The 72,089-nt window shown below is 33.9% G+C and overlaps 2 protein-coding genes and 1 long non-coding RNA gene across 3 annotated transcripts; 2 read left to right on the forward strand and 1 right to left on the reverse strand.

Moving 5' to 3' along the window:
- The first annotated feature begins 22,890 nt into the window (after positions 1-22,890).
- LOC120087842 (GDSL lipase-like) lies at positions 22,891-27,043 on the forward strand. Its single transcript, XM_039044773.2, has 5 exons — positions 22,891-23,562; positions 24,549-24,670; positions 24,751-24,984; positions 25,304-25,550; positions 26,576-27,043. The coding sequence occupies exons 1-5, from the start codon at positions 23,298-23,300 to the stop codon at positions 26,830-26,832; spliced, it is 1,125 nt and encodes a 374-aa protein (XP_038900701.2). The 5' UTR covers positions 22,891-23,297; the 3' UTR covers positions 26,833-27,043.
- A 768-nt stretch (positions 27,044-27,811) lies between these two features.
- LOC120089523 (GDSL lipase-like) lies at positions 27,812-32,966 on the forward strand. Its single transcript, XM_039047024.2, has 5 exons — positions 27,812-28,143; positions 28,994-29,115; positions 29,935-30,165; positions 31,144-31,399; positions 32,540-32,966. The coding sequence occupies exons 1-5, from the start codon at positions 27,828-27,830 to the stop codon at positions 32,794-32,796; spliced, it is 1,182 nt and encodes a 393-aa protein (XP_038902952.2). The 5' UTR covers positions 27,812-27,827; the 3' UTR covers positions 32,797-32,966.
- Positions 32,967-47,919: 14,953 nt separating this feature from the next.
- LOC120089196 (uncharacterized) lies at positions 47,920-57,989 on the reverse strand. The gene is made up of 5 exons (XR_016523649.1): positions 57,482-57,989; positions 57,284-57,368; positions 57,131-57,193; positions 56,988-57,045; positions 47,920-48,165 (listed from the first exon to the last, which is right to left on the reverse strand). It is a non-coding gene; the product is annotated as an uncharacterized LOC120089196 (long non-coding RNA).
- Positions 57,990-72,089: the final 14,100 nt, after the last annotated feature.

Raw genomic sequence — 72,089 nt, forward strand, 5'->3', positions numbered from 1 at the left:
ATCTGTACCAAATGATATGAAAACTCTAAAATGCTGAAAAATTATGAACCTTTAGATATGTGAATATGCCTTATGATTGAATTCTTAGCCACATTTCAAAAACAAAAATAAGTTTTTAAAGTTATTAAAAAAAAAATTGATGGGTTAGGGTGAGCTTATCCATGCGGTTATGCACTCTTCGAAAGTTTTCAAATTTTGATTTGGTTTTTTAAACTATTGGTAAAAATTAGATAACAAACAAACAAAAAAATTTGGAGGTGGAAGTAGTGTCTATAGGTTTAATTTTCAATAATAAAAAATAAAAAGTTAAAGGTCACGTTTGGTAACCATTTGGTTTTTTTTTTTTTTTTTAAATTAAGCCTATTTCATCTACCTTTCTTACCATGATTTGCATCTTTGTTAAGTACAATGGTTGAATTCTTAGCCAAATTCCAAAAATAAAAATAAGGTTTTGAAAGTTTTTAATTCTCAAAATTTGACTTGATTTTTTAAATCATTGATAAAAAGTAGATAACAAATAAAGAAATTTAGATATGAAAGGAGTATCCATAAGCTTAATTTTAAAAAACAAAAACAAAAAATAAAATGATTACTAAACGGTACCTAAATGATTATCAAACGAAGTTTTATCAAATGAGACCCAAATGATTATCAAATATGGATGAAATAGGTTTAATTTTCAAAAATAAAAGTAAAAAATAAAATAAATATCAAATGGGCTGAATTTTGGATCTAGTGGAAGTGGAGCTTTAGTTGAGAGTTATGAAAATCAGGTTCCAATAAAATAAAATAAAATCAATCAAACTCATTTCTTTTACTTTTTCTTTCTCTGCTTATTGAATGAATGCATTTGTTTGGTTTAATTTTACAGGTCATAGCACTTCCAACTCAATGAAGTTTTTCAAAGAAGCGGAAAAATCACTTAGAAAGAAGATGGGGAATGAAATATCTCAAATCTTTCTCTCTATCTCTATTTTCCTCTTTAATTTGGGAGGAAATGATTACACAAGTCCTTTTGACTTTAGTTATGACATCTTCAAAACCTTTGAAGCTTAAGAATAGTTTGTCATTATAGTCATCGGAAACATAACGATAGCTGTAAAGGTAATATCACCAATCTAAATGTGTTAGATTAAATTATTATAAAAAATACTTTTGAATTTTGTAATGTGTTTTAAAAATGCCTCTGAAGTTTCAAAACTTTAATCTCATCAATATGTTTAAACTTTTCAAGGTATGTAAACTAGCAAGAAGAATAATAGAATCGCCAAGTAGCATTAGAACTGAAATGTTATACATCAGTATTTGAGTTGTGTGTTAATAAGTTTGGGTTAAATACACAAAGGGAAAAACATTGAGAATTTTGTTTCATGAGTGAATTGAGGACAACTAGTGCGAAGGAAAATAAATAAAACATGTCTGTAAGCAGAGTCTGAGCCCTCCCATGTCATAGCTGAGATGACGTGTCGAGTTCCAACACACATCGTCATCTTCCCAACTTCCAGTTGCCGCCAGGAACTAATTCCCTGAAATGAAGAACAAACTTGGTTAGTGGCGCCTGAATCAATTATCCAGGCAGAATCATCATTCTTCACGAAACATGTCTCCAATACAAGTAAATCATATTTACCTTGCTTGGTCTTCTTCTTTTCTGCCAAGTATTTGGGAAAATTCCTCTTCCAATGTCACTCGGGTTGCAATGGAAACAGATTCCCTTTGTAGCCTTGGCCTTCTTGCCCTTTTAGGCAGTAGCTAGTGTGTTAGCTTTCCTTTTTCCACATTTCTTCTTCTTTCACTTTTTGATGTCGAAAGAAGAAGACATAGACTTAGTTCCAAATGGCGATCCTCTGTAAAACTTCTTTAAGGACGAGGTAACATTTGTCTCTCTTTTTTGTTCCTTACTTTTCATCAATGACTGAAAAGTATGAAACTCATTGAGCAAGGTGGTCAGGTTGTAGTCAATTTTATTCATAACAGTATTGTTACGGGACTATAGGAAACTTTCAAGTAAAGATTCCAAGATGAAGTTAACCTGACTTGCCTCACTGATGACAGACCCATTCATCTCCGCCACATTGAATTGGACCATCATGTTGAGAACGAGTTCTCTAACTGATGTCCCCTCTTGCATACGGATATTGAAGATGTGTTTTAGAGCGTCATGCCTGAGTTGTGCAGGCGGTTGTTCGAACATCCCCACAGGGACTCCATGATCTTAGGGCAGCGATCATGGGCTCACGCTTCTTGGCCAGAACTTCAGAAAGGCTTGCTAAAATATATGCTCAGGACTTCTCGTTTGCCCGTGTCTAGTGCTCATATGCCTCTCGAACATTTCAAGTGGCATTTGGAACAGGAATAAGAGGACAATCCTTCATTAGGACAAAATGGAGGTCATCGATGATTAAAATCGTGTTGATTTTGTTTTTCTAGGTTGTATAATTTTCATCCGTTAGTTTGTCGGCGGCAAGCAAATTAAGTGTCACAGTAGTCATTGTTAATAAATCGCTGAAATCATACAAATTATTTATCATTAATCCATTTTGAAAAATCAATCAAACTTAGCAAAATAATCCAATGCACCCTAAGTGACATCCATTTTGCAATGAGGTTTCAGTGATTCAGGATAAAAGTCACCATAGTGTGATCAGGTGCCCCTTCACTAAAATGAGACTATCTCAACCAATAGACAAAACAACTCTTTGTTACTGTAACTATCAGTCATCATTGTTCGGTCAAAAAATTATTAAACTTGCTTAACATTTCTTTTAAGTATAACCCCTTATTTTAGATTCTAGAGTTCCGCCCCACTGAGCCAACCATATTGAAAAACCGACTGGAGCAAAAACTAAAGTAATTCTATCCATTACTGAAGTTAAAGGTAAAAAATCATGCAAATGTCATCTGTAGGGGGGACACAAGCAAAGGCGACTCGAAGCCGAGCATGAAACTTTACTACCAATTAATGAGAGAGAATGGGGGATATATTTGACACACGTCCCGCTCCAACTTATTATAGATACTCTCTCCATTCACCTTGATATTGATCTATACAAACACTATTTGTAGGGAGACACAAGTAAAAGTGCCTCGAGGCTGAGTATAGATCTCACAGTGTGAAAATTTTAGGGAAAAATGTGAAAAGGTAAAATGAAGTATCATATACCTCATTTGACTCCCACTAAGTGCTTTACCTAGGGTTATTTAACTTAGGAAAATTCGGCTAGTGATTTTAAACTAAGTGTTTGTTTAATTTGCCCAAAAGTAACAGTTACTTTGGATGGTTAAACAACTTTTTTTTATTAATGTTTATTAAACACTTTAATAAACCTCAATCAACCATTGCATGCTTGTAACAAATCTATCTAATTCAAAAGTTTTCAAGTAGGGGTGTTACATTTCCATCAACTTAAGTATCCCAGCCTAAACAGAATTAATCTTAGTCAAAAGGTCCTTATAGATACATTTGTTACAAATTTAATCTTTTAAGTAAGAATCAATTTAATCCTATTAAAATGATTAAAAGATTAAATTTAATTTCTAATCTTATTAAAAAAGGGAACTTAGGTCTATATGAATCATATTTTTAAACTATTTTTAAATAAATAATTTTAACCTAAGGTTTGCATGCAATTATGAATTATTAACTTTAATTACTAATTTCATTTAATTATAACTTTTATAAAAATAAATAAATTAAATTAAAATCATTAAATTGCATTTAATTGACATACTTAGTAACTTATAACAATTATAAATTACCTAATGTAATGTCTTCATACAATTCCATTTCATTACTAACTATATATAACAAAATAATGTAATGAAATAATTAATAACATTCATCCATATATGCATGAAACTATATATTATAACACGTATAATATAAATGATGCATGGCAATGTTATTAATGCATGCAAACATATACTATAACACTTATATTATATGATGCATGAGCATGCTATAAAATAAAACGATGCAACCATATATTATAATATTTATAATATAAATTATGCATGAAATTAATTACATAACCTATGGTGGGATTTTATACTATATGACATCCATTATGACATATGTATGAATAAAAATCATACATCAAATGCATAATTAATAAAATAATTAATGGACCAAGATTGGACACTTAAATAATTAATTAAATTAATATAGCACTTATTTAATTTAATTAATTAAAAAAAATAACCATGATAAATTAATAGTCAAGTGGTTCGAAACAAGTGGGGTCTTGAATCGCTCGAACCGAACCACCAACCAACGATCTCTCAGCAACTGTCTCTTAGCAGCGATCTCTTAGTAACAATATCTTAGCAAACGTTGAGAGATCTCTTAATAAACGCTACGCGATCTCTTAGCAAATGTTGAGCGATCTTTTAGCAAACGTTGAGCGATCTCTTAGCAATGATTTCTTCGTCATCGTAGCATTGCTTTATTTTTCTTTCGAATCTCATCGAGAACAACATGAACAACTCAAAACTTTAAGTTACAGACTCGATCACAAATAATTATGCCCAAAACAGGGGCCCTTACAAACCAATTAGTAAATTGAAAGCGATAAATCTAAACTGACCAATCCTGAAAGCATCCAATAATCACAAACCAGCCACATTCATCACATGAATTCACATAATGCAAAAAACCCACCATAACTGTAAAATTAAATCTGAAACCATAAAAATTTGGGATCAAAACCCGACTCTAATACCAATTGAAAGAACCTTTGAAGGTCTTTGAGCGGAAGCGTGGAGATTAGTCCAAAATTTATTTTCACATAATCAAAATTACAAAGTACAAATGTTATGCATAATCATAAATTTACAGCATACAAACAAAAAAAGAAATGAGAGAATTATGGTGAGAGAAAACTTACCCTTGAAGAATCCTTCTTCACGTATTCCCTTTCTCCGAATCTGTCACAAATAAACTCGATCCAAATGGTCACCACCACGAAAAGAGCCTCTTGTATTCTCTAATGGGATAAGAATCACTAAGGAGTTGTCGGCTTTTAGGTTTTTGGAAGAGAGGAAGTGATGGAGAGGAAAAACTATTTTTCTAGAGAAAAACTTCCGTCTCTTTTTGGAGTTGTGTAAGTCTATTGAGCACTACATCCACGCATACACTAAATAGAGAAAAATAGAGGGAAGGGAGTTACAACACCCTTCCAAAACCATTTTTGAAATAAATTAAAATAATTTAATATATGAATATATGATAACTACCTTATTTTATAATATATATTAAACTATATATTATATCTAATATAACACATAACCTATAGTTTAATATTATATCAAATACAATATAACCTATAGTTTTCATTCTCTCAACAATGCATGATATTTAATATAAATCCTATTTATATTAAACTTAATTATATGAATTCAATTCACATAATTAATATTTGAATCAAATTCAAATATTTATTTCCTCTCAAATAATGTATCAAATACATTATATTTATTATACTATATATAATTAAGTAAAATTAATTATATCACATATAATTAATTCCCTCAATTAATTTGAACAATTCAAATTAATCCAAAAATGATTCTCATTTAATCCCTGTTGAGCTACAGAGAGGACCTCATGGACCTGTAAATTGAAGCTCCAATAGTACTTGAATAAGTAATTAAACTCTTTAATTAAATTATTCAAATATTTATTTCCTCTCAAATAATGTATCAAATACATTATATTTATTATACTATATATAATTAAGTAAAATTAATTATATCACATATAATTAATTCCCTCAATTAATTTGAACAATTCAAATTAATCCAAAAATGATTCTCATTTAATCCCTGTTGAGCTACAGAGAGGACCTCATGGACCTGTAAATTGAAGCTCCAATAGTACTTGAATAAGTAATTAAACTCTTTAATTAAATTATTCAACCTTCATTAACTGTCGGGCACTCCACTAAAAGCCGATCGCTGCATTCTTCGCACTATAGATATATTTCTTTGTCCATTGGATATAACCAGTCAACAGTGTGATGACCCTTCACAAATTGCTCGTAAGTACAACCAGGCCAAAAATTACCGTTTTGCCCCTGTAATTACATCTAACTCCTTAAGTACCATGATCCCTCTAATGAACAATAAATCATAGTCCAACTATGACTAAACCCCTCTTGGGTCAGGAGAGGGTGTGGCATTGTTCAAGCCTTGGAATCGGTCCTTAAGAGAGCAATTTATCTACTTACTCCGACATTGGGGAAGGAGTGAATTTCTTCTTGTGTAATTATGTTCCTAGCTCTCCAATCAGACGAATCCCCAAAATGGTGAGCTTATTGAGTCGACTTATGGTCATCCTGGTGAAATGTAAGTCTTTATTATGAGCATTGCTATATAATGAACCTAGTCATTTTGTGGTCTGGTCTTATACAAACTCATTTGTATAGAGTACGCCTGCTTAGATGTCTCCACATGAATGATCAGGATCCGATCATTTGTAGCACTTTACAACAATTATAACATCTACAAAACGGGTCATACTCGTAGTGTCATCAAGATAAGGTATCCATGTTAGGGTTGATGCCCTAAATCTCCTAGGGTCCTGTATTTTGTAAACACTTGTATGAACAAACTCTTTGTGATGTAATAATATGAGATATTTTATTCACTACTGTCTATGAAATATGAGATATTTTAATTGCATTAACCACAAGCTAATAAACTAAGATCCCTAGTTATCGTTGTAACTTAAGCATAATGGTCTGTAGTATATGGATAAAGGAGGGAAATCTTATCCTTATGACGCTACGAGTGAGGCCCGCTTTGTAGGTGTTACAAGTATTGTAAAGTGTTACAAATGGTTTGATCCTAACCATTCATATATTAGACATGCGAGCGGGGATGCTCTATACAAAGGAGTTTGTATAAGACCGAACTACGAAATATTTAGTCTCGTTATATAACGCCATTCATGACAAAGACTTTCATTTCACTAGGATGACTATAGGCAACATGACCTTAATCCTGAGTGAGTTGTGAACTCCTACTTATGAGGGCGGTCCTTTGATTTGCATGGGTGCGAGTGGCCAGTTCTCCGACTTAAATCTACCACTTTGGAGATTCGTCTGATTGGGGAGCTAGGAACTTAGCTACACAAGACGGAATTCACTCCTTCCCCAAAGCAGGGGAAAGTAGATAAATTGTTCCCTTAAAGGCTGATTCTGGGGCTTGAACAATGTGGCACCACATCTTCTCTTGGCTCGAGAAGGGTTTACTCATAATAGGACTATGATGTATTGTCCATTAGAGAAATCAGTGGTACTTAAGGAGTTAGATGTAACTACAGGGGCAAAACGATAAATTAGCTAGCTGTACTTACGAGCGATTTGTGAAGGGTCATCGTACTGTTGATTGGTTATATCCAATGGACATAATAATATATCTGTAATGCGAAGAGTGCAACTATCAGTCTTTAGTGGAATGTCTGGCAATTAACGGATGGTGGATATCATGATTAAAGAATTTAGTCAGTTATTCACGTACGGTTGGAGCTTCAAGCTATAGGTCCATAAGTTCTATTGGTAGCTCAATGGATTCATGTTAAGAATCAGTTTTTGGGTTAGTTTGAAATGTTCAAAATAACAAGAGAAAATTTGATTATATATGATATAATTAAATTAATTCAATTATATATGGTATAATTGATTTAATGTATTAGATACATTAATTGGAGAAATTAATATAAATATGATTTATATTAAATGCCAAAAAGGAGAAAAAGAGTTGTGGTTTATATATTACATATGATGTGATATTAAAACTATAGGTTATAAATATAATATGATAAATTAGTTATTATATTTATTTATAATAAACAAAATATGAAATAATTGTTGGTGGTTAATTTCTCCTTTAATCGATCAAATGGGAAGTTATTATCAGTTTTAATAACTGAAGGATAAAAATGAAAATTGTTTTCATTTTTCAGAATCGCATCACATTCGATCGGGTAGAGAAAAGCTATATGATAGCTTTTGAGAGGGTAAACGATTAAGCTTCTCATTGCTAGACGATAGCTTCTCATTTGCTATATGATCGAGTATCCAACTCTGTAAGATAGATGTTTCTCATTCTTCCACTTACTCGATCGTTTAGTTCCTCTTTCCCTCTACCAAATCCACACAATGCCTACATCTCCTGGATTCTCACATCGAGAATACCAAGGTAGCCTCTTGGTAGTGTCGAGTTGCTGTTAGAGGGTCGAGGATCGAGTGTTACTCGATTGTGTTCGAGGATCTGATAGTTCGTGATTTTCACTGGTTGCGTTACGTTCGTGCACTTGATCGAGTTTGCTTGGACACTTAACTGGTGTTGATCAAGGGAATACTCGAAGAAAAGTTCTTCAAAGGTATGTCACTCGATTCCCTGTGTATTTAACTTAAAATCATGTTATAATTTACTCGATGATGTATAACTTTTATTATTTGTTTATAAATGCTTTGTTCTTTCACAATGGATTTGGAACGATCTGCTTCCGCTCAACGGTTCTCTTGTTTAAGAGTTTCTTTAATCCAACCTCATCCATCTACTACAGACCATTTAGATTATCACTTAAACATGATCCATCTGTATGTCTCTACATACATGTTTAAGCTACAGATGATACCTTGGATGTTAGTTTATTGGTTTGTGGGTTTAATGCTACTAAATATAAAAAAATATCTCATATTTTATTAAATAAATAAAATGTTTGTACAATACAATTACAAACTATATAACTCTATAAGATTTAGGACATCAGAGAAGGAGTGAATTCCGTCTTGTGTAGCCATGTTCCCAACTCCCCAATCAGACGAATCCCCAAAATGGTAGGCTTGTTGAGTCGACGATCTGACCACTCTCACTCATACAAATCAAAGGATCGCCTTCATAGGTAGAAGTTCATAACTCACTCAAGATTTAGGTCATGTCACCTATGGTCATCCTGGTGAAATGTAAGTCTCTATTATTAATGGAATTATATAATGAGACTATTCATTTCGTGATTCGACCTTATAGAAACCCTTTTATATAGAACACCCCCACTCACATGTCTCCTTATGAATTATTAGAATCAGATCATTTGTAGCACTTTACAATAATTGTAGCATCTACCAAGCGAGTTGTATTCGTAATGTCACCAGGATAAGGTATCCAATCTTATTCATCTACTACTACCATTTAGGTTATCACTTAAGCATGATCCTCCTGTATATCTCTACATACATGCTTAAGCTACAGAAAATAACATTGGATGTTAGTTTATTGGTTTTGTTGGTTAATGCTACTAAATGAATAAAATATCTCATAGTTTATTAAATAAATAAATTTGTTTGTACATTACAATTACAAAGTCACGAGATTTAGGGCATCAACTCCAATAAATATTAGTGATCATCTCTAGGTAATCAACTCTTTTTTCTTCCTGGTAGTTACCCCTTCTTCAAGATTACCAATCATCAAAATATGTATGTTTTGGAAGAATGTTGTGCCTATATATGAAAATAGTATAGTATTCATATAGTTAATAATTAACGTAGACTTTGTTTAATAACTATTCATACCTCTTTGATAATTTTTTCGTGTATAGTTTTTTGTTGATCAAATTCTTAATTTTTGGATCAAACACAGGTTATAATTTGTTTTGAATTATAAGTTTGGCCAGAAAAGGTTTTTAAAGGATGAATAAAGAATGGATAAAACTTAAAAATAAGTTGTCGGTCGAGTATAGAGAAGAAGTATCCCAATTTTTAGATTTGGTGAAGTTTCATGTTAATGATTCCAGACGAACAAGATGCCTATGCAAGAATTATATGAATTCAATGTGGGAGTCATTAGAGTGTATGGAGCGACATCTATTAACACATGAAATATCCCCTCCCCCCACTCCCTCCCCACACATACACACACTGTGAATGGGTATATCATGGAGAGCCAGTCAACATATCTATCTATCAAAGCAAGATAAGAAAAGAAAATGAATTCTAAACTGGACTAAGAAGAATATCTTTTTTCCAACTTCCATAGGGTCCAGAATATTGTTACGAAATAAATTGGATGTAATGCATATTGAAAAAAATATATGCAACAACTTGGTGCACATTGTTAAATATCAAAGAAAAAATGAAGGACACAACAAACATTCGATTAGACCTACAAGATTTGAAGATAAGAAATGACTTACACTTGATACAAGTAGATAATAGATTTGTAAAGCCATATGCAGCGTACACATTAACTAATAGTGAACGAATTTCATTTTGTAAGTATTTGAAACCAGTGAAATTTCCCAATGGATTTGTCTAATATATCACGATGTGTAAATAATAAAGATGGAAAAATATCGGGGTTGAAAATACACGACTGTCATATCTTGCTTCATAGACTATTCCCTATTGATATTCGAACACACCTACCAAAAAACGTGTCCACTTCTATTTTTGAATTATGTGCAAAAACAATACGTGTAAGTGATTTGAACCGACTACAAGCAGATATCATATTCATACTTTGTAAGTTGGAGAAAATATTCTCGTCTGCCTTCTTCGATGTAATGGTACACCTTATTGTTCATCTACCATATGAAACCAAAGCAGTGGGTCTGGTTAGTTACATTTGGATGTATCCTATTGAAAGAAGTTTACAAACATTAAAACAATTTGTACGAAACAAACCACATCCTGAGAGGTATATAGTAGAAGCATATGTAATGAATGAATCATGAAACTTTTGTTCACGATATCTAAGTGGTATTGAAACGAGATTCAATAGGGATGAACGAAATGATGATAACAATCTCGATTATGAGATATTTGGTGAATTTGAATTGTTTGGGTAGAGGGTATGACCATTAGAGACGTCAACTTTATGGACACTACCAGCGGAGGAAAAACGTTTCGTACATTGATAAATTCTCAACAATTGTAAAGAAATAACAGATTATCGCAGGTACGTTTCAAACTCTATAATTTTTTAACTTCTAAGATAAGTTATTTGATATAAATTTCTAATGATCAATTCTAGGAAACACTTGAGGTTAATTCGTCATGAATCTCACAGTGCCTCTGAGTTATATATAAGACATTGACACAAATTTTCCAATTCGTTCAAATCTCAAGTATACATAGTATTGGAAGTTGAAAGGTGATTCATTTTTTATAGTCATTTTAAACGTATAGTGAATTATCAGGTTCTATAAGTGCGCGAGAGAGAAGATCTATTTGATGATTTCTTTTCACTTGCAACGGGACCTTCGTCTGATGTGCACTCTTACAATGGATGCATTTTTAATGGGGTATGATTTTACATTGTAGAGCATGATAATCGTCGAGCTACACAAAATAGTGGAGTCATGGTGGCTAGGGAGATCAGTGGTAATATAAGTGTTGATAACAATTTCTACAGTGTCTTAGACGAAGTATTGGATCACCAATATACGAACAACAGATGTGTTTTTTTATTCAAGTGTAAATGGTTTGACACAGATAACAACAAAAGTAATAAGACCCATGTGGATTTAGGATACAAATCAATCAACACATCTCGCTTTTAATATGTTGATGAGCCTTTCATTTTTGTTATCCAAGCACAACAAGTATTTTACCTCAACAACATAAAATATGATAGCAATTGGAAAGTTTTCCAAGTAGTCCAAAATAAACAAATATAGGACGTACGAGAAGTGGAGGATGTTGAAAATGAAACTATGGATCTACTAGAAATTGTCAATGGAGTTTCAGTGGATGAATCCATTAAGGATGTTACTTTGTGCAGAGTTGGCATTGATCCTATAGTTGTAGAACAACCAATTATTCAGCATGTCGATGAAGACTTCATAAATGGTGATGAAGAGCAATTATCACCTCATAATAGTTCAAGTGCGGATGAATAATTTGATTTACATGACGATGATGATCAATCATGTATCTACTCACTTCTCTTTCTTTGTTTACACATATTTAATATTGATTTTATATTGTTTTGTATTTTTTTTCTTTTTGTATAGATATGATGTCAACCCCTAACAGACAAAATGAGGTAGAGGAAGAATTCCAAGAGATGGTGATATATCCTCACACAGGATCTTATGTGGGTGACATTCAGGTTAGTATTCGTTCACATCTTCTGTTGACTGACATATATTCTAAACTCTTTGAATTTTTGTTCTTCAGATAGTAGCTCTTCATCCACACGGAGGGAACGTGGGCACTCGTGAAACACCGAGTTGAAAAATATGTCAAAAAATATGGGAGAATTCCAATCATGATCAAAGAAGAGATAAAAGGCCGATTTGTCAACATTCTGTACGGTTTAGTAATGCGGTTGGTTTGGCCTTTAGATCTTCATTTCAGTACGATGTTGTACTTTTGTTGATGTTCCAAATGAATTTATAAAATTGGCCAAGAATCAATTGTTGGTAAGTTTATAAGTTTGTTCTTTCAGATTGTCATAAACATCATATGCTAATTATTCTTTAATTCTTTTGTAGACTTATTTTGTGCTTGATTTATCAAACCAAGCACTTAATGATTTTGTTGAACATCAAATGCAAAACTCATTCAAAGAATCTAGGGCAGATATGCACAAACATTCTAGGAATTGTAGCAACCCTTAACAAGCTAGTACCAACCCGCCTAACCGACATAAGAATAGATTAGAAGATTGACATTTTTTGTGTGATCATTTTCAAAGAGAAGAATTTCAGGTTTATAATAATTGAGGACGTCTAGCATTTACTTCATTTACTATTATGAAATATATTTTTTTAATTTTTTTTTGTTTGAATGTAGGAAATTTTGGAGATAAGCAGAAGAAATGAGAGAAATTACCGTTCGACCATGTAGGCGGGTCAAAGTTCTTCCTTCAAATCCAATCTGAGCTATAAAAAAAACAAGGCCAAAAAGTGGGACGTGTTGACCTATTTAGAGAAACACATTCTAAAAATGGCAAGTTTGTGAATCAGGGAGCTGAGGATGCACATGTAATCTATTTGTTTTACTTTTATTTTGTTTTTAATTTGTAGGTTCAACCACTCGTACTTACGAAAGTTAATTAATATGTGTAGAAACAAATGTCAGATTTACAATCCAACCCTACTCTAGAAGGTTTCCAACCACTAACAGGAGACGAAATTTGTGAAACGATTTAAGGTAGACGACCTGGTCATGTAAAAGGCTAAGTCAAGGAGGGGTAGCAACTTGTCATCTACTCAAGAAATGCATGATAGTGTTAGATCAACACCATCACGCAGCAGAAGAAATCAGGATCCATAAGCATTCTAATTCATTAATTTTTGCGTAAAAGAAACATGTTAAAAACAGAATATAATGGGTTTCAAGAACATACCTTGGCCGAACCAACGAAATCTTCATTTCCAGCTACAAAATCCTCTGAATCCTTGTGTAAACCACCACAAGATCTTTCCTACCATCCTCTTGGTACTCTAGATTGAGTTGTGGGACTCAAAATAAGCTAGAATCAAAGGGAATATGGAGAAAGCTCACTGAACAGAACTTATTGAAGAACACCTTCTTCATCCGAATGTTTCAGCAAAAATTCAGTCGGTTCACCACTCATTCTTCACTCCAATCTCTTCAATATATTGCGCACTATCATGCAAAGAGATGTGCTGCATGGGATGCAGCTCATGCTTGGAGTAAACCAAGAGAAGAGGTGTGGGTTCCCCGTGAGCAAGTTGAAGATGAACTTGAAAAACCCATTTTTCAAGTTTTGTGTAATTTTTCAATTTCCAAAACTCTATTTTGATTTTAAAATCATATTTTATTTCTAAAATCAAAATTTATTAATTTTACAAATTAATTTTATAATTAATAAATAATTATTTAAATAATTTAAATAATTATAATTAATTTAATATCCAATATTAAATTAATTTTTACACAAATTCATCTTCATATATTTAAATCATATTTAAATATATTTTCCCCAATTCCATTTGATTCTAATTTGAACGTTTCAAATTAACTTATCACACTACTCTAGAGCTAATCCATTTTCGAGCTAGTAGGGGGAACTCGTGGACCTACAGATCATGGGCTCCAATGATCCAAGATTAATCGGCTAAACTCATTAGACCGATCTAACCCCATCCGTTAACTGATGGGTCACTCCACTAAAGCCCATAGTTGAACTCTTCTCACTGTAGATATATTATGTCCACTCAATATAATCACGATTAATAAGTTAATCCTTCACAAGTTGTTCATAATAACGGCTGGGTCAAATCTCTGTTTTACCCCCGAAATTACCTCTTGTTCCTTAAGTCCCCACTGATCCCCTAATGAACGATTGTTTTGTGATCCAATCACAAAATCGAGTCCCTTTCATGCCAAATGAGAGGGTGGGATCCTTTGTTCAAGCCTCAGAATTAGCACTTAAGGGAACAACCTCTCTACTATCCTTAAAGCGGGTAGGAGTGAATTCCCTCTTGCACCCTATATCCCCAACTATCTATCCAGTCTTACTCCTAAAATGGAAATCATATTGAGCCGGCGTTGTTAAGCCAACCCTCACCTATGCAAATCTAAGGGCAATCCCAGATAAACAAGAGTTCATAGTTAGCTTAGGATTAAGGTCAAGTTACCTAGGTCATTGATTTGAAATGATCAGTCTTAAATAGTAAACAGCGTTATAAAGTAAGAGTGACTCATTTCGTGGTCTGATCTTGTACAAACTCTTTTGCACAAGGACACCCCCACTTCTCATGTCCAACATGAACAAATTAGGATCACTTCGTTTGTAGCACTTTACAACTCCTTGTAACAACTACAGAGCAGGTCGCATCCAATAGTGTTACTAAAATAAGGTACTCAACCTTATCTATGTACTATAGACCATTTTGACTATTTACTCAAACCTGATCCACCTTTATGTCTCCACATAAAGTTCAAGTACTCATCCAATAGTCAAGGGACTTTTAGGTTTATTGGATTTCTATTCAAGCAATAGATCTATTCAATAACACCTTTATTAAATTATCAGAATAAGCTCCATTGTTTACATACCACGAGTTTTAGGACATAAAACCCAACAGATAGGGAGGTGAGGGAACTAACAACCAGTGTTGAGCAGTCTCAATTGAATATTAAGGAACTTGAAGACGTTAAAAAACAAATGAGAGAGGATCATGCAAGACAAATGAAAGAAATGAAAAAAATGATTGAAGATATGATACGATCACAGAGAGAAGGGTCATCAAATTAGGTATGATTACTTTATTATTAATTGTCTAATATGTTATTATCCTACAGTTATGGTAGCAAAATAGTTGTGTCTTACTAGATTTTCATGTGTTTTGTGCTTTATGATAATGAATTGTTGGCTACCATGTAATTATGGTAGTCAAACAATTGGATTTTCATGTGTTTTGTAAAGTTTTTGTGTGTTTGTGGATCGAGAATGAAGTTTGAATGTTGTATGAGATCGATTGATCATCCAAATGTTTATTGAAACTTTATGTGAATGTTTTGTTTTATATTCTTCATTTTCATTCTAGCAAAAAATGTCAGACTTGGTGCTCATACTTTATTTATGTTCAGCTTGGCTCATAAAAAGATGGTATCATGTGTAATTTGATAATTGCATTGTATTTTTTTGTGTGTGGGTGTGGGTGTGGGGGGGAGGTTGTATATAGTTGGAGTTTTAGTTTTTATTATGTTTATTTGTCATAAGTTGAAATCATCGATATGTTGTGCTTTGATTGTTGTTACTGTAGTTGAACCATTGTTGTTGAACCTCTCTTAAATTAGCTCTTTATGCAGACATGTTCTTTAGGAAGATTTGGCTATCTAGTCGTTGATGTTATTGTAGATTCTTTCTTGCTCACCTTTTTGCTTGGAAGCAATAAGTACCTTTGTCGAAGATTTGTATCTTTCTTGGCGATTTTATTTTAGGTGGTGACTTTGAGATCATATAGTTGGTCATGGGAGATATCTATATAACCTTAGATCATTTAAAAGCAAGGAGCAGATCGATGTATCAATTTAACTCTTATTAACTTCCCTCTTAGATTCTAAGTTTCTCTTTGGACTTTGTTGACATGACCTTTTTTGTATTCACTCACTATGTTTTATAACTCTTCTTATATTTAACGTTGATATATATAATAATATCCTCTAAATGTAATTGTAGGTAAACTACTGTTTTGAAAATGTTGTTTGGAGATGGTAGAGATGTCATCGAACTTTTTTCTATGTATTCGTCAAGACATTTGTTTTGTAGATTATCTTTACCAACTTTTCTTACTTTTTTGTGAATATGTTTAATTTGCTTGGAGATGTTTATTTGTTTTATGTGAATACATTTGATTTGCTTGGAGATGTTTATTTATTTATATGAATACATTTGATTTGCTTAATATTATTATAACTATTAGTTTATTTAGACTATTCTAAATATCAGACCAAAATTAAAAACAAAAAAACACAAAAAAGGTAAGAGTTCGATTTCTCGACGAGGGCGTCGGGAGTTCCACTATCTCTTGACAGCGGGTAAATCTTCGGGAGTTTGATCTCAGGAATTGGTTTTTTGAATCAAAACTCCCGATGCACATATACATACCGTCGAGAGTAGATAACTCCTGACGTAATACACATGGCATCGGGAGTTATTGATAACTCCCGACGTAGTACACGTTAACCCCCAACGGTATGTATATGCGTGTTGGGAGATGATCTCCCGACGAGTATATCTCGACTCAACTCCCGACGACTACTTAATCCTCGGGAGATGATCTCCCGTTATGTTTTCTACCATTTCTCGACGATTCCAAGCGTCGGGAAAGGGCTCCTTTCTTGTAGTGGAGTCAACATACCACATTATGTGGAAGTGTGTGTTTTCTACAAAAATTTAGAGTATCTATCTCCTGATTAATGTTTGGCATTGGCAAGGATAAGTGGTCTCCATTGGATTATTGGCATTGCCTTAGATCACATTGTTCGTGCAATTGATTGAATTATGTGTTGATTTTTTTTTTTTTTTTAGTTTATGAAACTTGAGGAATGAGATTTTTTTTAAGCATGGAGTGCCTAATATGTCTCTCTAAAGATCTTATTAAGGTTTACTGTTCCGACCTAATCAATCGTCTGAGGTACATTAATCTCTATTTTCTAGCTCTTTCTCCCTCTTCCGCACTTAAAGAGTTATTGGTCTTTTCCAAGTTCGGTTTGCTGAAAGTTGAATGATGATGTGGTCTGGTCTAAGTAGCATGGTTACGACTGATTGGGAGGTAAATTAGATCATAAAGGTTGTGGGTGATTCTGGGAGGATGTAAATTTTCGAGGAAGGGGTGGGGCGTTAATATGCTGGAAGTTAAAGCCGTTTTGAAGGGTCTTTTAATTGTTCAAAGGGAATAGGCTAGGTCCAATCCGTCGATTGAAGTGGAGTTGAATGCGCTGGAGGTGATTAACCTACTTTGTAAAAAGGAGCCCTCGCTTGCCTAGATAGGTGTCCTTATTTATCACATTCTATTTGTGGGGAATTCAATTAATACTACTAATTTTTGTCATATCGGTTAATACTACTAATTTTTGCCATATCCCTAAAAAGTATCAAATATGTCCATGCTAGCTTTGACTTTCTTTTAAAATTGTTCTTTGACCAAAACATTGTTTTTCAAATAGCATATTCACCTTATTCCTGATGATAAAAGTGATAAGAACAGAAAATTTTCATACATCTCTAGAATGGTATGATATTGCCTATTATGTGTATAAATCCTTTAAAATCATTCTAGAAAGAATTATACCATTGAAGATAATCATCTCACTTATATATCTATGATATTTTTTTTCTAACCATATGAGATTTTGTTCGTATTTGAGAGTATTTGGTGTGGTTGGATGGATGTTTTCTTAGGTAAAGAAAAAGTTAAAAAAAAATAATAATAATAAATAGATTTGTTCACGTGACACTGTCATAGACCAATAAATTTTTAATTAATATTTAATAAATAGAGAAATGAATGCGATGCGACTGGTGGTGCCATCGTTTTGCAAAAATTTCGAACCTTTTCATAGATTTGTGTGACTTGTTTGAAGCGCACAGCGTGATCTGTCCCATCAATCTCCCTTCCCCAACGTTTCTTTAAATAAATATTTATTTTCAACATTAATCCCTTTTTATTTTTAATATTTTATTGATTTTCGTTTCTTCGGGAAATGTTCAATAAAATTATAATATTTTAATAATAAATATCAAAATAACTACATTTTTTAATTAAAAAAATTCATGGTTGAGGTAGGATTACAGTTGGATATTTAATAATAATTGATTTTGTGAAATTGATTTTCATATAATCAAACAAGTTCCAAACTTTTAGAAATAATTTTCATGTATTAAAAAATGTGATTTTGAGTTAATAGGTTTGGTTCTAAAAGTAATTTTTAAATTGTCAAATTATCAAAAAGAAATGTATTTTCTATTTTGAGAAATTATTTGATTAAAAAAGTATGATAAATACCTATTTTTGTTAAAGAAAATTTTTAAAGATGAAAATAAATGTCAAACTATTTATAGAAATAGAAAAAAAGAACACTGATAGACTTCTATTCGTTCTATCATTGATAGACACCAATAGACTTCTATCGGTCTTTATCAAATGATATCAAAATTTTGCTATTTTGTGTAAATAGTTTTCCTTACTTTTTTTAATTTTTGAAAATCCCCCTTTTATTAATTTATTTTTGGACAAATTATAAAAATCACCCCTGAAATATGGTTGTAGTTGCAATTACACCCTTAAATTTTTAATTTTAAAAATTGAGCCCTTAAACTTATATGGGCATTAAAATTGGGTCAAATCAAATCTTCAAACTTACACAATTGTATAAATTATAACATCTATATAAGTTTGAGGGTTCAAATTTTTAACATTTACGGGTTCAATTTATACAATTATTGTAAGTTTGAAAGTCTAATTTTAACATTTGTAGAAGTTTAGGGACTTAATTTGTATAAATGAAAGTTTGAGAATTTAATTGTAACTACCAGGTGGTTTTTATAATTTACGCTTTATTTTTTGGTTAAATTTTTATATATATGATGGGTGAGAAGAATGTGTATATAAAATATCTAAAAGAAAATTCAAAACATATATCTCATTTAATTGAGTTGTTTGTATTATTATAATTACTTAATTATAATTATTTTAAAAATTTGTTTTGACGATTAGGTAATTTTCTAAGAGTATTTTAATAAAACTGAATTATATAGTCATTCTTGGCTCAATCAATTATTCCAAGATAAGTTAAAATAATTTTAGATATTCTTGAAATCAATTTAATTTTAGGTCAAACATAAGAAAAACTTTAAATTCGGGGGAGTTCTGTAATTTCATTATTCTCAATATCTTCATGTAGATATTAAAAAAAAAATTATGACAAATATCAATTTATATCTATAAACTTCGAGAGTTGTATCAATTTAAACCTTAAACTAAGAATTTTATCAATTTAGACTCTAAATTTTAGGAGTTATATCAATTTTAAGTTTAACTTTATGAGTTATATCAACTTAAACCTCAAACTAATAATTGTATCAATTTAAATTCCGAACTTTCATAATTGTATCAATTGAAACTTTGAACCTTCATAAATGTATCAATTTAAACTCTAATCTTTTCATAAATGTATCCAAACAAAACATAATAAAATGTTTAAGTTGATACAATTATGAAGATTCAGGGTTTAAACTGACATACTTTTAGAGTCTAAATTGATATAATTATTATTAGTTTGAGATTTAAATTGATACAGCTCCTAAAATTTAGAATTTAAATCAATAAAATTCTTAGTTTATAGTTTAAATTGATACAACTAGAGTATAAATTGATATTTGCCTAAAATTTTAATATGAGTTCTTTTTGACAAGGAATCACTTCAATTTTTTTTTTTTTTTTTAATAATCACATTTACATTGTTTATTGAAGGAAAAAAAACGTCATGAACTTTTGAGTGGTCTGTTATTTATTTATTTATTTATTGTCAGGACAACATGTGGATTACTGTCTTTAGTAGCATCATTTATCAACAATTTCTTCATACCTACCCCTCCCTGCCTTTAAATTCTAATTGATTCATTTATAAAGTCAAGAGAAAAAAAAAAAAGTGGGGCACTGAAGCTTACTATATTTCAGTAGAATATTTAGTATTCCAGGAAAACATTGAATTATCTTTTTTAATACAACTATAAGATGAAAAATTAAATATTCATTCTATAGAAAATAAAGTTATATAAATTACTATTAAACTAAATTCACTTTCACATCTAAAAATATTTTATAAATGTAGATGTCAATTTAAAGAATTATTTTACAAGAGGTATTTTTTAAAACTCTCGAGTCCGTTAAAACTTTAGAAATGTGAAAGGTTTAATTTATCCGACCACGAAAAAGACACATAGCTAAGTTGCTTTCAAGCTCGTGCATTCAACTTTGAGGTTAAAAGTTTGATTTTTCACCTCACATATTATAAAAAGAAATATAGTTATTCATTATTTATATTGTATTGTAAGAAAAAATAATAATCTCTTTTGTAATCACGGTAACTTTTATCAATATTTCTATGTTTCCTGGTTTAACATCAACATTGGAGAGTAAGTCGATATTTTCATTATATTGTAGAAAAATCCCTGAAACATAAAAAAAAAAAAAAGTCATTAATGTAAATATAATATAAACAATAGACATGTTAACCTATTTAAACATTTAAAATACTTATTTACTAATTACTTTTTTTGAAATTTTCGCTATTATATTTTTTTCTAAAAATATCCATCGAAATCCACATTTTATCAATATTTTCATTGACATTTTAGACCTTGTGTAATAGGTCTTTTGAGGGAGAGAAAAAAATATTTTCATTTTTTTTTCAAGTGAGTTTGCCACATTAGCATCCAGTAACTTCTTGACAGAGATTTAACAATTTTGTTAATAGAGAAAGCTTTAAAACCTAACTCTTTTAGGTCAATTGGTAATTTAAGATGGTCTCGGAGTTGGTTGGTATCATGTGTTCGAACAACATTGTTGTACTCCTCATGTAATATTGATCTCCACTTGTTTAGCTCATGAATCACCTACTCTGAAACCATGTTATATAATATCTAACACACATCATTGGTTTTTTTAAGACCCGTGACATTATTATTTAAAAAATTTTAAAACTCATTTTATATGAATTTTTTAATATCCTTCATACATGTGAATTTTTTATACTTGGGTGATGAAAAGTTTTTTTAAAAAAAAATACAACTTAATTAATGAGTAAACTAATATTGATTAATCATCACTGTTAATTTTAATTAATTATTAAATATAAATATATTATCTAGACTTAATAAATTTCAACTAATATTAAGGTATGTTTGGATTGACTAGAGAAAAAAAAATATTTTTAAAAATATTTATTTTTATTTCAATTCTTTTGATAAAAAAAAAAAAATTAAAATAAACTTTGAAAGTGTTTCAAAAGCTACTTTGACTCGTTACCAAACACTACATTTTTTTTTTCAAAATGACTTATTTTCAAAATTAAATCCTTAAAAAGTTAAACCAAACATACCTTTAATATTTTATGTTATCTTAATTATTTAATATAAAATTTTATTACTTATTATTAATATTATAGTTAATTTACATTAATATTGGGATCTTTTTAAATATGAAAAATATTTACATTTTATAGCAAAAAGTTTCAAAAGTGTTTACTTTTTGAAACTTTTTGTTATAAAGTATAAATATTTTTTAGAATTTTTTATTTATAAGAATTTTTCTTAATATTTAATTATATGTAGTAATTAAAATAAATAATTTAATTGTGTTTAATTGATATTTAACGTAAAATATTAATTTATTTTTTCTTTGAGTAATTAAATAATCAATTAATCTAACGATATATTAAATAATACTAAATTTAATTTGTGATTGCATTTTTCTTTTACTTTTAGTTAAGTCATTATTTAATTTTAATTTCTATATATAAAATTGGTAGAAACAAATACAAATATTTAATTCCACACATTAATTATCATACATATCCAAACACATAGATTAGTTATCTTGGACATTTAAAATCAAAACATTTAAAACTCGAGCATTTAATATCCATATATATGAAACAATATAAACAATCCGAATGAGTTGTTAGGAGCAATTGAAAAAAAATGTAAATTTGTAAATTTAGTGATGGTTTTTTGAAATGAGTAAGTATATGAATAAATTATTAATATTTATGATTTTATTGTTTTCTAACCGACTTATCAATAGATATACCATGTATTTCATATATCAGTAAACCGATATACAATTAATATGCGAGATATAAAATATATAAGAGATGCAACTTTGATATGCCAAATTTATTAGTCAATGTGTGATTGACTTGTTGGTATCAATCGATTTTAATTTGAATTCTTATTCATTTCTTTCAATGTATTATTGTACTCTAGTACGTTGCTATCTATTTATAATGATTCATATTAATAAAAAATCAAAATTTATTATAGTTAAATTAATCTTCTTGGTAGTATTGTAGAGGTAGATGAGTAACGATTGCCTCCAACTGCTAAACATAAAATGTGAGGGCCTCGAAAACACATGAAAATTTCACTATTGGTGAATTGACAAACGCTCAAATGTGCTAAAATCACTGTGAATTATCTCATTAATATATCAATGGTATATCAACATCCATTCCAAGCTTATTTAAAATATAACATTTGAAAGTCTAGAAAAGGCAAAAGAGAGCAAAAAAAAAAAAAAAAAAAAAAAATAATGAATGTAGTGGGGACACACAAATAAATGAAAGTCTAGAAAAGGCAAAAGAGAAAACAAAAATGTACTTAAAATTTTTGGAAGACAAGTTGGAATAATTGAAAACTAATATATTAATATAAATCATATTTCCACATTCACCACCTGATATGATATCTCTTATTTTAAACCTTTTGTATCATCATCAATTAGTGATAAATATCTATCCGTTTCTATCTAAAACTTTTATTAACTCCCATTAAAAAAGATTAAAATTTTATTATTTTATGTAAATAGTTTTTCTTATTTTTCTATTTTTTTAAAATCTCCCTTTTAAATTTTGGAATATACTTTTTAAAATTCATTTAAGATGGATTTTTTTTTTGAGTTTAAGATCAAATAAACACAAAATTAAAGTAATAATGAAATTAGTATAAAACAAGAAGGGAAGAATAGCAGTGAACCATACCCAGTGGTGGAGGAGCCTCATAATTTTTAAGCGGGAACTGTAGAGATGAAGTTTCCAAAATTGGGCATATGCTTCTTCATTTTGTTTTCCGCCGTGTCGGAAGCCGCCAGAATCCAACTGCCCGGCATTCCCTCGTCGGAAAGTCGCTTCGGCCTTTTCATTTTCGGTGATTCCTATGTCGACGCCGGCAACAACAACTACATCAACACCACCAGTGACTTTCAGGCCAACTTCCCGCCGTACGGTGAAAGCTTCTTCCAGATCCCGACCGGCAGGTTTACCGACGGCCGTAACATTCCCGATTTCTTAGGTCATTATCATTTCTTTCCGTTATTATTTCTTCCTTCACTTCAAGAAACCCAAGTTTGAAAAAATTGTTCAAAATGGTGTTGGAGCTCCTTTGACTGTTAGTTGATTTAACCTAGCCGTTAGATTGCTGAAGATATTTCTTCTTGTCCTACTTAAATCTTGGTGCTTGAACTGCCCTGGTTAATGCTCTGATGAATGAGTAACATAATTTTTGTTCCTTATTAAGAGGAAAGGGGAAGGGGAAAAGAGAATGAGACTTAGCTATAGTCATTTCATTATGAATTAGACTCAACTCTAATTGAAATGTTTTTTTTCCTTAACTTTGAACTTCTATATTATGATCTGTGTTCACAAGGATTGAAGATTATCTTGATTAATGAAGGTGCGCGTAAGCTGATGTGGGTACTCATACATACCAAAAAAAGAAAAGAGTATTAAGGGTAGATTTTGGGGTAGGATTTTGTGCTGAAATTAATGTTATTCTGAATGTTTATATTGAACAAATAACTTCAAGATTGTTGGTAACTAAAGGAACAGAACTTTAAGACTAAACTTATATTTTGTACTATTTTAGTTCCGATTCTAGTTAGCTACAGGGAATGTCATTGCTACAGTATTATCCTTTGAACTTGAAATTGATTAGGCTAAGGGATGTTAGAGAAGTACTATTCGATAGAGTATTAATTAGAGTTGAAAAACGTTGATATAATATTAAATTTGTCATAGTAACCCATTAACTTAAGTTTTTATGTCAATTGGTCCTGAACTCTTCATCGTTCCATGTTTCCAGACAGATCTAGAATGAAAAATGGATAAAACATTATGTAGAAAGGAGAAAATTGGTTTTCTAGTATCCAAAGTTTCACGAAATGTTTCTGACAAATGAAAATCGACTTGAACAAAAAACAGAAATGTTATTAAACGATCCTTTGGTCCAAGTCTGTAATGTTTTATCACTAGGCTTATTATTAAGTAATGTTAATGCAGGTGAGTATGCAAACTTGCCTTTGCTTCCACCATATTTGGATCCTCACAATAATCTCTATGAGCATGGAGTCAATTTTGCATCTGGTGGAGGTGGAGCTTTAGCTCTGAGTCATCAAGACCAGGTTCCAATCAAATCAATCAAACCAATTTCTTTTCCCTTTTTTTTCCTCTGCTGATTTGAAGGTATTTGTTTTTTTTTCAGGCCATTGGGCTTCAAACTCAGCTGAAATTTTTCAAAAATGTGGAGAAATCGTTAAGAAAGAAGTTGGGATATGCAAGATCTAAAACTTTCCTCTCTAACTCTGTTTTTCTTTTCAATTTTGGAGGAAATGATTACCTAAATCCTTTCGACATTAGCTATGACATCTTCAAAACCATTGAAGCTCAAGAACAATACGTGAATATGGTGATCGGAAATATAACGATAGCAGTCAAGGTAATATTGCGCATCTAAATATGTTAATAAACAATAATTTTGATCTGTTTGATAACCAATTTGTTTTCAGTTTTACGTTTTTGAAATTTATGTTTTTCTTTAATATGATTTTTACATTTAGCTTGAATTCTTTGTCAAATTCTAAAAGTAAAAACAAGTTCTTTAAGAGCGGCTTCTTTTTTTAGTTTTCAAATTTTAGCTTATGAGTTGTTGAAAACATTGGCAAACAATAGATAACTAAAGAAAAACATAAATTTCTTTGTTTAGATTAAGAAATAAATTATAATTGTTAGTAAGGTTTGGATTTTATATGTGATAGGAAGTATACAAATATGGAGGAAGGAAATTTGGGTTTTTGGCAGTGCCTCCTTTAGGGTATATGCCAAGTTCAAGATTGAAAAAAAGTGCTCAATTTTTCGAAGAGGCTTCTTCAATAGCAAGGATTCACAACAAGCTGCTCCCCATTGCCCTTCAGAAACTTTCCAAACAACTCAAAGGATTCAAATACACTTTTGCGGATGTTCACACTTTGCTTCTACAAAGAATACTAAACCCTACAAAATACGGTAATAAACTGTACTCTACACCTATTTTTCATTATTTCTTGCTTTAAATCCGATTTCGGTTGTTATACTTTTTAGCTTTAGTTCATATTAGGGCATGTTTGAGAGTGATTCTAAAATGATTATAATTACTTTTGTCATTTTTAAAATCACTGTGAAATTTGCTTTTAAAAATGTAAAATTAAATATTAAATTTATTTCATGTGATTAAACACGTGTTTTAGAGTGATTTTGAAAAGTAATCTTAACAATCTCAAAATCACTCTAAAACATTCACTTAGTCTTTATATTTTTAAAATGTCTGTTCTGGTCCCATTAAGTTTAAGTTTTGTTCTTTTACGTTTTTGTGTACATTCAAAAATGCCCTTTAGTCCTTTAATTTTACAAAGTTGACTAATTTGGTCCTTATTCCCAAAATTTTAAAAAGAGAAAAACTTGGGTGCGCTCTATTGGATGTGCACCTATCTTGGTACATCCCAAGTATAGTCTAAAAAAATACTGTCATGTGGCAGTTTTTATTTTTAAACAATTAATTATTATTTTTTATTAAATTTTATTTTTTTGTGTGGTAAAGAAGTGGAGAGTATATGAGTTAGGTACAGTCTAGGCTATACCTAATCGTTGCTCTTTTAAAAACTTTTTACCATTTCGTTATGTCTATATTTCAAGAAACTTAAAATGCAATGTTTGTACTAAAATTATGATGGTAAAAATAATTAAGGGATTAGAAGTGTCACTTTCAAAAATGTTGAAATTAAAATAGATATTTTAATAATATAGTGACTTAGATGAGCCAAAATTAATAGTATACAGTATTTAAACCTTATTTCTTTAACATCACATTGAAAGGAACTTGATTTTGACGAACATTTTTATTCTCGAGGAGGACTAGTTAAAGATGCGTTTATTTTTTTTAGATGCCCCTTGAAAATTTGATATTTAGGGTTAGATTATTATTGGCACATTGTTTGAAAATATGAAAGAAAGTTTGTAACACTTGAAAAGTTATGATATTTGTGTGGATGAAGGTTTCAAGATAGTGGACACAGCTTGCTGTGGGAGTGACGAATTCAGAGGTGTTTATAATTGTGGAAGAAAGTTTGGAGATCTCCCCTATACACATTGCGAGAATCTTGAAGATCATATGTTCTTTGATTCCTTTCATCCTACTCAAAAAGTTTTCAAGCAACTTGCAGAAGAGTTTTGGAGTGGAGATGCTGAAATTGTTAAGCCTTTGAACTTCAAACAACTCTTTCAATATGACTCAAATTTGGCTTCTTATTGAGATTCTTAGGAGGATATGCCCTTTTTTCCCCCAATCATCTAGGGCGTTTGACTTCATTGTTATACTTATGGATTTTGAGATCGAGAAATCTTGGAATCTATATGTTTAGGCATCTCGAAATGTTTCTTTCTAATCTCAAGTGGCAACATTTTAATATCGTTGGCTATCGAAACTCGTGTTTGAATAAATGCTAGCTAGTTTGTTGAATCAATCTTTTTATTTAGAAAATTTTAACTTTTTTATATGCAATGCAAAAATGTGCAATCCAAAACATCTTACGTCCAATGTCATTGAAAAATAAGTGAGGAATACTTTTCGTGGCATTTTTTTGGACATGTAGGAAAGGAGATGTTATTAAAAGTCTTGGATTTTTTGTGACTTTTTTTTTATTTGGTGGCATAAATGGTTATGAAAAACAGTCTTAGACAAATGCTATGCTATACCATGCAATTGTAAATGTTGCAAAAAAAAAAAAATGTTATATCACATAATATTCATAGCATTTTGAAAATGTAATTAATTACCTTCCACATTGCGTTACGTAGAATTCAAATTTCAAAGGTATAATTGTAACATTTTGAAATCAAGGGATAGAATTCAAATCAAACTCAAAATTTGAAAATTAAGAGAGTGTTTGAGGAACTAAGTTGAGTTATGAAATCTAGAATTTATATAATAGAGTTATAAAATTTGTGTTTGAGGTGCAAGGTATAAGATAAACTTTCTCGATAAATATAAAAACTTCAATAATATTTATTATTGAAGTTTTCCTATTTAATACCAACTTATAAAGTTGATCGGTCAAATTCGACCTAAAAATGAAACATTTTAAAATCTAAAATTTAAATAAAAAGTATATTGTAAGGACATAAAGATATATAATATTTTTTCTAATAATAATAAAGAGCAAGGATATGGACAAGCCTGGTTTCACATGTGAGATCTTAAAGGGGTCCACTGAATTTGAATAATTTAATAATAACAAGTGGATAAGAATGAATGATGGATACAGTGTAAAGTTAAAGATCTCAAAAGGGTATTGGTGTTCTCACAACAAAATGAAGATCTCAAAATTTCACATCTGTTTATGTGTGTTGTTGTTGAGTAGTGCTGAACAAAAGACATTGGTGTTCTCACAACAACAAAATGTGGGACTTTTCATATTTGGTGATTCAATTTTGGATGCCGGAAACAACAATTTCATCAACACAACCACCAAATTTCAGGCCAATTTCCCCCCCTATGGCCTCACTTTCTTCCACAACCCCACCGGCAGGTTTTCCGACGGACGTCTCATACCCGATTTCGTAGGTACTTTTATACATATTCTCTCTTCGTTTGGTAACTATTTCTTTTTTTTTTTCTTTACAATTTTCCCCAAATTTTTTTAGGGTAATTTTCACTCTCTTGAAAAAGATCAAGTTTTAACTCAACTTATATAATGTAGAGGTATCCACAAATCTAGAGAGTGTTTGTGAGATATCTTAGTCCTTTAGTTTCGAGGTTTCTGAGTTTTCAAAATTTGATTTATTACCTACATTCTAGAATGCAGAAACTCGGGACTATACATACATATTATTCGAAAGTCATTTTTCATTTTGTTTTTAGTTTTTAAAACTTTAGCTTAGATTTTGAAAACATTTTTAAAATGTAGGTAACAAAAAAAAAAGAGTAGGTAGATGACATTTGTAAGCTTAATATTTAAAAGAATAAACAAAAATTAAAGAGGTTACAAAAATACCCTAATTAATTCTTGAGTCCAAGTTTTAAAAACTAAGATAGTTTCGGCTACAGTGAGCTAAGATCAATCGTAATTGACATAGTCTTCTTCTTTAAAGGTTGAAGGTTCGATCCCTACCCTTGCAATTGTACTAAAACAAAAAATTGTTTTTGTTATTAGAATTTATCTAGAGTTTAAGTGTCTTCATAATTGCAAAATTGGGAGGAAACAACCATAAATTTTAAAAATAAAAAACAATCATTACCAAGCAAGATTTGAGCTAAATGTTTTTATTTATTTATTCATTTAGCGGATGAATTTGCAAGAATGCTAGTTTCTGTGGTGAATTTGTAAGAATTTTGTTCTAGAGATGAAAATAAAAATTATGGTTTTCTCTTCTGTTCTTCAAACCATATTGAAAGGGAATTTTGTATGTTGCAGCTGAGTATGCAAAGCTGCCTCTGATTCGGCCATACTTAGATCCTCACAACAATCTCTACATCCATGGTGTCAACTTTGCTTCTGGTGGAAGTGGTGCTTTACTTGAAAGTCATCAAGGCTCGGTTTGAATTCATTCATCAAACTTTTTTATATATGTTCTTTTTTTCAATTTAGTCCTTCATGTATTTACATTTTTCTATTCAATCCCTTGATATTTGTATTAAGGAGAACGACCCTTCAAATATTTTCATAATTGTACGATGTTATCCCCTTTGAACATAAACCCTCAAGGCTTTACTTTTGGTTCACCTAAGATATCTCACAAGTCATATTATTGGAGATAGTTATCCTTACTTATATATACCATAGATCTTCTTATCTAGCCAATGTGGAACTTTGGTTGCACTCCGATAATTTTTACCAATTTCTTAGAAATTTCGAAGAGGAATAAACAATTTTTTTTTTTCTCTTAGACGACGTTTGTTGTCAAAATTTAAACAGGAATCTGACCTTCACGAGACATCAATGATAAATTTGTTGACCTGTAAAAGAAGGAAATTTACTTACTTTTTGGTGCTCGTCACATACACTCTGATACTTAAATAAGACTACGAAAGAGTGCAAAATCTTTAGGATTTGAGAGTGAGATTCACTTACTACTCCGGTACGTTCATGATCTATGTATAGGGGTAGATGATCAAAGTCATCTAAAATATGTTTCGAAGCTAAATCGGGATAATTCGTCACTTAAACAAATCGGGTCATGCACAGGGTATGCCCCCATGTGGTATTTTGGTAGGCTTGGCCTCGGTCGAGCATGTCAATTTGGGCTATCTTTATGAACTCAAGCATATATTTAGCATCTTTCCATTTTGTTTTGTCTTCTCTGGTGCATTGAATTGAATGAGAAGAAAACATTCATAGTGTTGATTGATTTTCAGGCCATAACTCTTCAAACTCAGTTGAAGTATTTCATAGAAGTGGGAAAATCCCTGAGGAAGAAATTGGGAGATAACAGAGCTCAAAACTTGCTCTCAAACTCAGTTTATTTGATCAGTACAGGAGGAAATGATTACGTAAGTCCTTTCGAAGGAGACTCCACTGCCTTTCAAATCTATACTCCAACACAGTATGTGAATATGGTGATTGGAAACCTCACCACTGTGATTCAGGTAAATTTTGGAAACAAGTTGTGGATATATCTTTTTAGTATTTCTCAATTTGGTTCGTCTTCAATTATGTTAGTAGGTCTTGAATATGTTATCTGGCGTTTTGAATGACTAAGCATGGGGTCTCGCTTTCTACCTGTGTATGTAGTTAACACACTGTTAGTGAGTCACATAAATCGTAGAAAGTTGACGTGTTGTTCAAATTTGTTATTTTATCAACATGATTGGATATGAGCATGTTGATACCTCGTTGAGAGTTAAACATATTTTAATTATAGATCCGTTATGCATGAACTAACATTCAAATACATTTATGTATTTTGTTGTTTAGATTGGAGTTAAGAGGGTTTGTGTATATGATCATAAAATATGAAGTAAGTTTATGAAATTAAGTATAAATTTCATGTATTTTTAAGATGAGAGTTATAGATCTAGAATCTTCATAGGATAGAAGTTCTGGTCTAGACTTGTTTACGAGAATCCTATAAATAGGATTGGTCTTTGTTTTGTTTGTGTAGAGAAGAGAACACAGAGAGAGTTCAAACAAAAAATGTGAACTAAGTTTTGTTGAGTTTTTCAAATACAAAGAATTTTGTTTCTTTTCGAATATTCTTTTATTGATTACTTATTTGCAAGTGCCCGTCACATGCTTCCAACCTTCTTAAATAAAAATTGAGTTTTGCTGATGGACGAGTTGAGTTTCATGCCAGTGACATCTACACACATCAATAGTAATTCAATGATACATCAACTTCTATGTTAGTAGATCTTAACAGTTTCTTTTAGGCAAAAGACCTAGTTGAAAGTTTTATAATACATCTAATTAACAACCAAACTACGAAAAAATTACCTATAATATTCGACATACTCGATTCCACATATTCAACATATGTTTTATAGGTTGATAAGATATAAGATTTTGAAATGTGATGTGTTTGATTTGATGTATACATATACATATATATATATATATATATATAGGAAATATACAAGAATGGAGGAAGGAAGTTTGCATTTGTGGGAGTGCCTCCTTTGGGTTGCATTCCAAGGTTGAAGCTGTTGAAAGGAGTTGGACATGGAAAGTGTGTGGAAGAGGCTTCTTCAATAGTTAGCTTGCACAACAAATTGCTTCCTATTGCTCTGCAAAACCTTGCCATTCAACTCAATGATTTCAAATATGCTTTTGCTGATGCCAACACTTTGCTTCTACAAAGAATAAGAAACCCTACAAAATATGGTAATTGTTTCCTCTTTGCCAATTCTTTTCTCCTCTTCTTTTTTTTTTTACGATATAAGAGTGAAAATTGCAAGATGTTATCGCTTCGAAGAAGTAGAAATGTCTTAACTACTGAACTATGTCAATGATGAAGATTTTTTTTTCTAGATAGTATTCTTTAGGCTGAGGAGGGTAGTTTCTTTTCCAATATATATGTGTAGGAAAAGGAATCAAGTCATACATTCATAAATTTGAACTTTTCCATTCATTGTTTTTCTTTTTTGTTCCATGCTTTTCTTCAAGGAGGAAACACAAAAATATGTTTGATAATTATTTAGAACTTTATTCTTCTTTTAAAGAAACGTCTTTGTTTTTATTGTTCTCTTAAAGTTTAAATAAACAAAAATCAAAGGTTGTTTCTAAATATAGAAAAATAAACCAAAATATTTACCATATATAACAAAATTTTCGAATTATCAATAATAGACGTAGACACTAATAGGCTTCTATCAGTGTTTATCATTGATAGTTTTAAAATTTTGTCATATTTTGTAAATATTTTCAATAGTTTTATCATTTGAAATAATTTTCCAAAAATGAAAGCTTTACATGAAAATTGTTTTCTGAATAAAAATAATCAAAATTTTATGTCTTGTTTTTTCTAATACTCACTTTATAAGCCAAAAAATGATTATGCCTTTTCTTTTGTATGTTTATATGAAGAACTTGAAATGCAAACAAGAACAACAAAACAAAATGATTTGGATGTTCTCAAAATTCCTACACAACTTTGAGCATATTGATTAAATTTGAGAAATAAAATATAGAGAACATTTACTAAACAAACAAATGTGTTTCTGAAAAAATTAGAAAAAAAAAAAAAAAAAGTGTCTCACCCCAACAACCTCATAAATAATTTATAATGATTATGTGCCGTCCACCTAATTTCATGCTCACTTTTCCTTACATACTAAAATAAAATAAACATAATTTAGTTTTTTTTAAAAAAAGATTCCCACATGGTTAGTTATTTTTAGGTGTTTTTGGATTGCACAAGAGATGGTTGCAATGAGTTGCGTCTTATGTTATTAGGTTTGATTATTAACTGTTGAGAAGATTATTAATATGGAAAAAACTTGATAATGATATATGTGGATGAAGGTTTCAAGGAAGTGGAAACAGCATGTTGTGGGAGTGGTGAATATGGAGGAATTTACAGTTGTGGAGGAAAAAGAGGAAAGAAAGAGTTTAAGCTATGTGAAGATCCAACTCAATATTTGTTCTTTGATTCATATCATCCCAACCAAAAAGCTTATGAGCAACTTGCAAAGCTCATGTGGAGTGGAGATGAACAAGTCATTAAGCCTTATAACCTCAAACAACTCTTCCAATATGGGGTTTTGTTGGCTTCTCAATGAAATATCATATTAAAGACTGTCTTTTTCTCATTATTAACTCTCCTTAGAATCTTTTTCCTCTTTTTCCCTTTTTTTTTTCCTTTTTTTTTTTAATGTTACTCCTTATTACACTTTCTTGTGAATTTTGAAATTGAGTTATCTATGTTAAGTATATAGATTGGTTTCTTCTATTCACCCTAATTAAGCTACGAGCTCGTTAACCTCATCAGCTGCATAAACTCATGCTATTAAATTCAAACCTAAGAATGTTCCATTTTGGGAAATTTTACTTCTTTATTCCCCTAGTTTTGAAAAAAGAAAAGTGCATCTAGTCTTTGGGTTTTCAAAATGTAATTTTTAAGCCACAAGTTATCTCGAAGGTTCTATTTAGATTAGAGATGTCTATTTAACATGCGGGTCGAAGTCTATGAATGGGATGGAAAATCCCCGATTAGAAATGGAGAAGAGAGTGGAGAGAATTTTTTCTGTCGACTAAATAGGGATGGAGTGGGGATTATATTCCTTACCCACCCCCAATAATATATATCTAATTTTTATTATATATATTTATATGAGGTTTTAATTATATATATATATACACGCACAGTCACTGTGCACAGTGAGTTTGTAAATATAAAAGAGTTATATATATATAAACTATTTTTATAATAATAATATATATATACACGTGTATATATATATATGTAATTATATATAATGTTAATTAATTGTATATAACTTTTTATTTGATATATATATTTATATATTATTAAGTATAGATTAGGATATATTGTTGTAATATTTAAATTTTAGTTTTTAGAAATGATAAAAATTAAACATTTTAATCATACATTTGTCACATATGAGTAAAATATTTAACTATTTAAGTAATAATTTTGATATAATGATTTAAGTTAATTATTTTTTATTATAAAAATTCCAAATGGGAAAAAATTCTCTATGGGGAAGCGATCCCTGTAAATTCCCAGTGGGGAATTCCTACTTGATCTTCGTAGAAAATTTTGTGGGAAAGTGGAATGAAATGGGTAGTGGGGACGGGGGACGGGAAAGTCATCCTCGGCCCCAGCCATCCCATGGACATCTCTAATTTAGATAACATGAGGACTTTTATATGTATTTAGAAAGCCATGGGGACATAGTTTGAGTCCTACTCAAAATAGAAAACTTATCTTTCGATGTTGTTATATTGTATTTGTGGATGTCCAAATCTGGACGAGGAACACAATTGGCTTTCACATACTTCAATGGTAAATTTGTAATTTGATGAAGAGGAATATCTTGAAAAACAACGAAGAATGGCTTTGACGTGGAAATAAGAGATGAAGAAACTTTTGTAGAAGAAAAAAAAATTAAGAACTTCAAGTTACCTCATATGGGGTGCATATGGGGTTATAATGATATATTTATTGAAGAATTGACCTAGGTGATAACTCTCTCGTAACAAAGTTATTTGGTCTTAAAACTAATTTTTTTTTATTTAGTATTAAGACTAGAGTTCATAAAATACTCGCCTTCACTTTACTATTTATAAGGAAGAAAAAAAAATAATATATATATATATATATATATATATATATATATATATATATATATATATACACACAGTTACATCAGGGTTTAGAAAGTAACTAAGGTCAACAAACAATAGTTAACCCAACTAATATACAATCAACTCTAATACTCCTCAAGATGGACTTAAAAAATTAACAACGCTCATCTTGCACAATAAGGGTTGAAAAGAGGAAGGAGGAAGCGCCTTAGTAAACACATTAGCCAGCTGAAGATTGGACCGAATGAGCAGCAGCTTAACATTGCCTTTAACAATTGATCACGAATAAAATGACAGTCCAACTCAATGTACTTTATACGCTCATGAAACATCGGATTAGAAGCAATATGGATGGCAGCATCATTGTCACAAAAAATGATGGATGGTTACACGACTGGAATTTGGAAATCAGAAAGAAACTAATTTAACCACACCAATTCACTAGTTGTAGCAGCCAAAGCACGGTACTCGACCTCAGTAGAAGAGCATGAAACAGTACTTTGCTTCTTTTCTTTCCAAGAAACAAGTGATTCACCTAAAAAGATACAAAAAACCCGTAGTAGATTTACATGAGTCTAAACAAGATACCCAAACTGCATTAGAAAATGCTTTGAATTGAAAAAAAAAGCCAGTAAAAGAACTCCTTGAGCAGGTGAAGATTTCAAGTATCTTAACAATGTGAACTGTTGGGGATGATGCCCTAAACTCTCGTGTCTTGTAGTTTATAAACACAGTTTTGAACAAACGCTTGTGATGTATAATATATGATATTTTCTTCACTTTTGTCTATGAACATTGGATGTTTTATTTGCTTTAACATAAACCAATAAACTAAGATCTCTGGTTGTCGTTTGTAACTTAAGCATGTATGTGGAGACATACAGGTGGATCATGTCTTAAGTGATAACCAAAATGGTCTATAGTATATGGATATAGGAGGGATACCTTATCCTGGTAACGCTATGAATGCGACCCGCTTTATAAAATAGTTACAAGTGTTGTGACTTGCTACAGATGGTCTGATCTTGATCATTCATGTGGAGACATGCGAGTGGGGGTGTCCTATACAAAGAAGTTTGTATAAGACTGAACCACGAAGTGTTATAGTCTCGTTATATAATGCCGTTCATGATAGAGACTTTACTTCACTAGGATGACCATAGGTAACATCACCTCAATCCTGAGTGAGTTGGGAACTCTTGCCTTTGAGGACGGTCCTTTGATTTGCATGGGTGCGAGTGGCCAGATCGCCGACTCAAACCTACCACTTTGGGGATTCGTCTGATTTGGGAGTTGAGAACTCAATCACACAAGATGGAATTCACTTCTTCCCTAAAGCAAGGGTAAGTAGATAGATTGCTCCCTTAAGGGCTGATTCCGGGGCTTGAACGATATGGCACCATACACTTTCTCATGGGCCAAGAGGTATCCACACATAGAAGGACTATGTTGTATTGTTCATTAGAGGGATCAATGTTACTTAAAGAGTTAGATGTAACTACAGGGGCAAAATGGTAAATTGGCCCAACTGTACTTTCGAGCATCTGTGAAGGGTCATCGTACTATTGATTGGTTATATCTGATAGACATAGAAATATATCTGTGGTAAGAAAAGTGCAGCTATCAGTCTTTAGTGGAATGCCTGGCAGTTAACGGATGGTGGATCTCGTGGCTCAAGAGTTTAGTCAGCTATTCATGTACTATTGGTGCTTCGAGCCATAAGTCCATAAGGTCCCCTTGGTAGCTCAATGGATTCAAGTTGAGAATCAGTTTTTGGGTCAGTTTGAAGTGTTGAAATTGACAAGAGGGAGTTCAATTATATATGATATAATTGAACTAGTTAATTATATATGATATGAATTACATTATGTATGAGATACATTATTTGGAGGAAAATGATATAAATATGATTTATATCCAATGGAGGAGAAAAGACCATGGTTCATATGTTGCATTTGATGTGATATTAAACCATATGTTAATGAATATAATATGATTATGAATATAATATGATTATATTTATTATTTGATTTTGACAATTATAGGATAATTGTGCTGATTTTTTCTCCGTAACCGTGAGATAGTGGGAGGCTGCATTCAATTTTTGTAACCGAAGGATAAAATGAAAATCGTTTTCATTTTGCAAAGTGATCAGATATTCGCTCACGAGTGGTGTATACTGCCTATCGCATAGCAAACTGAGAGCCTACATGATAGCTCAACGTTCCTAAATGATCATATACACGCACACAGTTTACTAAACGATCGCATAGGATTTGCTAAACGATCGTTTAGCTTTTTCCTACATGATCGTGCACCCGAGCGTTTACTAAACGATCGTTTATACGATCACGACCCTTTTACTACACGATCGTGTACTTCTACCTAAACGATCAAGCATCGTCTATACGATAGACACCTGCCTTCTCCCACTTGCTTGGTCGTGGTATACGATTGCCTCTTTCTCCTTTCCTCTACCAAATCCAATAGAGCCCGCACCTTCTGAATTTTCACATTAAGAATACCAAGGGTTCTAAGTGGTGGTGTCCTCTCTGCTACTGTGTTCATGAGGAGTCTATTCGTTGGCAGATGATTTGGTGAACGACTTGCTTGGACATTCTCAGCGAGAGCGAGAGGAGCAGTCCTTGGACGAGAATGAGTTTTCTGTTAAGAAGGGTTCTTCAACTGGTACGTATTTCATTCTCTTGTTGTTTAACTTTCCAAGTATACCTGTAATTTGTTGTATATTGCATAACTACTTTGCTTAGATTATAAATGCGGTAATTCTGTCATAATGAGTTTGGAACAATCTTGCTTCTGCTCAGAGGTACTCTTTGATAAGTAACAAATGGAGAGAAAGGGTATGTGGAAATACTTTCTTATTACTTTCACTTATTGTATTTACATACTTCAAGTTCCTTTTATAGAAGAACTTGTTAGTTTGCTTGACTAACTAACAGCTGAAAAATACAAACAAACTCAAACAGAATCATAACTGTTGTAACAAATAAATTATTATAACAGAATGTAACAAATAAATTGTTGTAACTAATAAACAGAATGTAACAGTTTTACTGTTGATACTCCCCCTCAAGTTGGACGATGAATGTCAATGATGCCCAACTTGGATACTAGTTTAGACAAAACAGATGTAGGCAATGCTTTAGTGAACATGTCCGTGAGTTGTTGACTAGATTGGATAGGGAGAACCTTAAGGAACCCATCAACTATCTTGTCCCGAACAAAATGACAATCAATTTCTATGTGTTTTGTCCTCTCATGAAACATTGGATTAGAGGCAATGGCAATAGCAGCTTGATTGTCACAGAATACAGTCGTGGACATTAGGATCTTAACCTGAAGATCTTTGAGGAGTTGAGAGATCCACATTAATTCATTAGTAACTGAGGCTAGTGCCTTGTACTCCGCTTCTGTAGAAGATCTAGAAATGGTGGCTTGTTTCTTTGATTTCCATGATATGATAGATGCCCCTAGGAATATACAGAAACTAGTAATGGATCTTCTAGTATTAGGACATGATCCCCAATCAGCATCCACAAAGGCTTTTAAATGAAAGGAAGTGATAGGGCTGATTAAAATGGAGACCGTTTTAGGTAATGTGTTTGGGTTTTCCTTCATGAACAACATTCAAGTGAGATTGTCGGGGCTTAGCAACAAATCGACTAAGTTTATGAAAAACAAATGTCATATCTGGTCGTGAAATAGTTAGATACAAAAGTCTTCCAATCAATCGACGACATAAAGTAGGATAGTTGGATCTTCCAACAATGATCCTTCATCAGAACTCAACTTTACATTAGTATTGAAGGATCTCATACTGAGAGTTCCATGAGCGGGCTTAGATCGCTCCGATTTCACAGTGACCGAAACATAAACGATATACATTCCATACAAACAGTTATGCATATTAAACTCATAATCGGCATTCTCAAAATACAAACATTAACAAGGAAAAAGATTCATACCAAATGAAGACTGTCTTCGTATGTGTGAACCCAAAGCAGCAGAAAACCTCTCGCCGATTCTACCAGCACCCCGATGAGTTTGTCGACTGCAACAACATGATCATAACGTACACGAATAATGCCGCAGGGACAACACCACCACAAGAGAAACATAGGTATCCTCGACGTAAAAAACCCAAAGAGTGGGCTCTGGTGAGTTTGGTAGAGGATGGAGGAGAAGACGTCGTGTAGACAATAAGCAAGTGGGAGATGAACTCTGCTATTGTATAGCAGAAATGCTTATTATATAGTAGAGCTACACGATCGTTTAGGAAAAACTGAACGATTGTTTAGGAAAGATGTATACGATTGTTTAGAGAACACATGAACTAGAAGATCATTTAGACGAACGAGCTTTTATCGTATAGGCTCTCGTGATCGATCTTTCACGAATTCTTTTTAGGCGCGGGTGATATGAATGCACAACTGAAAAAAAAAAAGAAAAACGATTTTCATAGTTTTAACCCGCCAGTTACCATAACCTTCGTAGCCCCACTTCCCACATCCAAACGTGGATTAATCGGTTAATTATCAAATAATTAATCAATTAATTTAATTAATAAATATAATCATATTATATTTATATCCTAAAGTTTGATATCATATATCTACTATAGTCTTTTCTCCTCTACTTGATATAAATCATATTTATATCTAATTTCCTCCAAACTAATGTATCTCATACATTTAGCCAATTATATCTTATATAATTAACCAGTCCAATTATATCATATATAATTGAACTTCCTCTTGTCAATTTGAACATTTCAAATTAACCCAAACACTGGTTCTTGACTTTATCCAAGCTACCCAGGTGACCTAATGGACCTGTGGCTTGAAGCTCCAACGGTACGCGAATAGTTGACTAAACTCTTTAGCCACGAGATTCACCATCCATTAATTGTCAGTGATTCCACTAAAGACTAACAACTGAACTCTTCTTACCACAGATATATTTCTGTGTCTATCGGATATAATCAATCATGAGTACGATGACCCTTCACAGATGCTCGTAAGTACAACTAGGACAATTTACCATTTTGCCCCTGTAGTTACATCTCTCTCTTTAAGTACCACTGATTCCTCTAATGAACAATACAATATAGTCCAACTATGTGTGAACACCTCTCGGGCCAAGAGAAGGTGTGTGGTGCCACATCGTTCAAGCCCTGGAATCAGCCCTTAAGGGAGCCATTTATCTACTTACCACTGCCTCGGGGAATGAGTGAATTCCATCTTGTGTAGCTGAGTTCCCAGCTCTCAAATCAGACGAATCCTCAAAATGGTAGGTTTGAATCGACGACTTGACCACTCGCACCCATACAAATCAAAGGACCGCCCTCAATGGCAGGAGTTCCCAACTCACTTAGGATTGAGGTCATGTTACCTATGGTAATCCTAGTGAAGTGAAGTCTCTGTCATGAATGGTATTATATAACGAGACATTAACACTTCGTGGTCAGGTCTTATACAAACTCTTTGTATAGGACGCTCCTGCTCGTATATCCCCAATACGAATGATCAAGATCAGACCATCTGTGGCAAGTCACAACACTTGTGACCATTCTACAAAGCAGGCCACGTCCGTAGCATTACTAGGATAAGGTTTCCCTCTTATATCCATATACTACAGACCATTTTGGTTATCACTCAAGACATAATCCATTTGTATGTCACCACATACATGCTTGAGTCACATACAGATAACCAGGTATTTTATGTTTATTGGTTTGTGGTAAAGAAAATAAAATAAATAACCAAGCAAAACAACAAGATGTGAAGTAAATATCATATATTAACAATCACTGGTGTTCATATATACTGTTTACAAATTACAGGACACGAAACTTTAGGGCATCAACTTCAACAAGGATCCATGGGAAAAAGAGAATGTTTGGATGCCAAAAAACCTGAATTTTCCAATAAATGTAAGGTATAATTCCATTGAGATAAAAATATACCTTGTTGTGAATGAGCAATATCCAAATCCTAGAAAATACCGTAAAGACCTTAAGTCTTTCTACTTGAATACAATATTAAGGTGCTTATTCAACAAATTAATCTCACCAAGAGAAGTGCCCGTGATGATTATATCATCAACATAGACTAGTAAAGCAATAATAATGTACCTGAGCCACGCACAAACAAAGAATGGTCACTTTTGAATTGTTTGAAACCAAGTTGTAAAAGAGTATGGGAGATTCTATCAAACCACTACCTAGAAGCTTGTTTTAAACCCTATAGACTAATTTCTCCCCTTTAGGTGTAACATTACCATGCTAATATCCCAACGGAAGATCCATATACACCTCTTTGATAAGACCACTATGTAAAAAGACATTATTTACATCCAACTGCACCAAAGGCCAATTCAAGGAAGTTGCCACTATGAGCAAGACTTTGACAGTCACAAGTTTAGCAACCAGTGAAAAAGTCTCAATATAATTGAGGCCCTCTGGTTGAGTATATCCTTTTGCCACTAATCGGGCCTTGTACCACTCAATAGTACCATCAGACTTGAACTTGACTTTATAAACCCATTTGCAGTCGATTGAATGTTTATTTGGAGGTAGGGGAACAACAGACCAAGTTTTATTGGTTTCCATGTCTTTAAGTACATTCTTCATAACTAAGCCCCAATGTTCATAAGGGGTGACTTGGTGATAAAAGTCAGGTTCAAAAGTGGAAGAAACAATTAAGGCAAAGTGTTTATAAGAGAAAGACAGCTTGTCATAGGCCAAATATTTATGTACGGGAAATTTGGATGTAGAAAGAGCTAAGGGTTGAGATTGTAATAAATGTAAATGGAAATCTTTCAAGTAGAATGGTGGTCTTACAGTTCTAGTGGATCAACGAAGAGTTTGGGAAGATGGTGGATTTATAGGAGGTACATCAATATGAACATTGGTCATTCCAACATTAGAGGAAATTAAGCCCTTAGTGTTAGAGACAGGGGAGGACAGAACATTGTGAATTTGTGCATTTTGTGATGGATTTTCATTGTGATTAGTCAAATGAACATCATCTAAAATATATGGTTAAGCATCAGTATTGTTGAGTGGAGAACTCAATGACTCAACTTCATTTCCATCATCAACAACTATATGTAAGCCATTAAAAGAAGGCATATAATAATCAACCATGGAGGCAAAAGAAGAAGGCAAGACAAGGTCAGGAAACAAACCAACCACATTTTTTGTTGAGCAATCTTATGAAAAGGATAGACCTCTTCATGAAATACAACATCTCTTGAGATGAAAAACTTTTTATTTTCAATATCATAGAGCCATCCTTTCATACCCGGAGGATATCCCATAGAAACTGAAGCAATAACTCGATGATGAAATTTTGATCTATTTGAACCAAGAATAAAAGCAAAACATAGACATCCAAACACTCAAAGAGTTGAATAATAAACATGAGATTGATGTAGTCAATAATAAGGGGTATGCCAATCCAAAACAGGGAAGGAATTCTATTGATCAAGAAAGCAGCAGTTATTAAACATTCTCCCCAAAACTAAATAGGAAGCCGAGACTGAAACATCAAAGCTCTAACAATATTCAATAGATATTGATATTTTCTCTCTACCACAGGGTTCTGTTCAGGACGTCCCACACATAAAAACTGATGAACAACTTCTTTGGACAAGAAAAAAATTAGTAAATGATAACTCTTGAGCATTATTAGACCTAAAACTTTTGATCTTAGTATCATATTGGGTTTCAACTAAGGTAAAAAAACTGTGGGATAACTCGCAAAGCATCTGACTTGTTCCTCATAAAAAACACCGAGGTCTACCTCAAAAAATTATAAACAATAGTTAAAAAAAAGAATCCATAACAAACATGTGTTGGAGTGGGATAAGGTCCCCAAGTATCACAATGAATCAAATCATAAATTTTTTTAGCTAAACGATAATTACACTGAAAAGATAATCATTTTTGGTTATTTAAAGGACAAATCCAACATGAGTCACGAGAGGAAACTTTAAAGAAGTCAACAGACAACAAGGCCTTTAAAGCATTTAACGTTTGAAAGAAGGATGTTGAAGTCGTTCATGCCAAGTATTGACTAAGCAATGAGTCATAGAACAAACAACACCAGCCGCAGAAACAGTAGAAGAAACCAACTTATCATTCTGAAAGAGGTCAAGAAAGACTTTGCCAAAATCTAGCTTTGCCAATCATCCTCAAAGACAACTTATCCTGAAGAACACAAGAGTCCTCAACAAACTTTACAATAATAGGTTGTTGTTTAGTAAGTGCAATGATGGAAATTGGATTGAACAGAAAATTAGGTATGAATAAAACATCGTGAAGTATGATATCATCATATAACTTCATAGATCCCACAATAGTTTAAAAATCTATTTTTAACAATATTTTCAACCCAACCATACTTTTGTTAATAATTATTAAAATAAAATTATTTAAAAAATTCAAAAAAATATTTGAATCTCTTAAAAATAAGAAATAAACTTTTTTGTCGTATTAACATATTTTTTGTCAACTATAACAGTTGGTAAAAATTTGAGTAAATATGTCGATGCGTTCTGAAGATTTAGTCATTTTCGAACCTGAAAATGATGGAGACAGAGATATTGATGTTGAACTTGATGAATTATTTGGAAACGATAGAAGTGGGAAACATGATATTGAGTTGGTACCCTCTATATGTTCATACAAATAGATTGGGAAATTACTAATTCAACATGTGAATGAGGGTTAACATTGGAGGAAAGGAGTAGATGTATAGATAATTCTAGTTTAATACAAAAAGAAATGTTATTGATACTAAAGAATATTTACAACTTTAAAAAAAATAGTGCATGATAGAACACTACGAGATGGTGGTAGTAAAATAAAATCAAGATATTTGGTATGTGATATGCAAACAGTGGAAGGATGGTTGTGATTGGAGGTTATGGGCATGTCGGCATAAAACTTATGGGATGTTTGAAATCACCAGACTTGAAGGAGAACACTCATGTTTGTATTCAGAATTGATCAGCTATGATTCAAATTTTATGAGTATCGAAATCCAAAATATGGTTAAAGCTGATCCTGGGGTACCTGTGGCCCTACTCCAAGAAGCAGTTAAAAAACAATATGGGTATAATATTAATTATAGACGGGCATGGCAAGCCAAGAGAAAACCATTGACTGTTGAGTTTGGTGATTGGGAGAAATCATATTCAGAGATTCCGTATTGGTTGAGTGCTGTTGTTAATTACAATCCAGGAACACAATCAGATTGGTATTGCCTTCTATCTGATGTGCCAAGTACGACTATTTTTTGTCGAGTTTTCTAGTCCTTCAGTCTTGCAAAAGAATGTTTCAAATATTGTAGACCATTAATCCAGATTGATGGAACTCATCTCCACGGAAAATATAAGGGAAAATTATTGACCGCCTTATCTATTGATGCAAACGGGCATATATTTTCCCTTACTTTTGCTATTGTTGAAGGTGAACATTCGTCCAGTTGGTCATGGTTTTTGTGGGCATTGCGTGAATATGTTACCCAACAAGATGGTATTTGCTTGCTTTCTGATAGACAAAAGGGCATTCTTGCTGCAATTAACAATGAGGAAATTGGTTAGAATGAACCTAGAGCGTACCATCAACATTGTTTTTGCCATGTTGATAGTAATTTCAACACATAATATAAATCAAAGCAACTAAAAGATTTGGTGTTTAAGACCGGAAATCAACACTAAAGGCGTAAATTCATTCAGTGCATGAAAGAGTTGAAACAATTGAACCTTAAATGCCTTGAATATTTTTCTGATATTGACATGAAAAAATGGACCCAATCACATGATGATGGGTATCGTTATGGGTGGATGACAAATAATGCAACTGAATGTATGAATGGTGTTTTCAAAGGTGTTAGAATGTTACCCATTACTTCTTTGGTTAGGCTAACATTCTATCGCACAATACTATATTTCAATCGTTGAAGACAAGAAATAAGTGAAGCACTCGACCGTGGGGACATGTATACAGAATATGCCATGAGAAAACATAAGAGGTGGGAAAAATGAGCATCTACACACGTGATGACTAAAATTATGTGGGACGCAATATGCAATGCATGTCTTAGGTTATGCGTTCATACTCATGCGTTGGTAGTCATGCGTTGGACTATGCAATATGCGATTACGAATGTATGCGATGACCATGCGTTCCTGTCACAAGTTTTCTTGCACTCTCACCAAGTATAATGAGAACGCAAGTTTCTCGAGTGATCCAAGGTCGAACTCACGGACTTGTAGCTAAGTGTATGCGGTGATGTGTTTGCGGCGGATGAATAAAAGAATGATGGAGAGTATAAGCTAATAAACTACTCCTACTCCTAACTAACAGATTAAGCGGTGAGAATATGATTGAGAGGTAGAGACATGACATCTGTTGACGCGTAGTAAAATGCATAGGAAAAATAGATAAAATGTGAGGATGTCTTCATCGCAACCCTAAGCTTGACTACAAGGGCAATCCCAACTAGCGCAAAGCTATGCGATCATGCTACACACACTTGAGCCTAATTCTAGGACGCATGCGATGCATATGCGATAGTTCCGAGAAGCCTATTTCTAAGCCTCCATAACCCGCTCATGTGCTCTCGCCGCATAAGTGTGATAGCCACATACCACCGTACCCTACTTTTGAACGCATGCAATATCCTATTGTAGGGTACATACGCTGTGTAATAGCAAATGGAGCTTATCTCTAAGTTCCCCATTCTTGCTTATGCGTTCCAATCCGCTCTCTCGAGTCTTAGATTTGGGTTTTAGACTACTTTCCCAAGTATGCCTAAATGATGAATGATGCGCTCATAAGACAAGGTAACCACATAAACTTGGCTGACGTAAGATTATTCCTATCTCTAGTGAATATTGGCTTACATAGTTTAATGCGACCAACCACTTACCCTCCCGAACAGTTAGTTGTTGCTGACTTTACTCATAGATAAGCATTGCATCCGCCGATAGACAGGCGTTGCTACAGCTTCACACTAAGCAAATAAGGTTTTCTCATAACACTCATGCAATGCACACCTCCCGGTGGTTTGCTACATGCTTCATATTCCTATGTCGCATGATTAAATATGCGATAATCTAGAAATCTTACTCAATAATGCAATGAATGTTAAGGATGCTAAGTAAAGGAAGATGGAGATGGAATCGAAGGAAATATAGAAATACATTGATCACAAAATGTATTAATTTCTTAAGCCAAAATGTAATATAATACAAAATAAGGAAAGAAGAGAAAATGAAAGAACCAGCTGGAAGCAATGTCTTGCTTCCAGCAGATGTGTGTCAAGGCTGCTGGTGGTGCCATGGATGGGCAGTGGAGCAGACTCTCTTGAACTCTAACTTCGGTGAAGGCTCCGGTCGTCACTCGGAATGGATGAAGGAGGTGAAGAACTCTCAAGCTTTCTTCTCACGCTTTCGTCTGAATCACAAGGATCCACCCGAAGGTAGAAACTTGGATAAAATAAAATTTTGCTCCACGGCTTCTATTTATAGAGTTGGATCCCCGATAGCATTAATGGACCTATTCTGATTCTGACATTTGCGGCATGATGGTCCTTTTCTGAATCTCTGCTGCTAACGGCGTGGTAGGTGAAATGTCAACATCATCTTTTGATTCTCCCGAGGTATGCGTTCATGTTGTATTCCACCAACTTTGCGGTCGCCCTCTATTATGGTTATCATTATGCAGCCGCAATCTCTCTGTGATGACCGCAACTTCTCAGCGATGACTGCATTCGCTTGACGACCACAACTTCTATGCGATGGATGCATGTGATTGATGGTCGCAACATCCATGCATCGAACGTATGCGTTTGCCTTTGCGATGGAGAAATTCTCCACATGCGATCATCTTTGCGATAGCCCGACTTCCACATATGCGTCCACTTCCTGCGTTACCTACAAAGATAGACAATTGAATGCATAATAACGCATAATAGTGGGTCCATCGAGATTCTTAATGCTGAACAACGCAAACTCACTTTCTCGTGAATTCCTAACATATTCGCTGCATATTTCACTTAACAATTCTCATAATTCTAAATAAAAGGCCTAAGATGACGTGCATTTCTGCCCGTCATTAACACGCAGTGACATCTACTGGGGAACTCAAATTTTTGAAGTACAAATTGACATAAGTATGATTTCTCTCTATAAATGCCAACACACACAAGTTATGAGCTTGAAATAAGGAACTTGTTCTTGTAGTAAGTGGCAGTCATTCAAGATTCCATGCTCTCATGTAATTGCAGTTTGTAATTACTCTGTTTGATATACATACCTTTTATTGATTTATGCTACAAATTGTCCCATTTCAAGCGATGTTATGAAGGTCTCTTCCATCCAATACAACACCAAGATTATTGACCAGAATTATAATTTACAGAAGTTCGTCCAAATGCGGACTTACTAAGAGAACAGGGTTGCCTAAAAAGTACGCGCATTCATAACGAAATGGATTGGAGAGAGGCTAGTCAAAAAGTTTTGATGTACAATTTGCAAGGAAGAAGGACATAACAAGCGTACTTGTCCACAACGTACATTAGGTGCTTCCTCTTTGGGCCATTGATGACTTTGTTATGTAATCCATTTTTTATGTGTTTGATTTTTTATGTAATTATATTTTTTTATGTAATTGTAATTTTTATGTAATGAATTATATTTATCTAATTCTTAGGAAATAGATTTTTTATGTAATAGATTTTGTTATATAATGTAATTTGAACTTCTTAGATAATAGTTTGGTTCTTCTAATCCTGTGCAACTATATCAACAAAATACCCATCGTTCAAAATCGATATGGGATAATTCTTCTACCATAGTTTTGGGTTATCAGAGAAGGGAAGCATCTGCACAACAAACTATCCCGTTTGAACCACATATTATTCCTTACGTTCAACAAGCTGGTTTTCTTCGGGTTGCACAGAATAGATTTACCTAACTTGATTGACTCCTCATTACTGCTTCAATAGAGCGTTGGAGACCAGAGATCCAAACATTTCACTTTCCTTGTGGGGAGTGTATAATTACATTGTAGGATGTTGCTATCCAGTTTGGGTTACAAGTGGATGGAGAACCTTTAATAGGTTCATTGCAATATGAATGGAAAACTATTTTTGACGAGCTTTTGGGTGTTCTACCAGATGATCTGAAAGGCTCAAGATTGAGTATCCCATGGTTAGGGTCCCATTTTCCAGAATTGTCTCCCGATGCCGACGACATCAACGTATGTAGGTATGCACGAGCATAAATTATGCAACCTATTAGAGGATTTTTGTTTGCTGACAAGTCGAACACTCTGGTACATCTTATGTTTCTTCCTCTACTGTCTGATTTTGAGCTTGTTGGTATGGACTTATGATACTATAGGTATGGACTTATGATAAATTTAAAATTATAACTGTAACGACCCGACTCCCTAGGACTTAAGTTAGGCCGTTACTAAATACATGCATGCATGGAACTCAAAACGACACTCGGTTATGGCGAAATAAATGCTAATTAAATAAGGTAAGTTCAAAAGATTTTCATTAAATTCAAATATTAAACAATAGTAGGGTACCCATAAATCATAAAGGATAATAAATAAGTCTGAAAAACGATTCTTAAAAAGTAAGTTTTAAACATCAAAACTAAAAGTTAAGAGGAACATGAAAAGGACTCTAAATCTCATGAGCGGAAGTGAAAAAAACTAGTCCCAGTGGCTCGATCACAAATTTCACTTTTTATCGCCGGCGCATCTCTACCCTTACCTGAAACAACAACATGAGAAAGAATGAGTATAAAATACTCAGTAAGTAACCCCACTACTGGGGTCAGGCTGGGCATCTATGTCCTCTAGATACCCACCTTTGGTAAAACATATAAACTGCTCTAGTCCTTATGGGACACATATACACATGAAACAAGAAGGAGACTGAGTCCTATCCTACTATAGTTAAGTATGGCCACTACCTCTGGTGAATCCCGAAGGAGACACAAACTGGTGGATCCCGAAGGAAACACAAACTGGTGAATCCCGAAGGAAACAATAAATCTAATGGACATCTAACTAATCAGTAAGGATATTTGCACAGTCTCAACATCATAATGAACACTGTATGAATCTATGACATACATATAAACCTCAACATCGTGGCTCTATGATAACGGGCAGAAATGAACATTATCATAGTGCTAAAGTCTTAAAGAATGTTAGATTGCATTGATGAAATATGTTAACTTGCGTCCACTAAGCACCAATTTCATAATATTGCGGTCGCGCGTTCAGCGCATTAGAACAATTGATCTTTGTATTTTTATGCAAAATATGCGTTAACGCAATGCAAGCGATCATAGGAAATCATTGGTCGAGCGCAACTTCACCGTAAGCTTTGCGTTGATCGTGCTCACAAACATTCGCCCAAGAAGGATCGCCGCAACTTGGTCAGGGCAACATGGTGGGCGCATCTGGGTGAAAGGCCAATTAAGCGCGATGGGACAGAAAGCTGTTGACAGTCGAATCCAAATTAAATTGATAGCCGATAATGGTCACAAAGTACGTTCAGCTTTTTCGGTGACAATTATTCGGCGCATCAGTCAGGAATTAAAGCTGTCCCATCTGTACAACCAGGAGAGAGAAGCCGCCTTTCACCATGGTTGCTCTATAAATACGAAGGGCATTCTTCAGAGAAGGGCTTCAGCAGTTAGAGATTTCATACTTTAGTTCACACGCTTTTGTTCTTAGTTTTCTTTCATTTTAAGGTGGATGCGAGGGAGGAAGTTGTGCCGACAGATTGTTCCGGTAAGCTTGGGAGAGCATCAAAAGCTTCAAGGACAGAGAGAGGGCCGACGCCTGCAGAAGCGGGAACATCTTTAGAATAGAATAGAGATTTCAGTGTAAAAGCCTTAGTCAGCAAGGAATTGCTACCAAGCTCTCTACCTTTAACTTCCATTGTCATTTTGTACTCAACTCATTTATAAAAATGGAATTTCCTTCTCTATATTTGTTCACTCTCTGTTATTCACACATGAGTGGCTAAATCAGTTGAATGGGTTTAGAAGCATTTAGCTAGCACAACTAGGGAATCTTCATTCTTTGCGATTATCTTGTTTATGTATGCTTCATTCGTCCATTAGAGATACTCGGGAGGGTAGTCTAAGGACAGGATCTAGACTTGGGAAGGTCAGGTTAGAATCTAAACTCGGGAGAGTCAAATTAGAACACATAATACAAGAGATAGGCGCTTAGGAATGAGCACTATTTGTTATTAACGCATCTCATGCATCCTAGAGATAGGATATGATTGTATGCGGTCACCTTGCTTTCTTGCATTTTGCATCATTGCATAGGAAGGGAGGAGAGACTTAGGGATAAGCTCTATAGACACTTTTGCATTCAACACATGCGTCCTAGACATAGGAGCATCACATTTACATTGGAAATGACTTGCTGTGCATGGTTGTAACATGATCGCATAGTCTGACGCATTTTCGAGTAACGCTAGCTAAGGATCTTCTCGACCCATTCATTGCATACTCATTGCATCTATCACACAACTTCCTTTTCTCAAATCTGCCGCATTTATTTATTTCTCTTTTTTATCAACGCAAACAACAAACCCAACAACTTATTGATTTACCCGGTTACTGCAAAGTTCTTCATAAAGATTACCAATGCAATCTGTTTTCACAAGTCCCTATGTTCGACCCTGGACTTACCAGAAAACTCAGAGGAATTTACACTTGGATTCCGCTGGGGAAACTTGAGTGCACAACGCAATTTCATCAACGCATAGCATCCACATTTCCACTTCATAAAATCAAGCATCACTCTATAATATACACATATACCTCAACATACATGTATACCTCAACATCATCAGATCAAATATAACCATGGAATCACATACCATGTCATACTAGCTTTCAAGTGTCTATGTGCATAAATAAATAATTCAGATCACAAAACAGAACATACTTTGATCATGTTATACTATCAATTTATAATGCTGTCATTCTGCCATAACATTCATTTATCATGCTAGCATACACCTAATGCCTGGCCCATGGGTAGTTCCAATAGTAAGATTACTTACCTCAAAGTTAAATCCAAAGAAACCCAAACAAGCTTATCCTTTTCAAGGCAAGCAACATCTAAGATAAATCCAATATTTAAATCAATATTTTGGGTCTAACTCCAAATTATTTAAGATCTTCGATTTAACTTTACCTAAATCGAAAATCCGCAGACGATTTCAGACAGCCAACAAAATCAGCAACTCTCAGTAAGACCCTGACATAAGAACGCAACCAAGTTTGAAAATTAAAACCAAGGCCTAATCGCACATACTCCAAGTACAATCCAAGGCTGACACATAAAGGCCTCAATCGATTGGTGCCAACAGTAAATGGGCAGTCAAGAATCGATTGAAAACAACCCCAACCAATAGAAATCTTACCCAAGTTGACAAATTTGATGATGGCACGAGCAACGACGGCAACGACAGGAAGAATCCGACGCAGATTCGATCGATTGCGCCGCGGTGGCTTCGGTGCAGACGCATCTGGAGCGGCGTTAGTCAGCTCGGACGAACGACGAACTAGGCTGGCTTCCAGTCGCGTGAGTCTGCAACTGGAGAGGACTTGAAACGACAGTTGAAGTGGCGAACAAGGCTGGGTTTCCAGCAGAGGGGCGGTAGACGCGTGGATCCGGAGGGCGGGGTTGGGCTTCTGCAATGATGCGCGGGAGCGGGCTGGGTCAGCGGCGGTAGAGACGACTCAGACCAACATTGGGCGGAATGCCGGTGGCTGGAGGTGGCGTGGTCATGAGTTACGTCGACAGCTAGGTTTTCTCAAAGGGGGGTGCGTGCGGTGAGGTTGAAGAAGAAGAGAAATTTGGATTTTTATTAAAAAAAAAATAATAACAATAAAAACTAAAAAGGAAATAAATATAAATATACTTTATTCTTTTTCTTATTCCACTTTATACTATTAAATTCCTTTCCTTTCTAAAAGAAATTAATTCCTGTCCTTAATTTTCAAATTGAATAATTTCACGTCAACAATTACATTCCGCAACTCCATTTGACTTCCCAAATTCAAAATAATGCCCTCAATAATAAAAGGAAAAAACTGAAATTACACATAAAATATAAAAAATATTTGGGGTGTTACATTCTTCCCTCCTCAAAGAACTTTCATCCTCGAAAGTTCAATCCTGAAAAAGTTCTGAGTACTAGGCCTTCATCTCATCCTCCCGCTCCCAGGTAGCCTCATTGAACTGGTGATTCTGCCATAGGACCTTCACAAATGCAATTTCTCGGCGGCGCAATGTCTTTACCTCTCTGGCGAGGATGTCTAGGCTTCTCCTTGTAGCTCAAGTTGTCATTCAACGTAAGGGCTCGTAGTCAAGTACATGGGACGGGTCTGTCACATACTTCCTTAGCATCGAAACATGGAAGACATTATGAATTGAAGACAGTACTGGGGGCAATGCCAATCGGTAAGCTACGGGGCCAACTCGCTCCAAGACCTCGAAATATAGCAGATATAAACGAATGCGAAGAGCCAGAGTCAAATAAAACTAAAGCATGGTACCCTAAAATGGGAAGTGTACCTGTCACCACTGTGCCTGACTTCTTGGCCTCACGCTGAATGGTAGAAAACACCCTACCCTGCTGTTGCTGACGACTCGAGCCTCCCTAAAATGAACTTACGAGCTGGCCCCTGTGTTCAGGTGTGTTCCTCCTCGGACATCTATTTGACATATGCCCCTTTTGGCCACATCGAAAATAGATCCACAACCAGCTAGACAACGTCCCAGTGTCGCTTACCACAAGTGGTACATATTGGCCTATCCTCCCTGCTAGTCCCAACCTGGGAACCCTACTGTCCCCACTGACGTGGACCATTCACTGTATTCTGGTTCCTCTGCTGATGCTCAGGAGCCCTATGTTCAACCTTCCTTTTCTGACCTGCGGAGGTCCTAATCCCGAGTGACCTCCTGTATTCCTCTCCCATCTAGAAGTCAGCATCAATCCTCATGGTGGCCTGTAGTGTCACAGCATACGTCTTGAGGTCCAAGGCATGCACCATCCCTCGTAGTCCGCTCCTCAGGCCCTAGATGAATCTCTCAGTCCTCGCTGCCTCGGTGGCTACTAGTTCAGGAGCAAAGCGAGACAACTTATTAAATTCCCACTCATACTCCTCCACTGACATAACTTCCTACCTCAAGTTCAAGAATTCTGCCTGTTTGTTGTATCAGGTTATGGCCGAAAAGTACTTCTCATAAAAGAGCTTTTTGAATTGCTCCCAGGTTGCAAGTTCACCACCAGTATCAATCATCTTTTCGGCTGAACGCCACCAGATTTTTGCGTTACTAGTCAACATGAAGACTGCACATTGAAGCTTGTGCTCTTCCGGGCACCTCATAAAACGGAATATTGTCTCAATAGATGACAACCAGATCTCTGTTTTGGTGGGGTCCCCCAACGATCCATCAAAGGGGCGAGGGTCATACTTCCGGAAATCCCTCAGATGTTTAGCCTCAAGAGATAGGCCTTGCATGTCTCTATCCTGCGGTTGGGTCTGTTGTAACTGCTTGGGTGGCACCGGTTCCTCCTGAGCTTGGGTCTGGGTAGTCTTTCCTGCCATCGTGCTACAAATTAGCTCCTGCAACTTTCTCATTAGAGAGGATGCAACAGCTTCACTAATTCTAGCTTTTCCTTTTCATCAATTTGGGTCACAGGCGGATTTGGAGCTGCCGGAACAGTCTGGCTACTCTCAGCTCTCTCTGCTTGCATTTCTTCTCTAACTGTCTTTCTTGTTCTAGGTTTAGGTGCCATGTCCTGTCATAAATTCATACGTTAACTAGCTATTTTTAGGTCTATTTCAGAAATCATGCATTTAAAACACTATATCACTGCTCTCATATATGCATTGAAACTTTCATTAGTAGAACGTACCTGGCGATGATGAGGGATCCGTTATTGGGCCACAGGGACTATCTAGACTTACGTAGTAAGTTAGTCTACAGAACCCAAAACATGGGCTCTGATACCAACTGTAACAACCCGACCCCCAAGGACTTAAGTTAGACCATTACTAAATGTCACACCCTACCCCAGACCACATTCTTAGCCTAAAGAAAGGCATGACTATAGCAGTTACCAACCCTTGGGCTGACACTTACTGCCTAATAACTCTTGCGGAATAACTCTGATACCAATTATAATTCATATGCAACGGGACGTCTTTAGGCCAACAATTTATTAACTTAGAAACATAATATGTTTAGAGTCATTACAACACTAGATTTACAAGTCCCAAAACCCACAAACCCTAGTCCCTATATGAACAATAGTAACATGTGTACAATATTAACAGTAACCACCTAGCAAACGATTACAAGTCTTTTGGTCCTTTAGTGGCAGAGCAGATGCAGAGCTATCTTCAGAGGATTTGACCGCTACCTGTGGGGGAAAAAAAAACATTTGAAAACGGGGTGAGCTTACGCCCAGTGAGTGACCGAGAAAACATAGTAAATTCTCATGCATGATTTCAGTAATGAGTTTTTAACTGAAACATAAACTTTTACAGTACTTGTACTGCAGCATAAACATTTTCCAAGCGTAAAACATATAAAGCTATTTTAATCATAAAACAGTAAAATCATTTCTCAATCCAACGTACCCTACTGTGGGTAAAACAATCCCAACACCAACTACTAGTCCAAAGAGAACCCTTTTGCTCAATCTCTGACTCTATTCACCTGTGGCCACACTAAGTACCCTCACACATTAGGTACTTCTGCTCAGATACCTTCTCAATGTCCTTCAGTATCGAGCTACCTTCTAGTAGTATCGAGCTACTAGGATACCTTCTCAAACGTCCTTCAGTATCCAATAGATAGATACCTTCTCAAATGTCCTTCAGTATCTAGTTGGGTGGATACCTTCTCAAATGTCCTTCGGTATCGCATTTTAGTAAAACTAGTCATAAACGACTTTTCTCTTTAAAGCATGTAAAGTATAACACATATAAAACATGACTTTAAAGATGTTAACGCATGCTGGATCAAATCAACACATATAAATAGTTTTTCAACAATTTCTCACACATGCATGCGTTCAAAACATAATTCACAACTTGCTTGGAAATCACTTCATAAAACTAGTAGGCATGAGAATATTCTTGAAAACATGCTTTCTATAACACGTTGTAATCAAACAGTTTAAGCAAAATGTTTTAGTCAAAACATTTTAGCCACTCACCTTGATTTCTTAGGAGCTTTTCACTCTAGTGGCTCCTCGGGCTCCTTTTCACCCCTAGAATCCAGATTCAATTTACAGCTTAGATTACTCATAGTTCTGAACCTTATTTTGAAATACTTCCTTCTACAAACTTATTCTAAAATGTCTCAGGAATCTTACCCTAAAATTTCAGCTCAGAACTCCTCGTGGTTTGGCCGGAATCACAGAATCTTCAAGACTGGCTCAGACTGATCCGACAGTCTGACCCTTCTGCCTTCTTTTCAATCTCCAGCCCGGTTCCTTTGAGTTTTTCCCTCCGGCAGCCCCACTCTGAAAACTAGACTTCCAGAGCTTTCAGATGGCTTTAGAATCACTCCAAACGCACGAGTAGATTGGGAGATCTCCTCGTCCAAATTGATGCGTTCTCCTCAACCCTCACTGCTCTCCCTCTCTTTTACGAAATTGCTGATTTTGTGATTTGAAAATGAAGTTCCAAAGGCTCTATTTATAGGCATCCAAACTTCCCCTGGTGTTGACACCACCTACTTGGCTGCATGGCCAAGTGTTTACTTCTCCCCTCATCAACGCAAGCTTGCATCATCTTGGCCCAAAGTGTCTTCTTCATATGCGTCCACCACAATTCCTTAGCCCTTAAGAATTTCTCCCAAGAAGACACATGGTTTGGCTGACGTTTGCCCTTGTGACCTCACCCTTATATGTGTTCAACTTAGGGTTTTCAACGCATAATCCACAATAACGCAGCCAAATTCAACGCATAGGTGCTTGCCCGGCCGTTCGATGCATAGGCGAGGCCCTTCGACGTTTGTGTGGGCGAGGCGTTCGAAAATAGCACCGGACGAGGCGTTGTTGCACACACAGGCTACTCTCGCTCTCTCCCACTTTCTCGCTGGTCTCGCTCTCTCCCAGCTCTCTCGCTCTCTCTCTCGCTCTCTCCAACTTTCTTGCTCTCTCCCATTTCTCTCTCTCAATCTCGCTAATCTTCTTGTTGATCTGCTCTCAACGATCTCGCTCTTAGCTACTGCGAACATTGTTTGTCTCCGTGCAATTTCTACACGATTGTGCCATTTTTCACTTGCCTTCAAGTGCTTTGTGCACAACACGCATTTCACATAAATTTTCCATACTTAGCCAATTTTTCCCAAATTTCCCAAACTCAATTTCCATATTTTTCTTTTCAAATCCCCATTCCTTCTTCACCATTCCACACTAACTTTCTCATCAACCTATTTATTAAACAAATTAAATAAGAAAACAAACTTAAGTAGAAAATTAGGGTTCGGGGTTCAAATTAAATATGCATGCATGGAACTCAAAACGACACTCGGTTATGGCGAAATAAATGCTAATTAAATAAGGTAAGTTCAAAAGACTTTCATTAAATTCAAATATAAATCAATAGTAGGGTACCCATAAATCATAAAGGATAATAAATAAGTCTGAAAAACGATTCTTAAAAGTAAGTTTTAAACATCAAAACTAAAAGTTAAGAGAAACATGAAAAGAACTCTAAATCTCATGAGCGGAAGCGTAAAAACTAGTCCCAGTGGCTCGATCACGAATTCCGCTTTGTCCATCGCCGGTGCATCTCTACCCTTACCTGAAACAACAACATGAGAAAGAATGAGTATAAAATACTCAGTAAGTAACCCCACTACTGGGGTCAGGCTGGGCATCTATGTCCTCTAGATACCCACCTTTGGTAAACATATAAACTGCTCTAGTCCTCATGGGACACATATACACATGAAACAAGAAGGAGACTGAGTCTTATCCTACTGTAGTTAAGTATGGCCACTACCTCTGGTGAATCCCGAAGGAGACACAAACTGGTGGATCCCGAAGGAAACACAAACTGGTGGATCCCGAAGGAAACACAAACTGGTGAATCCCGAAGGAAACACAAACTGGTGAATCCCGAAGGAAAAGGAAACACAAAATCTAATGGACATCTAACTAATCAGTAAGGACATTTGCACAATCTCAACATCATAATCAACACTGTACGAATCTATGACATACATATAAACCTCAACATCATGGCTCTAAACATACACATATACCTCAACATCATGGTTCTACAACATACATGTATACCTCAAAGTCATCAGATCAAATACAACCATGGAAGCACATACCATCTCATACTAGCATTCAAATGTCTATGTGCATAAATAAATAATTTAGATCTCTTAACAGAACATACTTTAATCATGTTATACTATCAATCTATCATTCTGTCATTCTACCATAATATTCATTTATAATGCTAGCATACATCTAATGCCTGGCCCGTGGGCAGTTCCAGTAGTAATATTACTTACCTCAAAGTTAAATCTAAAGAAACCCAAGCAATCTTATCCTTTTCAAGGCAAGCAACACCTACGATAAATCCAATATTTAAATCAATATTTTGGGTCTAACTCCAATTAACCAAATTATTTAAAGATCTTCGATTTAACTTTACCTAAATCAAAAATCCGCAGACGATTTCAGACAGCCAATGAAATCAGCAACTCCCAGTAAGACCCTAACATAAGAACGCAACCAAGTTTTAAAATTAAAACCAAGGCCTAATTGCACATACTCCAAGTACTGCCAAAAATCTTGGTAAACTCACCCACGGTGTGATATGAGGCACCCCAAATCTGCTAAACAACTCCAACTTCACAAAATAGCACCTTAATACCTTCAAGAACATATACCTTCAAGAACATGAATCCAAGGTTGACACATAAAGGCCTTAATCGATTGGTGCCAACAGTAAATGGGTAGTCAAGAATCGATTGAAAACAACCCCAACCAATAGAAATCTTACCCAAGTTGACAAATCTGATGACGACACGAGCAACGAAGGCGGTGACAGGAAGAATCTGATGCAGATTCGATCGATTGCGCCGCGGCAGCTTCGGTGCAGATGCGTTTGGAGTGGCGTTGGTCGGCTCGGACGAACGGCGAACTAGGCTGGCTTCTGGTCGCACGAGTTTGCAACTGGAGAGGACTTGAAACGACGGTTGAAGCGGCGAACAAGGCTGGGTTTCCGGCAGAGGTGCAGCAGGCGCGCGGATCCGGAGGGCGGGGCTGGGCTTCTATAATGACGCAGCGGGAGCGGGCTGGGTCGGCAGTGGTAGAGATGGCTCGTATCGACGTCGGGCAGAATGCTGGTGGCTGGAGGCGGCGTGATCACAAGTTGCGTCGACGGCTAGGTTTTCTCAAAGGAGGGGGCGTGTGCGGTGAGGTTGTAGAAGAAGAGAAATTTCGATTTTTATAAAATAATAATAATAAAAACTAAAAGGGAAATAAATATAATTATACTTTATTCTTTTCCTTATTCCACTTTATACTATTAAATTCCTTTCATTTCCAAAAGAAATTAATTTCTGCCATTAATTACCAAATTGAATAATTTCACGCTAACAATTAAATTCTGCAACTTCACTTGACTTCCAAAATTCAAAAAAATGTCCTCAATAATAAAAGGAAAAAACTGAAATTACACAGAAAATATAAAAAATATTTGGGGTGTTACAATAACACTACAAGTCCAGTTATAGGCCCCAAGTCATCGTCCACTCAGTGGCAAGTCTTATTTCATTTTTTATTTATTTCATTATCATTTTATGTAAGAATATAAATTAATTGTATTTTTTTATAATTTTAGATGGAGTGGTGTATTAGTTGTCTCTAAACAGTCAGCAAATATGCTACTAGTATACCGACAAATATTTGATAGACTGATGCACAATCAGGTAAAAAATGTATATATAGATGAATATTTAAAACTTTTTGGGTGTATAATTATCTTTTTTTTTTGTTGGATTAATTGGACGCCATACACGCAATATATTTGGTCATCACTACCTGATTACTGTCGTGATGGTCAAGACATCTGGTTGACCTTAGCCTCTTATATATTCTATATAGTAGAGTGGCATCATCCAGATCGTGTGTTGAGACAGTTCGGTCTGCGACAAATGGTACCTTCGTTGTGTTATACACTCCCAACACTACACCAGATTGATTTGAGAGGTAAGCACGACCAAGACTGGCATCGAATTCATGCAGAATATATATCCTACTGGCATGCACGTCATGATTGTTGTGCACAGGGAGAAATAACAAATGACCAGCTATATTAGATGACTATTTTCCTGGTACGATTCAATCATGAGGTGATTTATCACACCTGATGGCGGTTACTATTACTGCATGGTAAGAGATTTATAATCTTACATTTCCCAAATATATGATATGAATATTATTTAATATTAATTTTTTCATCGTACAAAATAATTTTATTGAAGATGTACAACAATAATCAGTACATCACAACTTATCAGAGTTGAGTTCAATGTGTGACCAAACATTGGCTAACATAAAAAGTATTATTCAACAAACGAGACGACTCAATGTTGCTGACATTGATTAGGCGAAGCTAATTTAGAGGTACACGAAGACATCCCCTCTGTAGGGTAAGTGCCAGGGGGTCGTCTTTAAACTTGATGTAAAATTCTATTTTGAAATTAAAGAACTAATTTCTCTTTTACTAAATAAGACTCTACCATGTACATGAGATCTTTTTTTTTTTTTTTTTTTTTTTTTGTATAGAGATGTACTACTTAGTTAAGTCAAAATTTTATTTTTAATATGGGTGCAGATTAAATATATAATTAAGTTTAGTAGTGAAGAAATTGGTTAGTTCAAAATTAAAAAAAAAGTCAAAATCGTGGACCCGGTTCATGAGTATGCCTTTGACTGGTCCACCGGCGCTAACATGGTGCTATAACATGGTGCTGACAAGATTAAAAGCTAATCGTGTACTGGGTACACAATTATCCTTCCCCCCAAAAAACTATCCTATTTTTGTCAATACTTTCCATTCCCACATATTTTTTAAAATTCTTTCACATCTACCCCATTTTTGTCATTAGTTTGAAAAACCAATATATTCTTGAACTTTATCCCAGTCTTCGCCTTGGCTAAATGGGACTGTAAGAAAGAAAGTAAGCCATGACACTATTCTATTGTTAAACAAGAAAGTGCTTCAGAGAAGACTGTTTTAGCAGTAGACTTCTGATGAAGTCAATGGCCAGGTGAATAACCATGAAGCTTGTAGCAACGATCAACAGTATGGCCATGTATTCCACAATGAGCACATATTGGCTTTTCTTTCTTGTTAGGTTTGTTGAACTGAGAATGAGGGGATGTACCCGGAGAGGTATTATTGGTTGAAGAATTCTTAACCAAAAGAGCAGTGGTGGATGAAACAGAGGGTGTTAATTAAGGAGAAGGAATCACACCATGCCATTAATTTTAAAATTTGGAATTTTATAGAAAACCTAGAAAAAGAAACAATAAATTAAGCATGCTTTTTTAACTTAAAATTACAGAGAAAAGAATTTTGCCTTTGAAAACTTTTTTTGGATTCTTTTCAACAACAACTTCCCCTCTTCTTTGAACAACAACTGATACGTTATGAATGTGATGAAATAATGGTATGAAATTGCGGTGGTGGATTATGCGTTACACATGCAAGTTTTCCTAGTAAAATCCAAGTATAAACCTTACTAGGTTTCCTCGTAAGTCCAAGGTCGAACACAGGGACTACTGAGATACTATGAGTTAGTAAATTTTGATTCCTTTGCAGTGACAAAAACAAATAAGTTGGTTGGTGTATTGTTTTAAATATAAGTCCTATGCGGCAGAATTGAGTAAAGAGTTAATGGCAACGAAAGTTACAATGAGTATGCGGAGAATGGCTTGAGAAGAGATTTAGCCAACACTTCCTAAGATTGCGTTCAAGCTATGCGATCATGCTACATACACACAACAGCATCTCATTTCTCAATGTAAATGCCATAGCTATTAATTCTAGGACGCATACGATGTATACGATAATATCGATAGGACTTATCTCTAAGCCTCTATTCTTGTCTATGCGATGATGAATGACACATACATACACAAGGTGACCGCATACTGTCATATCCTATTTCTATGGTGCATGCGATGCATAATAGCAAATAGAACTTATCTCTAAGTTTCTATCTCTTGTTTATGCGGTTCTAATCTGACTCTCTTAAGCCTAGATTCTAACCTAACTCTCTCAAGTCTAGGTTCTTTCTTTAGACTACTCTCTCAAGTATCTCTAAGGGGTGAAGGATGCATACATAAGACAAGATGATCGCATAAAGTGAAGATCTTAAGTCATGCTAGCTAAATGCTTCTTAACCCATTTGAAAATTTAGCCACTCATGTGAAATGTGAAGAGATTGAACAGATGTTGAGATGCAAATTCCATTTTATAAATAAAGTCAGAGTACAAAACAACAATGAAAAGTAGGGATAAGAAGCCCGGTAGCAACGTCTTGCTTCCCGAGGCTTTTACACTGTCTTTTTACTCTACTCTGTTCAGAAGAATATACTTGCTTTCGCAAGTGTCGACCCTCTCTCCGTTTGCAGCGCCTCCCAGCAGTCTTTCGAGCTAGCCAGGAGTGATCTTTCAACGTCTTCTTCTCTTCGCTCGCCTCCGCCTTCTAAGTATATGAACAACTACAGACTAATGGCTAACTAATTGTATATTCTATCTTTTATGTATATGGCGAACTGTGTAGAATTCGAACTAGAACTATGTCGACCCTTTAACAATGGTGGCCTTTGGTATTTATAGAGCTCAAGGTGAAGAAGCTTTTCTCTCAATTGATTGCAATGATGGACGGTCATAAATTCTTCTGTCTGATGCGCTTATTAATGATCACCGAAAAGTTGAATGTACTTGCTACAGTGTGTCGTTAACGACTTGTCAACTAAATTCGGATTCGACCGTCATCAGTTTTCCATCCCATCATGATTTATTATGCTTTTACCTTGATGGGTCGTCTTTATGTAGACACTTTCTTGAGAAAATCTTTGCGAGCGCATACGATCGCATGACTTTGCGGTCACAATCTTCCACTGCGCTCGGACGCCGAATTTCTTGGATCGCAATTTGCTTTGCGCCAACACATTTTCCTACACAAAATAAGTAAATTAGCTGCTTTAATGTGATGGGCGCATGCGATCGCAGTATTCTCAACTTAATGTTTTTGGACACGATTTTACATATTTTTACCGTCGCATTCCCACATTGTTTTATATCTTTGTATTGTAATAACGTGCATTTCTGCCCGTTATCAGCAACTTCAAGCACCAAAATGGACACTATCATCAGGACTTCCCCAATATTCTCCAACAAGGAACATGATGGTGGGATCCTTTTCTTTTGAAAGAAAGGGAAAGACTTTATAGAAGAAATTTTTTCTTTGTAATCTTTGGGAGAGAGATTTTTTAGAGTGATTTTGTACGTGAAATTTCTAAACTTTTTTCTTAATAATGCAGACAGTCTACACTTAAATTAAAGAAGAGAGAGGTGAGAGCGAGAATAACTCCCTCTCACTCGTACACCACCCCCCCTACAATTGCAGAGGAATTATATTTAATTAATGATTAAATTAAAGCAAAATCTAATTAAATTATAATTAATTAAATAATTAACAATTAATTGTTAATTATTTAATTAATATATTTAAATCATATTCAAATATACATTTCTCACATAATCTATAATTTTAATATGATTCTCTTCATATTATTATTTTAACCTATAATTTTTTATATGAATCCAATTCATATTTATTTAATATTTGAATCTCATTCAAATATTAATACTCTCATATTATATAGTTTAATTTTGAATCTTATTCAAAATTAATTTTCTACTATAATATATCTATACACATTATATTAGTTGTATCTTATACAATTAATGTACATTCCCTAGTTTGAACATTTCAAATTCTTCCAAAACTATTTGATCCTTGTTTTACTCTTAGTAAGCTAGGAAGAGGGTCTAATGGACGTACAGATTAGAAGCTCCATTAATTCAATATTAATTAATTAAACTCTTTAATTATATTAATCAACATTAATTAATTGTGAGTCACTCCCCTAAAGACCCACATTTGCACTCTTCACACTATAGACTATTTCTGTATTCATGAATATAACCATTATAAGTAAGTCGATCCTTCACAAATTATTCATAATTACAGTTGGGTCAAATTATCATTTTTACCTCTGTATTTACCTCTTACTCCTTAAGTTCCATTGATCCATTCTAATGAACAACTTGTTTATAGTCTTACCATAAACAAAATCCCTCTTGAGTCAATGAAAGGAGGGACCCCATTGTTCAAGACCTGAAGTCAGCACCTAAGGGAGCAATTCATCTACTTTCCCTAAAAGTGGGAAGGAGTGAATTCTATCTTATGTAGCTATGTTCCCAACTCTTGGAAAAGTCCCCAAAATGATAGGCTTATTGAGTTGGCGACACAGGCCACTTTCACCCATACGAATCAAAAGATTGTCCTCATAACTAGGAATGCATAACTCACTCAGGATTGAGATCGAGTTACATATGGTCATCCTATTAAATATTAAACTATTTAGTCAACAGTGTTACAAAGAGAGGTAAAATATTTTGTAGTCTAGTCATATACAAAATCTTTGTATAGGTTATCCCCACTCGCATATCTCCATGAACAATTTGGATCACACCATTTGTAACGATCACAAAATGGGTCGTATCTATAGTGTCACTAGGATAAGGCACCCAACCCCATCCATATACCACAAACCATTTAGGTTATTACTTGAACATGATCCACTTATATGTCTATCACAAACTGTTCAAGTTACATAAAACAACCTTGGATCTTAGTTTATTGGATTGAGTTACGCAGTCTAAATGTCGACTAAAATAATTTCTTATTTTATTAAATAAATAATCTTTTTATATATCACAAACCATGAGATTTAGAACATAAATTCCAACAACAGGCCGTTTGGAGTTAATTTGGAGCAATTAGGAGCTATAATGAGTAATCGGCTCCAAAGGAGCAAAAATGACCAAAATACCCCTGGGAGCATAGCACAGCAGCGAAACGACACCACGCTCGGAGATTTTTCCTGAGAGCCTTAATTTGGAGCACTTGAAGGCAGCGTTGCGACACTACATGGCTATGCGGCAAAAGGCAAGGCCACACGCAGACGTGTGCATGACAGGCAGTAGAGGGGGGCACACAGGTGCACGTGCAAGTACATGAGCGACATTAGGCGCATAACGTTGCACTTTGATGAGGTGGCCCTCAAGGCCTAGAGCATCATGGCGTTGTCCCTCAACATTGAAGTGTTACATAGTTTTTATAACTTTCTTCCATTTTTAGGGCAAATGAGTGGGGGAGTTAGACCGATTTTGAGAGCTCTAAGCTTGATTTTAGCCATTCATGAGATTTATTTAGATTTTGACTTGTATTTGTATATTTTGGCATTGAGATTCAAATTCAATAAACGGTTGAAGGCCAAAACATCGATTTTGAGGTTTTTCTGGTTTTTTTTTTTTTTTTTTTTTTTTTTTTTTTTTTATGTTTGAAAGAGATTTTGATGTATGTTCTTGGGTTTTGCTTAATCCTTCTTGTTTTCTATTCTTTACTTTAATCCATATGTAATTTGTGTTTGTTTAAGTTATAGATTTGTTGTAGTAAGCATAGGTTGTGTATGTGTGCTATGCATGTGAGAGGTTTCCTTTATTGTATCGATAACATGCTTAATTTGGGTAGCCTTAGGTTTTAGTTGTAGTTATGGTTCGATTGCTAGGATTCAAAGATCACTCAGCAGTGAAAGATAACAAAACCTAAAGAATAAAAAAAAAACGTTAGGTTGGATAAGGCTAATTTAGTCTAACGTCCTAATCAATCCAAGAGCCTAATGTGGTTAACTAAGTAGATACGTTTGCGTGATAATACTTAGTTAATTTAAGAATTGACATCCGCGTTGGTTTTCCTTAGGGAGTTTGTTCAGATTTTCATACATTCAATAGACTTGATCATCGGTTAACCCATAAACATTTGCATGATAAATCAATGAATTAATCCATAGATAGTCCAATGATCTCTTAATTGGATGTAGAGGTTGATTTTAATTGATTTAGGGGTTTAGAGTTGCAACTCTCATACATTTTTCTCTCGATGTTAGGGTATTTACTCATATGTACATTATACGGACCCTTAAGTGTACTTAGTTATAGGTGTATATAACATTGCACAAGGGTAGAGGTTAGGGTACATACATACATTTACATTATATAAGCATATATAGATATACCTAGTTAGAGAGGTTCAATTAACCATCTTGTGCTCTTATTTCCACTTTTGACACTAAATTCATTTAGAAAGAATTATATAGATATTTACAACACATTTTCTCCAAGGACTTACAATGCACAAGAGGTTGACATGGTAAATAAGTTTATAAATACTTCCTAGGGACTTAAAGCAAAGGGTTTGCGTTTTACGAAGATAATCAATGTACTTGGTTACACCAAGCTTTAAACTTTACATATTTCTCGTCATTGTTTCGGTGTTTTCATTTCTAATAGGAGATTGGAATCGACTACACTTCTCCATTTTCTTACTTTTAAATTTTGACAATTTTCGTCCCATAAGCTTTCTATATGTAATCAGCAACGCATACATTTAGACAGCCATTATTGTTGTTGTACTTGTATTCATATATATATATATATATATACACATCATGATATTCATATCTTTTTATCTATCGTTCTTATTCATAGGCATTGAGGTAGTTGGAAAAAAAATTGCAAAATCTTAGTCGGGGTATTATCATGAGGCACTTGCAGGAATATATATATATATATATATATATATATATAACTTACAAATTTAGCAATGATTTTTCAAAATTTGCAAATATAGAAAAAAAAAACATAAAAGTAGATTTCTACTTTTATTATTCCAAATTTATCCTTAATGGTGTATCAGTAGTAGATCTGATATATTTTATATTTAGTATATCAGTCATTTGATATACTTTATATTTGGTATATCAATTGACTAATATACCGAACATAAAGTATGTATTTTCTACGATGGATATACCAATTTTTCGTTCATAAATCATATTTATCAGTCAAGAAATGCGTGTTCATTTACTATTGCTCGCAGACTTAATATCAATTCTTATTCATTTGTTCTAGAATTTTTCTAGTACATTATGATCAACTTATAATGGTCCAGTCTGTTATGTTAATAACCATTTTGAATAAATGTTGATAAACTATTGATACACCAAATACTACACTTGAAGTTGAATTTTAAACATGTGTGTGTTGATATATAATTAATATACTTAAGTAATTGTATTTTTAAGAAGTACTGATATACGAATGATTTATACTTGTTTTATACTTGAAATGTTTATACTTGAAATGAATTTGGAGTTAATGTTGATATACTACTAATACACCCATGTTATACTTAAAATCTTATTTAGAAGAAATATTGATATATTACTGATACACTAATGATATACTTGAAATTAGTTTTTATGAGCACTGATACAATATTGATAAACTAATTTGTATTTTAAATGAATTTTGAATAAGTGAGTAATTACAACTACTAATACACTAATAATATATGTACTTAAAATTGAATTTGAATGAGTATGGATATACTACTAATACACCAATACAATACTTAAAATGGATTTAGATTATGAGTGATATACTATTGATACACTAAAAATGTATATGAAATGAAGTTTTAGTGATCATTAATATACTATTGATACATCCATGTTACAATTTAAATGAGCATTGATAAATTTATTGATACACTAAATGCTTAGTATAGTATTTTAAGCTCATTATGATATACCATTGATACACTAATGATCTACTTGCAATTTATTTTGAATTAATACTAATATATAATTCAAATACTAATGTTAAACTTTAAGTATCATTCTAAATGATACGCATCATATTTGGTATATCAACCATATCGTTGATATATTTTTTTCTCTTTTTAAATCGGGTATATCAACCAATTAATATACGAAATATGAAATATTTATTATACAATCGATATACCAAAGTAAATATATAACTTCTATACCATTAAAATCATATAAAAATTTTGGAGATAAAACAGATTACCATGTGGAAAACAGATTACAGATAAAACAGATAAAATCATATAATAATATTTTTTAAAAATATAATGACAAAAATAGAGTTGGAGGGAAATATTTTCTAAGAATAGGTGTTTTGGGAAACTATTGACAAAATTGGAGTAGTGGAATCGTGTACCGGGTACACGATTTCCATGTGGCAAACTCGTGTACCCAGTACACGAGTACCATTTAATCTAGTCAGCACCACGTCGGCTGACTGGTTGACTGGCCAGACGCAAACTCATGGACCCGGTCCACGAGTTGCTTATCTTTTTTTTCTTTTTTATAAAAAGTTTGTTGACTATTTTTTTTTTTAATTGTAGATATACAACAATATTAAAACTTTAGGAATTAGTCCATAAATTCCTTCGTTATTAAACTTAATTATATATTTAATCTACAATGAAAACATCTTGTACTCATATTAAAAAAAAAATACCATGATATTAAAGAATATTTACAATTAGTTCTTTAATTTACAATTTGAAAATGAAAGTTTACATGAAATTTAAAAACGACCCCTTGGCCCTTATCCCTCATGGGGGTTGTCTACGTGTCCCTCTAAATTAGGTTCACCCTGTTGTCGCTGTCGTCTACGATGAATACGTCTTCGATCGGTGTCAGCAACATTTAGTCATCTTGTTTGTTGAATAATATCTTCTACGTTGACCAATGTTTGCTGACACATTGAACCCAATTCTGGTAAGTTGTTATGCATTGAATATTGTTGAACATCGCCGATAAAATTTAAAATTATTCTGTACAATAAAAAGATAAATATTAAACAATATTCATATCATATATATGGAAATTGTCTGATTTAAAATTTTTTACCATGTAGTAATAGTAAGCGTCGTTAGGTGTGATAAATCGCCTCATGATCGAATTGTACCAGGGAAAGTAGTCGTCTGATACAACTGTCCCATTTGTTAATTCTCCTTGTGTACAACGATCATGTCGTCCATGCCAGTAAGATAAATATTCCGCATAGATTCGATGCCAGTCTTGGTTGTGCTTACCTCTCAAATCGATCTGGTGTAATACTGGAAATGTATAAGACAACGAAGGTATCGTTTGTCGCAGACCGAACTGTCTCAACACACGATCTGGATGATGGCACTCTACTATATGGAAGCATATAAGAGGGCTAACGGTCAACCAGATGTCTTCACCATCACAACAATAATCAGGTAAGGATGACCAAATCTGTTGTGTGTATGGCGTCCAAATAATCTGACAAAAAAAAAAAAAAGCAATAAGTATACATATAAAATGTTTTAAATATTCATTTATATACACATTTACTACCTAATTGTGCATCAACATGTCTAATATTTTTCTGTACACGAGCAACATATTTGTTGACCATTTAGAGGCAGCTAATACACCACTCCATCTAAAATTATAAAAAATATAATTAATTTATATTCTTACATAAAATGGTAATGAAATAAATATATAAATGAAGTAATACCTGACATTAAGTGGACGATGATCTGGGGCCTGTAGCTAGACTTGTGGTGCTATAATTGGAAATCGATCATAAGCCCATACTTGTAATAGTATCAGTGGCCTCGCTATTTCCAACGTTTGTGCATTGGAAGCCTGAAAAAGTTCTATATACAACCATGCAATACATGCACCACCCCACGAGTACGTACCAGCGTGCTCGAAATCAGACAATAGTGGGAGGAACATGAGATGCACTAGAGTATTTGACTTGTCAGCAAATAAAAATCCTCCAATAAGCGGCAAGATGTATGCTTGTGCGTACCTACATATGCTGATATCGTTGGCATCGGGAGGAAATTCTGGAAACTGGGACGCCAACCAAGGGATACTCAATCTTGATCCCTTTAGATCCTCTGGTAGAATGCCTAAGAGCTCTTCACAAACGTTCTTCCAGTCATACTGCCTGTCAATGGTTGCCCGTCCACTCGTAACCCAAATTGTATGACAACATCCTGCAGCGTAATCGTACATTCCCCACAAGGCAAGTGAAATGTGTGGGTTTCTGGTCTCCAGCGCTCAACTAGAGCAGTAATAAGGTGCCAATCAAGCTGGATGAAACCAATTTGTGCAACCCCAAGAAAACCTGTCTACTGAACATATGGAATAATGTGGTGATCAAATGGGATAGTATGTTGTGCAGTTGCCTCCCTTCTCCGACAACTCAACACTACAGTGGAAGAACTATCCCATACTGTCTGTGAACGTGCGTATTTTGTTGGTATAATTATACAGGATTAGAAAGACTCAGCTCCATTACCTAAAAAGTTCAAATTACATTACATAATAAAATCCATTACATAAAAGATACATAAAAAGTACATAAAAAGATACAATTACATAAAATAAATTTATTACATAAATTCATTATAAGTACATATTTTTTATAGCAAGCTGTAAATCTTCTTTGGTATTAAACAACATTCCTTTTTGTATTAAACTATAGTTATCTTCACTTATATTCCTTTCTTCCAAAGTAGACCCTAGTTCACACGTTGAATTTGTCATTTCCTAATCTATTTGGGTGAAAATTTCCGATGGTACCAACTCAAGATCATGTTCCCCACTACTTTCGTTTCCAAATAATTCATCAACTTCAACGTCAATGTCACTATCTCCATCATTTCCAGATTCAAGAATAACTAAATCTTCAGGACGCATCAACATATTTATTATGATTTTTTCAACTTGTTATAGTTGACAAAAAATATTTTAATGTCAACCCAACAAAATCCAATTTCTAAGTTTAACATATAAGATCTAAATATTATACATTTATCAGCCCAAATCTAAGATTCATAAACCATATATTTAAATCAACCCAAACAAATAAAAAAAAATATAAGATCTAAGATTTAAGATTTATAAACATATACATATAAGATCAGCCCAACAAATACATATATTTCTAAGTTTAACATACATATATTTCTAAGTTTAAATCAGTCCAAACAAATAAAAAAAATATAAGACCTAAGATTTAAGATTTATAAACATATACATATAAGATTAGCCCAACAAATACATATAAGATAAACCCAACAAATACATATATTTCTAAGTTTAACATACATATATTTCTAAGTTTAAATCAGCCCAAACAAATAAAAAAAATATATAAGGTCTAAGTTCGGATGATTATGTATTGAAAAAAAACTAGAGAAAGAATTTTGCCACAGAAGCGTTCGGACGATTTTGGACAAGACGAACAAATGGAGGACGATTTCGAACAATTTTGTACGGACGGAGGCGTTTGGAGCAAATGGAGAAACGCAACTGTTATATGGACAGGCGGACGAATGATTTTGAGCAAATGAGGCGTTTGAATGCACAAGACAGAAGCAAAATGGGGAAGATTTTAGAATTTTGGACGGAGAAACACAACAAAAGAAGCAAGATTTTAGAATTTTGGAGCAAAATCGTTTGGAAGGTAGAACGCAGAAAGCTCTCGGTGAGGAAGAAGAAGGGACAAGCAGCGATTTAATGTAGAGGAAGTCGTGTACCGGGTACACGACTTAAGGTAGTACACAATTACCTCAGTCAACCCTCCATGACTGCCACATATACATAGGCGGGATTAGGGGAAGGGGTCAGATTTATCCCGACGGGAGTAAGAGTAATAATAATGTTTATAATGCTACAGCATCAGATATAGTAAGCAAAATAATACGAAAAGAAAAAGGAGGATATGAAATAACCATAGTTGATGTAGCGAATGGGCGTCAAGTGGTTGATATTATCCCTCCAAGACCAGAACTTCTTGTTTCAGAGGGCAAATCTATCAAACTTGATCAACCATTAACGAGTAATCCTAATGTGGGAGGATTTGGTCAGGGAGATGCGGAAATAGTCCTTCAAGATCCATTACGTGTCCAAGGCCTTTTGTTCTTTTTTGCATCTGTTATTTTGGCACAAATCTTTTTAGTTCTTAAAAAGAAACAGTTTGAGAAGGTTCAATTGTCCGAAATGAATTTCCAAATCTGCAGATTTATCAACATCAAGTTCGCGCATGCCAGATAGACAGGGACTCGTGTACCTGATACATGATTTAGAGCTAATCGTGTACCCGATATATGATTAAGGTGTAATTGTGTACCCTCGCTCAAGAACTAGACTCAAGCGATTGTGCCTACTAGTCAAGACAGGAAGGTGGGACGCTATCCTGCCTCTTGACCGAAGCGCCAACCCGGTACACGATTTAAAAACCTATTTTTGGGAATACTTACCTTCTAACCCTATTTTTGTCATTATATATTAGAAAACATTATTTAAAAAAAAATTCAAAATATACATATAATCAATTTTACAAGAAAATATTATGAATATTATAATAATAAATAGATGTCCATTGCATAGTGTCCTAAAAGTCATGTGTCACCCTTGTCCATGTGCCTAATAGTTATTCATGTTTGGTGTCTATGTAAGTCCACATCCTACTTGCCACTTTGCCTATAAATAGTGGCATTTGGTGGATCTTAAAATTACACATACATTGGTGAGAATTCCACTTCAAAATTCCACCAATTTTCATATTATCTAATTTTATAATTTTAGTTATTTTATTTTATATTATATTTTATATATTTTATATTATTATATTATATTTTCTCTATATTCGTATTCCCATCAAGCTCCTCAATTTCACAACGTTATCAGCACGAGCTTCTGTTGTTTTCTCCGCTAAAGGTAGGTCCTAAAGGTATGTCGGCTTTTTCCTCTTCATTATAATTAATAAATTTAATATTATTTTGCACATTTAATATCTATTAAATTTCTAATAGAAATACAATATTTTGTGATAGTGTTGTCATGTCATATCTTACAAAATTAGAAATTTACAGTCCTTGACATTAATGGCAATAATTATTTGTCATAGGTGCTCGTGTTGAAATTCACCTGGATGCTATGAACTTGTGAGAAACAATTAAAGAATGAAATACGAAATCCAGTCAGAACAAAGCAAAAGCTATGATTTTTCTTCATCATCATCTCCACGAGGGATTAAAAATTGAGTATCTTGCAATAAAAGATCCTAGTATCTTATGGAAAAATTTGAAAGAAATGTATGATCATCAAAAGATAGTTATTCTTCCTAAAGCTCGTTATGAGTGGATGCATTTGAGGCTACGAGATTTTAAATCAGTAAGTGATTACAATTCTACATTATTTAAAATCAGTTTGAAATTGTTGTTATGCAGAGAATAAATTACTGATATTGATATGTTAGAGAAGACATTTTCTATATTTCATATCTCGAATATGCTTCTGCATTAGAAATATCGAGAGAAAGGTTTTAAATAGTATTCTGAATTAATTTCATGTCTTCTCATGGTCGAACAAAA

The sequence above is a fragment of the Benincasa hispida genome, chromosome 10 (genome assembly GCF_027475165.1).
Source record: "Benincasa hispida cultivar pf3 chromosome 10, pf3_genome.v1.1, whole genome shotgun sequence".
NCBI classification, from domain to species: domain Eukaryota; kingdom Viridiplantae; phylum Streptophyta; class Magnoliopsida; order Cucurbitales; family Cucurbitaceae; genus Benincasa; species Benincasa hispida.

Bases quoted from the DNA above. Each gene is read 5' to 3' on its own strand.
- LOC120087842 (XM_039044773.2), top strand. From the start codon at position 23,298: ATGAAGTTTCCAAAATTGGGCATATGCTTCTTCATTTTGTTTTCCGCC. The intron at 23,563-24,548 runs GTCATTATCATT...ATGTTAATGCAG, and splicing joins TAACATTCCCGATTTCTTAG to GTGAGTATGCAAACTTGCCT. The intron at 24,985-25,303 runs GTAATATTGCGC...TATATGTGATAG, and splicing joins ATATAACGATAGCAGTCAAG to GAAGTATACAAATATGGAGG.
- LOC120089523 (XM_039047024.2), top strand. From the start codon at position 27,828: ATGAATGATGGATACAGTGTAAAGTTAAAGATCTCAAAAGGGTATTGG. The intron at 30,166-31,143 runs GTAAATTTTGGA...ATATATATATAG, and splicing joins ACCTCACCACTGTGATTCAG to GAAATATACAAGAATGGAGG. The intron at 31,400-32,539 runs GTAATTGTTTCC...ATGTGGATGAAG, and splicing joins AAGAAACCCTACAAAATATG to GTTTCAAGGAAGTGGAAACA.